We start from the raw sequence: 72,089 nt of genomic DNA on the forward strand, positions 1-72,089 counted from the left end.
CGGTGGTTACTCGCAGTGGTCCTCAACAACAGAGAGTGCAATGAGAGATGGATCGTGGCCTTCTCTCCGGGGCCCCCCCAGGCCCTGCGGCCTCGGGCCGGTGGCTGAGCTGGGAGCCCCAGGGACAGGCTGGGGGTGTGTCCTGCAGAGCTCCAGAGCCCTCGCCATGGCTGCCCACTGGCTGGGCTTAGGCCTTGAAGCAGCAGTGAACCTCTCCTCTATTCCCATCTCTGCGGCCTAATGCCGGCGGCTGTCTCCATGGGTCGCAGACCTCGGGACCTGGCCCCTGTTTGGGTGGCCTGAGGGCCGGCTGGCTCCTGGGCACCTGGCTCCCTCAGTGATGACCGCTGGGCATGATCTGGGGACCTGGCCCTGAGGGCACCTCCAGCTGAGATCTGCCTGCTTAGCTGGGCCTGGGCACCGGCAGGAAGACCCAGACTGGGTGCGGGACGAATGCTCTCTGTCAGGGTAACTGTCCTGCGCAGGGACCCCCTCCCCTTAGCCAGGGCCTGGACCTCAGAGGGCTAAAGTTAAGCCTTGGGACCTTGCCCTTTCTTGTCAGAACTGAGAATAACCTTTGTTTTGGTAGAGGTTTACAGGAACATCGTGACCTGACCGTGACCTGACCTCAAGAACAAAGGATCCGGCACCAAGAGGTTTGCAGCAACTAACCACGCCCTCCCTCACTTTTCCTATAAAAAGTCTTTGTTGAAAGCTTTTGGGGAGTGGGGGGAGGTAGGGGGGTTAAGGCACGAGCCACCCGTTCTCCTTGCATGGCCCTGCAATAAACCTTTCTCTGCTCCAAACTCTGACATTTTGGTATTGTTTCGCCTCACTGTGTGTCGGGCACACACACTTGCATTCGGTAACAGATTCTGTCCTCTCTTGTGTAACTCAAGAACAATGTTCCATTAATTCTTCCTGCTTTCTCTTTACCTTATAATTTTTTCCACTCTACTAGATCATTCCCAGGAAAGCTCCTTGAAAGCGTTGTCTGTATTCTCTGTCTCCAGTTCTTCTCTTGTCAAGATCACCAATGACTTGTGTGTTCTTTTTTTAAAAATTATAGTTGATTTATAATATTGTATTAGTTTCAGCGTTCTATAAAAACATTGAATCACAGTGACTTGTGTTTTCTTCCTTCCTTCCTTCCTTCCTTCCCCCTCTCCCTCTCCCTCTCTCTCGCTTCATGGCTTGCGGGATCTTCATTCCCCAACCGGGGATGGAACCCAGGGCCTCAGCAGTGAAAGTGCCAAGTCCTAACCACTGAACTGCCATGGAATTCCCAACTTGTGTGTTGTTAATTCCAATCTCCAATTGCTAATCCTCATCTTATTTGCCCTATTAGTAGCATGTGACAGAATTTGAAGAAGCACTTTCTTCATTGAAACATCTTCACCTGGCTTCCATTTCATTGTACTCTTTGTCTTCCTCTTTCCTCATTCAATACTTCTTTCAGGTTTCTGTCTGGCACTCCATTTTCTTCCCACTCTCTTAATGCTAGAGTGTATCAGAGCCTGTCAGCAATCTCATCCATTCAATGCCTTTACAAACATGGACCATGTCCCCAATTTATATCATCAGTTAAGATGTCTGCCAAATTCCAGTCTCCTCTACTACTTGTTTCTGCTTGCTATCTCTACTAGGATATCTAGTATTCATCCCAAACTTAACATACCCAAAACAGAATTCTTGATTTTTTTTCTTAAACCTACTCTATTTAGAATCTTCTTTACTTAGATGATGACAAATCTATCCTTCTAGTTGCTCAGGCTAAAATCTTTGGAGTCATTCTTTACTTTCCTCTTGTTCATACACATGACACATCTAAGCTATTAAAAATACTATTGCATCAACCTGTAAATTAAATCCAGAATCCAACCACTCCTCCCTACTTCTACTTCTACTACACTTGTCTAGACCATCATTCCCTTTTGTTTGAATTAATGCAACAGACTCTAAATGGTGACCCTGTTGCCAGCAGCAACCAGCCACAGTCTATCCTTAACAGAGCAGCTAGACTGATCCTTTTCAAAAGATGAGTCATATCATGTCATGTCTCTGCTCATCACTCAGTGACACACCATTCACTCATAGTAAAAGCCAAAGCCTTTAAGTGGCTACAAGACCTTACAGGATCTGCCAGCATTATTTCTCTAATTTTATTTAATACTGTTGCCTTGCTCACTCTTTCTCCACCACACTGGCATGCCCAACAATCTCCCAACTAGAAGATTTTGCACTGTTGTTTCCTTTCTCCGCAAATCTTCTCTTAAATATTTCCCTGGCCAACTTTTTCATCTCCTTCAAATCTTTGGTTAAATGTCAATTCCCAGTGAAACCTACCAGAAGAATAAGGGATGGCTGCAAATTTTTTGACACTACTGTTGAGGGGAGAGTTTATTTCCCATCCTCTTGAATTAATAAGAATGGTTTGTGATGGCTTAGACCAGTAGAGTATGGCAGGCTTATCTTTGGGACTAACAACTTCCACCTTGGACTCTTAGAATCCTGAGTTTTCTTGTAAGAAGTCTGACTACACTTCTGTAGAAACCACCTGGAGACATCCTGAGACTACATGAGGAGTGAGAGAGTCCCAGCTGAAACTAGGCTTCCAGCATCTCTGCCAAGTCCAGGCATGTGTGTGAAGACATCTTGAACCCTCTTGGGCCAGTGAAGTCATACTGGATCCTCCAGCCCAAACTTGCCACCAGTTGAAAACCACTGAGTGACTTCAGTTGACATCAGGTAGAACAGAAGCCCTGCCCAAATTCCTGACCCACAAAATCATATAATATAAAATGGTTGTTACTTGAAACCACTAAAGTTTTGGGGTAGTTTGTTACACAATGATAGACAACCAGAACACCTACACTGACTGCCTATTTAAAGTTGCAATTTGTACCTGTCTCTACCTTGGTACTCTCAATTCTCCTTACTTTGTTCTATTTTTTTTTTTCTCCATAGTACTTATCACCTTAACATGTAATATATTTACTATGTTTATTATTTATTACCATTCTCTTCTTAATCAACGACCCCTTCTCCCATTCACCAGAATATAAATGGGATTTTTTTTTTCTGTTTTATTCACTGATACATGCCTGGCACATAGGTGTTCAATAAAGTCTTGTTGGATGAATGAGAAGTAATTTACACTTTATCACAGGGTATAGAGGATCTCATCAGAGCTGTCCAAGAATGAGCAAGATAAAATTTAAAAAGTGGCATGGTAACTATGGCGTCATACTACAGGAAAAAAAAATCCAACCTAGAAGAAACTATATCCTAAAGAACAAATTTCCTTCAAGTGCTTCATACTAGGGAACAACTTATTAAGCTCATGAATTCATTAAGGTAAGCCTCAAATATGAAATAAAACAATTAAATGAGATTTTAAAAAGAGATTGTAGGTCTAAGAAACAAGTTGAGTATTAAAAGGAGGTCATTAAAAGTTTAAGTAAATTAGAAAGGAACAGAAAAGACAGTTGAAAATTAAATTGCTGACATAGAGGAAAGGTACAGCGAGTCAAATGCCAATGAAAAAGAAAGATAGATCATCATAATTAGGAAAAATCCAAAAGGACCACAAACTAGAAATAGGGCATGAACACATGGAACAGGAAAGTTTCTTGGAATGAAAATTATAAAAGAATAATCAGCAAGTTAAAAGAGCACATCTTATTTCAGGAAATTTTGTTTCTGAGTACTAACAGATATATTCTAGGTAAGTTGTAAAATTTCAAAAATAAAGACAGATTTCTTCAGATAAATCTTTTTTTATTAGAAAAAGCAAATCATGCTCCTAGGCACCCCCCCCCAAAAAAAAGAATGAAAAAAGAAAAATCAAGCTATTTTTAGATTTCTGGAGCGCAACATTCAACAGACAGAGGAAATGTCTACAAGGTTTTGAATGAAAGAAAATGACTCTAACATTTATAACAAAGAAGATCTCATTCAAATATAAAGGCAAAATGCATATATTCTCAAACATGCATGAACTCAAAAGATGGTAAACCCTTGAGCTGTTCTTGAAAAACCTACTTATAAATGAAAGCAGACAAATAACTGATGAATCAATACAGAGACCTCAGCAGTGGAGACGCCATAATAAAAGAATTTACAATAAACAGTGAAGCATTCAATTATGGGGCTAATTGGAAATAGCGGGGGTATTACGATAACATATCTGAATCTAATCTAATAATGTAATCCACAAAAAATTGGGAGGTGGAAAGCAAGGAGGGTATATAAAGTGTTAAGCCTTTACTAGTTTAAAAATGTATTAGGATACCAACATCATTTAAAAATTTTTATTTATTTTAAAGTTTTAATCACAAAATTAGATGAATCACAATGCTTGGTGCAAGATATGCTCTTAGTTTTTGTCTATTTGTAATCATTCATTCCTTCATAACACGCATGGTATAACCCTATTTCATAAAAGTATTTCTACTTATCATTCCACCCGTATATATGTAAAGAAAGATCCGTGAAATGATGTTCACCTGATAGTTATGTGGATGGTGGAGTTTGAGGTGATGATAGTTTTGTTAACTTTTTGCTGAGAAGTATAAGAGAAACTAAGGAGCCAGGGGTTGGGGGTTGGGGGATTGAGACAGCAGCTCTGCCTCTCAATAACCGTAATTTTGAGCAAGTTAATAAATTTTAAGTTTCGGCATCTGTAAAATGTGTACAGTAATAGTCCTACTTCATCAAGCCATTGTGAGGATTAAATGAGTTAATATCCACAAAGTACTTAAAATAATGTTGACATATAAAGAGGTCTCAATAAATGTTAACTTTGTTTTTTTAACTGCCTTTCCTCCTACTAGTCTTCTTCATGCTAGACATTCCTTAAAATAAGCATGTACCATTTTTATATAAACAAAATTATTAAAATACAGACCAAAATCTTGATGTTTGGTTTAAATAAAACCTAGCTTCATGTTCTCTGTGAGAAATATATCTGGTAACTTTAGCAACAAAATGATAATGTAATTGTTGGAAAAATGCCCATTTCATTAGAGGATGTAATATTTCTTTATAGAAAAGGATGTGGAAATTTATGGATTTGTTTAGACAAGGCAGGAGATGACACAGAAAGCTGCCTGATGGTGGTATGGGCTATTTAGTCTCCAGTAATTTCCCTGGGACATACATTTGTGGATATGAGTAGCTGCATTGCGTAAGGATTCTGACAGATCTTATCTTGTCATTCTCACAGGATTTTCATCTCCTTCTTTTCCCCACCTCTTCCTATTCCCTCCTATTCTTACTAGAAACTCAAACTCTGTGCCTTCCCACTCAGCAGAGACAAAATAATCCCACAATATTTCTGAGTGCTTACCATGAAAATGGGTGAATTTAAGGGCCATTTCCCAGCAGGCCTAGCACCCTTTGAAAGAGTTAGTCTTCTGACACTTTGCGCTTAATCCTGCAATACCTAAGCAAAGTGACAAAGGAAGAAGGAAAATAAAGGAATGGGGAAAGGCATAGAAGAAAAATTTTAAAAAGAAATCAAATGTAATATCAGAAAGAGTAAAATCAAGATCCAAAGTTTAAAATGGGACAAAGAAATTTTTAAAAATTTCATATAGTAGTCTACCAAAATATACACTAATTGTTATGCATCAAACATCACAGAAGATGTTTACATATAGCAGAATCTTCCAGAAATATATGACATTGATAAAGCTACCATCATAGTATCAATCTTTAATAAACTTTCAGAATTTGTACATCAAGACCAAAAATAACAGATGTATTTATAGGATTTAAATAACACAATAAATAAAAAGCATGTTATATATATCCATATTATATACATGTTTTTAGAACCTAATAACTTGCAAAGAAAACCTTCCTAAGCTTGTGTATTAGGTTGGATTACCTGAGATGAGATTTGACTACAAGTGACAGAAATCAAAAATAATGATGACCTAAAGAAGATAGAAGCTTATTTCTCTCTCACATGAATGTGGGTTGTCAAGGCTAATTTGGAACATCAGGAACTCAGCCTCCCTCTTGGCCGCTTCTTTGTCATTCCCAATAAATGATTTCTAACAATGGTAACAAAATGCCCTCTGGTTCCATCTAGCATGTCTATTTTCTAGCTAGCATGGATGAAGAAATGGTATGAAAAGGCCTGCTCCCAGATTTTAAGAAAACTTCTGGGGACTCCCTGATCTCAAATTATACTACAAAGCTTCAGTAATCAGTACGGTATGGTACTGCCACAAAAACAGACACATAGATCAATGAAACAGAATAGAGAGCCCAGACACAAACCCACACTTGTACGGTCGATTAAGCTATGACAATGGAGGCAAAAATATACTACGGGGAAACGCAGCCTCTTCAATAAATTGTGTTGCGAAAACTGGACAGCTACATGCAGGAGAACCAAACTGGACTACTTTCTTATACCACATACAAAAAAAAAAACCAAAAACAAAAGAAAAACAAAAAAACACCTCAAAATGGCTTAGGGACTTAAATGTAAGACATGAAACCATAAAACTTTTAGAAGAAAACATAGACAGTAAGCTCTATGATATCATCGATCTTAGCAATTTTTTTGGATATGTCTCCTCAGGCGAGGGAAATAAAAGTAAAAACAAACAAATGGGATGACATCAAACTAAAAAGCTTTTTGCACAGTGAAGAAAACTATGAACAAAATGAAAAGGCTACCTACAGAATAGGAGAAGATATCTGCAAATGATGCATCTGATAAGGGGTTAATATCCAAAATATACAAATAATTCCCACAGCTCAAGGTAAAAAAAAAAACCCCAAACAACCTGATTAAAAAATGGCCAGGGCTTCCCTGGTGGTGCAGTGGTTGGGAGTCCGCCTGCTGATGCAGGGGACGCGGGTTCGTGCCCCGGTCTGGGAGGATCCCACGTGCCACGGAGCGGCTGGGCCCGTGAGCCATGGCTGCTGAGCCTGCGCGTCCGGAGCCTGTGCTCCGCAATGGGAGAGGCCACAACAGTGAGAGGCCCGCGTACAGCAAAAAAAAAAAAAAAAAAAAAAAAAAAAATGGCCAGAGGACCTGAATAGATATTTTACCAAAGAAGACATACAAATGGCGAACAGACACATGAAAAGATGCTCAACACTGCTGATCATCAAGGAAATGCAAATTAAAACCACAATGAGATATCACCTCACACCTGTCAGAATGGCATCAAAAAGAGAACAAATAACAAGTGTTGGCAAGGATTCGGTGAAAAAGGAACCCTCATGCACTGTTGGTAGGAATGCAAGTTGGTACAGCCACTAGGAAAGCAGTATGAAGGTGTCCATGCGGGTGTATGCTTCTCCTGTTTTACTATCATTTTGGTGCAGTTTAGTGAAGAAACAAAGGTAAGTATGTGAGTTCAATTCGCTATGTTTAATCAGGCAATTTGTTGTTTTTAACATGAAGAGTTTTTTGTTGTGTTGTTGTTGTTTTGGCCGTGCTGTGAGGCATACGGGATCTTAGTTCCCCAACCAGGGATCGAACCCGAGTCCCCTGCAGTGGAAGTGCAGAGTCCTAACCACTGGACTGCCAAGGAAGTCCCAACATGAAGGGTTTTGATTTTCTTTTCTATCTATGCTTCCTACTTTAGTATCTTACATTTTTAGTGGCCCTAATTACACGTGAAAGACTCATTTAGCTAAACTCTGGGTGTTTTAAGCTCCATCTGCTTTCAGAAATCTCCTTATTTCACCCCACACATGAGTTTATTGAAGGAGCTAAGTCTTTTCTAAGGTAGAGCACTAAATATGATGCTTTTTGCTTTATATTTATTATCTCATGAAATCTTTATGACAGTTCCAGGAGCTAGATAGTACTATCCCCACTTTATAGATGGAGCAACTGAGAGACATGGTATGTTATTGGCCTAAGGCAAAGCAACTTATAAGCGGCAAAAGCAGACTTTAGTGCTCTTATTCTTAACCTCAAAGCAACAAATATGTATCCTTTTGCTTTGCTGTTGTGGTTCTTCCTTTTTCTACTACTATATTGTCTTTTGGGGAAAATGCAGTTAGCTACTGAATAAATCATTTAATTTTCTTTTCTAAAGGGACTTTCTGCTTGTTTTTATGTTAATACCACTTTAGGTCATTTGAGATGGGCAGTTTATTAGAGTGCTGTAATGTGTTTTTCACTACCCTCGGGCTCTAGGAGTCCAATTCATCTCATACTTTTCCTTTTGATAGCTTAGCATCATATCCACAGCTCTGTAATTACGTGCTGCACCGTACAGATTCATTTGATTAAATGTTCATTTTTAAAAATATTTATTTATTTGGCTGTGGCACGCTGGATCTTCTTTGTGGTGTGTGGGATCTTTTAGATGAGCTGCACTGGCTCTTCATTGTGGCACGTGGACTCTCTAGTTGTGGCACATCGGCTCTAGAGTGCACCAGCTTAATGGCTCTGCACAGGCATGTGGGATCTTAGATTCCCCGATCAGGGATCAAACCCACCTCCGCTGCACTGGAAGGCAGATTCTTAACCACTGGAAAAAAAAAAAAGAAAGAAAGAAATGCCCAAAGAAACCAAGAGCTGATTCTTTGAAAAGATAAACAAAATTCATAAACCTTTAGTCAGAGTCATCAAGAAAAAAAAAGCCAGAAATGAAAAAGGAAATGTTAAAACCAATATCTCAGAAATACAAAGGATCATAAGAGATTACTACCAGCAATTATACCCCAATAAAATGGACAAACTAGAATAAATGTACAATTATAAATTCTTATAAATGTATAATCTCCCAAGACTGGACCAGGGAGAAATAGAAAATATGAGTTAACAAATTTCCATTAATGAAATTGAATTAGTAATAAAACAACTCTCAACAAACAAAAGTTCAGGAGCAGATAGATTCACAGGTGAATTCTACCAAACATTTAGAGAGGAGTTAACACATATCCTTCTCAAACTACTCCAAAAAATGCAGAAGAAGCAATGCTCCTGAATTCATTCTATGAGGCCAGAATCACCCTGATACCAAAACCAGACAAAGGTATCACAGAAAAAGAATATTACGGGCCAACAACATTGATGAACATAGATGCAAAAATCCTCAACCAAATATTAGCAAACTGAATTCAGCAATACAATAAAAGGATCATACATGATGATCAAGTGGGATTTATCCACGGGATGCAAAGATGTTCAAAATCTGTAAATCAAACAATATGATACACCACATTAACAAATTGAACAATAAAAATCATATGATTATCTCAATAGATGCAGAAAAAGCTTTTGATAAAATTCAACCTCTATTTATGATAAAAACTATCAACAAAGTGGGTATAGAGGGAACATACCTCAACATAATCACGGCAATATATGACAGACCTGCAGCTAACATCACACTCAACAGTGAAAAGCTAAAAGAATTTTCTCTAAGATCAGGAAAAAGGCAAGGATGCCCACTCTTGCCACTTTTATTCAACATAGTATTGGATGTCCTAGCCACAGTAGTCAGACAAGAAAAAGAAATAAAAGGACCCCAAACTGGAAAGGAAGAAGTAAAACTGTCACTGTTTGCAGATAACGTGATACTGTACATAAAAATCCTAAAGAAGCCACCAAAAAACTACTAGAACTCATCAATGAATTTGGTGAAGTTGCAGGATACAAAATTAATATACAGAAATGTGTTGCATTTCTATACACTAACAACAAACTATCAGAGAAATTAAGTAAACAATCCTATTTACCATCACATCAAACAGAATAAAACACTTAGGAAAAATCTAACTAAGGAGGTAAAAGACATTTACATGGAAAATTATAGACACTGATGAAAGAAACTGAAGATGACACAAATAGAAAGATATATCATGTTCATAGATTGTAAGAAATAATACTGTTATAATGTCCATACTACCAAAAGCAATCTGAAGATTTAATGCAATCCCTATCAAAATAGCCATGACATTTTCACAGAAATAGGACAAATAATCCTAAAATTTATACAGAATCACAAAAGACCTGTAATTGCCAAAGCAATCTTGAGAAAAAGAACAAAGCTGAAGATGTCACACGTGCTGACTTTAGACTATATGACAAAGTTACAATAATCAAAACAGTATGGTACTGGTGCAAAAACAGAGACATAGATCAATGAAACAGAATAGAGAGGTCAGAAATAAACCCACTCACCTATGGCCGATTAGTCTATGACAAAGGAGGCAAGAATATACAATGGGCAAAAGATAGTCTCTTCAACAAATGGTGACAGGAAAACTGTACAGCTACATGTAAAGGAATGAAATTAGACCATTTTCTCACACCATATACAAAAATAAACTCAAAATTGTTTAAAGACCTAAATGTAAGAGCAGAAACCAAAATACTCCTAGAAGAAAACATCAGCAGAAAACTCTTTGACATAAATGGTAGCAATTTTTTCATGGATTTGCCTCTAAGACAAAGGAAACAAAAGCAAAAATAAACAAATGGGATCTAATTCAACTTAAAAGCTTTTTCACAGCAAGGGAAATCATTGACAGGAAATTCCCTGGTTGTCAAGTGGTTAGGATTTGGCACTTTCACTGCCATGGCCCTGGGTTCACCAGGTTCATTCCCTGGTCAGAGAACTAAGATTCTGCAAGCTTCACAATGTGGAAAGAAAGAGAGAAAGAGAGAAAGAGAGAAAGAGAGAAAGAGAGAAAGAGAGAAAGAGAGAAAGAAAGAAAGAAAGAAAGGAAGGAAGGAAGGAAGGAAGGAAGGAAGGAAGGAAGGAAGGAAGAAAGAAAGAAAGAAAACCATTGACAAAACTAAAAGACAACCTAATAAATGGGAGGAAATATTTGTAAATGATAAGACCCATAAGCAGTTAATATCCAAAATATATAAACAGCTCATACAACTGAATATCAAAAAACAAAACAAACTGATTAAGAAATGGGCAGAAGACCTGAATAGACATTTTTTCAAAGAATACATCCAGATGGCCAACAGGCACATAAAAAAATGCTTAACATTGCTAATCATCAGAGAAATGTAAATCAAAACTACAATGAGTTATCACCTCATACCTGTCAGAATGACTATCATCAAAAGGACCACATATGGGCTTCCCTGGTGGCGCAGTGGTTGAGAGTCTGCCTGACGATGCAGGGGACACGGGTTCGTGCCCCTGTCCGGGAGCATCCCACATGCCGTGGAGTGGCTGGGCCCGTGAGCCATGGCCGCTGGGCCTGCGCATCCGGAGCCTGTGCTCTGCAATGGGAGAGGCCACAACAGTGAGAGGCCTGCGTACCGCAAAAAAAAAAAAAAAAAAAAAGGACCATATATAACAAATGTTGGCAAGGATGTGGAGAAAAGGGCACATTTGTGCACTGTTGGTGGAAATGTAATTTGGTGCAGCCACTATGGAAAATGGTATTGAGGTTCCTCAAAAAAAATTAAAAATAAAACTATCATATGATCCAGCAGTTCCACTCCTGGGTATATATCTGGAAAAAATGAAAACACGAATTTGAAAAGATACATGCACCCCTATGTTCATAGCAGTGTTAGCCAACATATATAAGATATATATATATATATTATATATAATATTGTATATATAATATATATAATGAAATATTACTCAGCCATAAGAAAGAACTAAATTTTGCCATTTGCAACAACATGCATGGACCCGGAGGGTATTATGCTTAGTGAAATAAGTCAGACAGAGAAGGACATAACATATAGTATGTACTGTATGTTATCACATATGTGGAATCTAAAAGAATGAAATGAATGAATATAACAAAACAGAAACAAAGGTACAGATAGAGAACAAATAGTGATTAGGAGTAGGGAGAGGGAAGTGGGGAGGGGTAATATAGGGGAGGGGGATTATTACCATGTACAAAATAAATAAGCTACAATGATATATTGTACAGCATGGGAAATATAGCCAATATTTTATAATAAATTTAAAATGATTATAATTTGTAAGAATATTGAATCACTATGTTGTACACCTGAAACTAGTATTAAAAAAAAAGAATGGGTTGTTACTGGATTGTTGCCATGTAAAATATATTTTTCTTTAACCATTTAAACTTAGTTAATCCATGGTCATTATTAAAAAAAAATTAAACACAAACAAATAAAAAGAAAAAAACCTTATAAGCCTACCACTCAGACATAATGAGGATTTCCATTTAGCACTTATCTTTTCAGACATTTTCCTACACACATTCATGTATTATTTCAGTTAGGGTACAGTCAGGGAAGCAGAGTCGCTGTGGATGTTATAGAAGAAGGGGTTGGTTATAGGAATTAGACCATAACAAGTTATGGGGGGAGCTGGAGAAGTGAGAGTCCAGAAGGGGGAGTTGGAGGATTGAGAAAGAGCCACTAGCTACTCTCCTGAAGCACCAGTGTGGTTGGACAAGCAGAGCTTGCAGGAAATCTGAGAAGCCCTACCACATCCCACTAAAAAGCTGAGGCTTGTGGTGAAGTCTCTGGGAAGCTGTTGCCTCTGGGAGTGAAGGCTGGTATAGGGTACTGCTGTGGCAGCAGCAGAAGATTTGGGTGTGGAATGAGAATTAGGACAAGTTGGAAACCACCAGGCAAGTCTGGGTCTATCTGGCAGTGTATCTAACTGGGAATTCCTTCAGCGTGTGGCTGCCAACTCCAGCTCAGAGCCAGACAGGGAAGAGGTTTCTGGGAAACAGAGTTCCCAGGTTAACAAAGTTGACAATGACATGTGTGTGTGTATAAGTGCATACATATATGTTTTTGTGTATATATGTTTCTATATGTATATGTACCTATATGTGTGTATGTGTGTGTGTGTGTATGTATGAATTCATACTCTACAAGGAGTTCTGTAACCTATTTTTTCTCACTTCAACCATTGTAAACACTATTGTTTACATAGATCTTTAGCATAACTTTAATGGCTGCTTAGTCTCCCATCATTTTGAGGATTTATTTGATCTGTTCGTTAATCTTCTCAATTGTTTAACACTGAAAGTTTAGGCTGGGGTGCTTCTGGTGATGGACTGATGCAGTGAGTGGGTCAGGTGAAGGACAGCAGGACATTCCAGAGCAGAGTGGTGGTTGTAAAGTTATAATATTCCATTATTCTAAGACTTTTAGTAATTTCTCATTAACCTTGACTACATTTCTCTGATATACTGTTATGAAATCAAGAGGGAGGTTCATTCCTCTGAGGAAGGAGTTATGGCCACATTAACTGGGCTCGGGGGCATGTGATCCTACATGTGTCATTGTCATCAAACACAGTGGCATGTGAACACGAGGAGGCCAGAGCAGAAGACACTGAAGACCCTGATCCTGGGTGCCCATGAGGTGGCCCCCTTTGGGGACTGCTCAGATAGAGCTGGAGGACACTTAGGAAGGATTAATCTCCAAACTATAAGGCCAGGTGAGAGAGTGTTGAGGGAAGTTTCCTTAGTAATTCAGGTTATGACTGAGGGTATCACAAATGTGTTTTATTTAACAGCATTCATTTTTTACTTTGGATTGTGAGCAGTCAGAAAGCATCATTCATGTTCAGCCGTCTTTGTGTCTCCAGCGTCTAGAGAGTATATATACTGAAGCATGTTCAAACTGGGTAGCTGAGGTGTGGTAAATGAAGTTACAAATGTGTGGTCAAGGTTTAGGGAAAACAACACGGAATGTTGGAATATCCAGGGCTCATAGCGCTGGGGAACTATTATCACTTCTAAGCCCAAAGGGGCAGAGCAGGGAGGTAGAGGTTGCCAGAACCCAAAGAGCATCTCCCACTGGGCCAATCCAGCTAAAGACCAGAGAGCACAGAGCCCACTGATAGAGTCCTTAAAGACAGACCCCCAGAGATCAAACAGGGGCGAGGAAGGTGGTGGAGGCCGAACTGGAGGGACAAGTGGGAGATACCCAGCACAAGGCATCATTAGACACAGGTGTTTTTGAGAAGATGAGCCCTGAGCTAGCCATTATATATGTTTATATCTATTATCATGAATTTTAGGTAAGTTTTCATTTTGATATATTTCAAACTAGAAAAGTTACAAGAATAGCACGAGGAACTCCTGTATACCCTTAATTCTTTTACATTTTGCCTCATTTGCCTTATCATTTCCCCCCACCCCACCCCTCTCTCTTGTGGTTCTGAGGTTTCCCTCAACCATTTGAGAGTAAGTTGGATACATTTGTCTCCTTTACCCTCAATACTTCAGTGTGTGTTTCCTAGACATAAGGACATTCTCTTACATAACCATCGTACAATAATTTAAATCAAGAAATTTAACAATGATACAATTCTATTCTATTGTTTTAAATACAGCCCATATTCAAGTATTATCAATCACCCTAATAATATCCTTTATAGCTTTTTTTTTCCTGGTTCAAGCTCTAACCCACGCTCGTACATTGTGTTAAATTGTCTTGTTTCTTTAGCCTCTTTGAATCTGGAATATTTTGTCAGCGTCTTGTAGTTCTTTTTGATCTTGACTTACTTTTTTTTGCTATTACTGTTACATTTAGGTTAAATCTATACTTTTGAATCCATGTCATCATAGAGTTGAGTTTATAGGATTCCCCTCCCTCCTTTCCTTCCTTCCTTCTTTCCTTGAAAAGCTGGATGTTATTTAACCTATTGCACTGATGTGAAAACCAAGGCCCAGAGAGGGCAAGTAACTTGGTGTAGTTTGTAAGTGCAAAGTTGGTCCTGGAATCTAGAGCTTCATGAATCCACAAACCTGTGTTCTTAACCATCATGTTATAAGGTACATAGTCAAGTAATTTGGAAAGGGCTATTTTAGACAAAGTTATAAAATTACATCGATTTCTTCACTGTCAGACTTGTCGGAGCTTTTATTATGTAAATGAACATTGGGAATTTCCAAGAGGGGAAGAGTATGCAGCATTTCCTAAATTTGTACTCACAGAAGCCGTTCCCCCACCTCCTAACCCTCGGAATACTTCTCCTATGCAGTGCTGTTTATAAACATTGGGCTGGAAGGTGGAGCATCTGTGGCTTGAAGAGGGTGGAAGTACAGAGCTGTGGTTGAAAAAGGAAGGTTGAAGACTGTTAACGGGAGGATGGCCGAGGAAGTTGGAGTTTCCATGAATGAAGTCTGGCCTGGGTGCTCTAAGCCGCCATCTTCGGGTTGTCCCCTCAGCCTCTTTTTCGCTTTGCTACAGCTGCCTACACCCCTGCTACCCCTGCTACTGCAGCAAACACAGCCTTCAGGAAAGTTTTAAACTCGTGTTTAAAATGCTGACTCACAGTCAATCTAAAAGAATAGATTCAAATCTTTCAGATTTGAAAGATGAGAAGAGTTCTGGTGATGGGTTGCGCAGCAATGTGAATGTATCCTGGCGCTACTGAACTGTTCATTTAAACGTGGTTAAGATGTTAAGTTGTATGGCATATGTATTATACCACACACACCATAAAGGCTGTAGTGATTGACATACGTCTCATCCCAGAATCCAGTTTGGGCAGATGGTCCCTCCTACCTCAGGGTTACCACCCTATTTATTGACAACACAATGCTTCTCAATAAAATGCCATCAAACCAGCAGAGGGGAAAACTGCCACCAGTGGAGAAAAGACAAAAATTCCAAGGACAAGCTTTGATCTCAAAAATTACTTTTAAAGGGGAAGTTCTATTTGTATTTTAATTTACATTGTATTAATGTACAATTTAATTTTTAAATGAATTTCTTAAGATGTCAGTTGATGAGCAAAACATCTTTGAAGTATTCTCAATCCTGTTCAGATATTACTTGTGATGTAACCATGTTTATCATAATTTCAAAGAACAGTAAAAACGTTTTATATAAGGAAAAATATCAACAAAGATGTAATTTTATTCAGAGCATTTTGAGAGTCTCTTTTTACTCCCAAGTCTAAAACATCTATAATTTATCCTTCTTTCTTCCCCTCCTACCCCCATCACCAACTCCCACTGCCCTAATGCAGTTTTATACATGTGCTCATAGACACAATTGTAATCTCAAAGGAGTGGAGCTGTTCATCTATTTTGGCACTTGGTCCTCCTGTGTATGTCAGATCAGTACAAAGAGTGACTAAATTAACAGCAATATCAGGATAACAGAAAAATCCAAGTCGACATTCTGTTAAAAAAAATCATTTTGTGACACAAATGAAGACATGGGAAGGTCTGAATTTGCATCTTTGAATGACATGTATGGAAAAAATTCTCTGCTTTATAAAGCATATTATAGAGGAGTATAGTATTTTTTATACTTAATAATTATTGAACAACAGAAAGTCCATTGTGTAGCAAAGACCAAACCAATACAGTCAAGACTTTAGAAAGAACTTCCTTCCATCAGCACAGAAGCAGATGGAGCCAGGTAGCGGAAATAATGGGAATCTCTTAGTGTCTGAATCGGTATGACACCACCGAGGCATATCTGTAACCTCACACTGCTACTTCTGTGGCCGGATGAAAATGTAGTAACAGGACACCAACTGCACATTCCAGGTTCAAGGGGGAAAACCCCACAATATAATAAAATAAGAAGTAAATCATATGTTTTGGAACTAGCCATAAAGGAGGCAGATGCTCTGACAATAATGCTGATATATCCAGGGAGGCATCAAGGATCTTGTAGGATGGTTCTTCCTCAGATTAGCACTGCCTAATTAAGAATAACTGAATTATGGGCACTGCTGGTGAGGCTTGTATCATTTGTCTTGTTGATAGCAACTCCAAAACACCCACACTTGAATTAATTTGCTGGTAGTTATCATTGAAAGAGAAGTAAAATGGTTCAGCAGGCTAATCAGAAGGGCTGGAGAAGTGGAACGGAAAGCCATGCTGTCAGTTGCATACCGCAGCCCAGCTACGTCATGGAATATGTCATTGAGCCGTCAGTTGACACCTCTGCCTCAATTTCTTCGTGGTGAAGCTGGAAAACACAGTGGCCCAGACCTACAGAGACTTCTGCTCATCTCAACAACACCACTGAACACCAGTGTCAAGTTTATTGGCTTCAAATTCCACTTTGATCCCGTAGAGGCAAAAAGTGACATTTTACCCTGCTTCCAACATGATTAGGCACATCATATATGACAGTCAGAGAAAACATGTAATGCTCTGACATAAACCCAAAATAATGAGGTCGCCTTGACTGGGTTTGGCCCCTGCATAGCAAAACTTTGAATATTTCACCATTTAATACTTGATATTTGCCATGTTGGTGTCTGAAGATACGTCGTGAGTTTTTGAATATGATAATCATGTGAGAAAGCTACTGTTTTTCCTTCATGGACAGACTAATGTAAACTCGGTAACCTGGGCAATTTTGCAGCTTTTAAATTTAAATACTTTGGCCAGCCAATTCTTCTGAAGTCTGACTCTCTTGCCCTCTTAGAAAATAAATGTTTGCTTTCCTTTTCTAAATGTTTCTTTCTCTGTCTTCCTTTGACAATCATCTCAAAAGCCTTTGTGCAAAACTAATGGTTTCTTATTATTTATCCAATCAGATGCAAATTCCTTTGGCTGATACGTCCTGGCTGTTGAAATCTGACCTTGAACTCTGTCTGTAAATTTCTGTCCCATTGTTCCCTCACACAAATCCCATTGCAGCCAGGAGGATGTCTGGATTGCCACCTCTGCACCTTGGCCCATGCTACCTCTTCCTGTTGCAAAATCCTCCCAACATCGCTTTATCAATGCAAATTATATCCATCTCCTCGGGCACAGCTTAGGTCCTATATTGTCCGTGAAACTGACTGGGTGGCTCACAGTATTGTCCTCTCAAATCATAGTCTGTGCTACGCACTCAGCATTTAACCCTTTGTCCCTATGTGAAGTGTTTTGCATTAACGTTTAAGTCTGAGAACCGCATCCCTCTAGATAGACTGTAAACTTCAATCCACAAGAAAAATTGGCATTTCTAATGCAGGTCTACTATTTAACAGAGGGATTGGAAACTGAGTACCGTATCGTTCTCTGCTTTTTACACAATTTTAACTACAATACATGGAAAACAGTAGAGTACAAGCCGCCTTTAATAATTCTATGCCAAATACTACTTTCCAACCTCCTAACAACACCTTGGGCAAATCCTATACCTTTCTGGTCAGTTTCTGTTATTAAAATAATCTAGTCCAGTTAAAAACTTTAATTTCATATCTGATCCAAAACTCTCCCCCAGTGCTGGTCAGACTTGTTACTCTTCCTCTGTCTTCTTTCTAGAGCTTGGGGAAGGGATGGCAGGGAAGGAAAGCACCCCTTGTCTTCTTTGGGTGATTACAATCTGCTCCTTGTTGCTTTTCTGGTAATGCTGATGGCAGATAAATCCTTGCAGAGTGCAGGTGCCGGCTTTCTGACGGGGTCCCCACTGCAAAGTCCCCTCTTATGGGATCTTTGGGTCCAGATCAGCCTCTTCCCTTGACCTCCTTTTACTGCCACACCACTTTCCTGGCAAATGGCTCCCTTGGGTGTTGTTCTGGTTGGATAATTCCAGCCCAAGCACTTTCACACAGCCACACAGAAAAGTCATGTTATTCATATGATGTAGCCCAAGTGCTGACTCCACTTGTGCTTTCTGTGTCCTGCTTCTTCCCTGTTCCCCTTCCTCTGCTCATGCCAGCCTGGGCGCAGATATGCAAGACTACTGTCTCAGCAGATACAAAGTGGGGAAAAACGACAGTGTCCTGACTTGTACACACCCACATTTTTTACATCTGTTCTTTCGCACACTCCTGATCAACCCTGGGCTTACATAACAAGATACCAATTTTGTGAAGCTCCTTTTCTAATAGCGGTTCTTGGTCAAAATGATCCTTGATCAAAATTGTAAAATGAATAGCTGTTTCATTTCTAAATAAGGTAGTTCTAATGAAAGCCTAAGATGTCCTCAGGCATCCTATTATATTACATTATATTATATTCACAGGAATCTTTGTTTCACTGAAGAAGAGACTATTTCAACAGTTTATTTTTCAGTCCTAAAAGTTTAAAAAATTTGTGATATATGAATTTTATTTTATTGGAGACAGTTTGGGACTCTGCCTAAATTTCAGACACGCTCCAGACAATACCATTACATTTTACAGTCACCCATTCTCCCCAAATCTCACCCAAATCTTTCAGCTTAATTTGTATTTCTAATTAAGTTTTTGTGTGTATTCTACCCCATCATCAGTGTAATCTCTTCCAGATTTTTACTTTGGAGTCACTATATGCTTTTTTTGTGCATTCTAATTTTATATTCTCTATCTGATATTTCCAATAGCTGAAGTTCTTGAGGGCCTAATCTCTTATCTCAGATAAGTTTTCCACATGGCTGGTGTGTTTTGTAATTTTGGATTGCGATTATCATGTTTGCCTGAACTTTATATGTTAATTTACTGTTTTGGGGTTTCCCAAACCAATTAGAGGCTGAATTTTAATCCCAAACGCAGATTCATAACCTGTAGTTATGAATCTCAGAGGTCATTATTTATTTATTTATTTTTTTGCGGTACGCGGGCCCCTCACTGTTGTGGCCTCTCCTGTTGCGGAGCACAGGTTCCGGACACACAGGCTCAGCGGCCATGGCTCATGGGCCTAGCCTATCCACGGTATGTGGGATCTTCCCAGACCGGGGGGTGAACCCATGTCCCCTGCATCAGCAGGCGGACTCTCAACCACTGTGCCACCGGGGAAGCCCCTCAGAGGTTATTTTTATTTTTGAACACTCTAAGTCTGTGCCGAGACAGACAAATCTCTTTGTGTTTCCTCTTTGCTGATAGGCAGACAGCCTTTTTCTAGCCTTCTTTTTCAGTGAGTGTGAGCACTGGGACTTCAACTCCAAATCCCTATCTTTTGCAAGTTCAAGATCTTGTTTTCTGTCTCGAGGTTGCCCTTAAAACTCAAGCATTTAGAAAATGGGAAGTGTCAACTGCTTTAAAGCCAACTGCACTTTCAGTGTCAGCCTACAACTATGGGTTACAACTTGCTTTTCAGACTTGGCCCTTGGGAATTTTCCATACCTTTTTTTTTTTTCTTTTTTAATGAATTCAGCTATGCGTTGGAAAGAATGACTATTATATTTGATCCAGTTTTTCTAAGTATCTTATAGAAAAGAATTTGAAAATATCTAGCCTGCTCTTCCTTTAAATTTCCAATTCTACCTACTTGCATTTCAGAATTTTTTCCATATCTTGTTCTAAAGCAATGTAATAATATTTATTGAATGCCTTTTATAGGCCAAGTGTTTTATATTTGTGATCCCATTTTCTTGTCATCTTTACTGTAATTCTGATCATATCGTATAAATAAGACCCTATCTGTTACTTTCTGTGTCCACCCCTTGCGTATATCCTGCATAGTGCTATGATATTGACTTGTAATAAGAAATACATATTTGGTCTTCACCCAGTTGAGATCCTAAAACTCTTGGAATTTCCTAAGTGATGAGAGCTATTACGGTGTTTCTTGTTATGTTAATTAGGTGACTTTTGGACCCCACCTAATTGGGGGGGCTGGTTGCCAGGAGAATAAGCCAGGTGATTAGAGGGTTGGAACTTACAGTCCTACAATCTGACCTCCTGGGATGGTAGAGAGCCTGGAGGTTGAATTCATCACCAATGGCCAATGATTTAGTCAAGCATTCCTATGTAATGGGGCTCCATAAAAACCCAAAAGGACAGGTTGGTGAACTCGTGGAGATTCGGAAAGAGTGGCGTGCCTAGAAAGGGCATGGAAGCTCTGGGCCCTTTCCCCATACTTTGCCCCATGCATCTCCTATTTGGCTGTTCCTGAGTTATACCTTTTTATAATAAGCTGTTAATATAGCAAGTAAAATGTTTCTCTGAGTTCTGCGAGCCACTCTAGCAAATTAATCAAACTCAATTTGATTCACTGGAACCTCCAATCCATAGCCAGTGACAGCAATGGTGATAGACACATAGGTAATATGTACCTATTTTCAGATAAGGACCTGCGACCAGGGAAGTGAAGTGACTTGTCCAAGTTTATAGAGGTAGTCAGGGATTGAGTTGTAATAAAAGATCAGATGCCAAAATCCATCCCCCCTGCCACTGGGACGCTATTTATTTCATTAGTTTCTGGGAAGCCAAGGTGACTAGCTAAATTATGAAAGTGGTTTGATTAAATGATAACTGAAATAAAATTTCACATCATTAATTTCAAATTACATTTAATTTTAATACTGTTAGATGATTTATATTGTACAGAATTAAAGAAATTTCATAGAATCAGCATAACAGAGTAAAACTTCCAGGCCCTATTGATTATACATTGTGCCAATTTTTGTACCATCTCTGAAAAGTGGGTAACATTTATTTTGGAAGGTATTTTGAGTTCTTACCTCATGCAAGAGAAATATTAAAAACCATTGTGCTTTATTTCTTCCCTCCCCTACTTTTCTTAGTCCCTGATATAAAGGAGAAGATTGGCAAACTATTGTTTTTACTGAGTCCATTATAAAAATCAGTTTATTATTATTTCTAAAAAACCCATGAAAATTAGCAAGTTGAAAATGTCTTATTCTTAAAATTCTCTAAAATAGATAAAAGTGCCTTGCTTTGACTAATCTATTACAGTTTTCTGTAATAGATTTAAGACGAGGTATTTAAACTGGAGAACATTTTCTGCAGTAGAGGCTAAACTATCAAATTGGTGATCAAAGTCAAGTGAATATCACAAAGAATATCCATACCTGGAGAAAGTATGCAGCAAAGATTAGATTCTCAGAATAGATGAGTAGATACTGTATGCTGAGTAGAAAGGCTATTTTGGGTCTTTTTAGGCTAAATCAGTCTGTAGCAAATTGTAGGTCACCGCTGCTGCGGTTCATTCTCAGATGGAATTTGAAATAAATGAATACATGTGCTCTCTGAGTATAAAGCTTCTGACTTATAGTGCCTTTTTCAGTTTTGTGCTATGAAAAAAATGATTCCCATTGTCTGAAAGAGTAGTTTTCTGTAGGGTCTGGAAAACGTTCTTATACTTTTAATGGCAAATTTAAAAATGTTGTCTACAGGGTTCTATATTGTACAGCTGGAGGCAAAGTCTGAGTCCATTTTACAGGAAGCGTGGAGCCTTGATTATTGGATGGGTTTTCATGGTGGCATGCACAGAGAACAGCTTTTCAGTCTTTAGAGTCAGAGTGTGTTTGCTTATGTTAGGTCATAAATCAATGCTATTTTAATTGCAAAAAAATGAAATACCAAATATTTTGGCAATATAATTAAAAAAAAATACACAAGGAGTTGTAAAAGCTAATATTTAGGGGAAAGAATCTTTCCAAAATAGGACAGTTTTGAGTGACAGTATGATTTTAACATGCCTTACTAAATACCACACAACTCTTTATGTCAAGCATGATATTAGATTGAAGGCAGGGACATCTCTTCTTCATTTTTTATCATCTCTGCTTCTTCTACACCTGGTCAGTCGTGGATGAAGGTCTTTGGAGACATCCACCTAAATGATCATGGATGAGCCTCCGGTTGAACATGTTTCAACACAATTACCCCCACCGCACCAGTCAGCCCATTCTGGTTTTGACGGCTTAGGCGGAAACTTTTTCTTCTCTTGAGTGAACATGTGTTCTCCCCTAACTGGAACTGAGCAGAACCCTGCAGTGCCCCCTACCCCCAAGAACAAAGGCCCCTCTATGTCCCCTGCCTCTCATTTGTAGAAAAGCTGAAGTCTCCCAGGCCTCCCAGAATCACAAAAGAGCAGGCTCAAGCAGTTAATGATTAGGACAATGGAGTCACAGACTCAGTGTCTGACGATACAAGAATGGGATTAACACTATTGCTCATAATAATCTATATCTTTGTTGGCGTAAGAATAATTGGAGCTTGCTCTGCCCATGTATATAAGCAGGCAACTAAAACTGTCAGCAAAGAGATGCTACAGACCCATGTCGACATTTTTCACTCTAAGAATTTGATGCCCTCTCAGCAGGAAGCAGTTACGGCAGATGGGCCTTTGCCCCTAGTCTCATGGAAATGGAATGATGTCCGACAGTGGGGACTTGTAAGTGGCTTTTTTGCCTCTTTTCTGTTTGTTCGTCTCTGTTTTCCTCAGACCTTAATCATAAAAATGAGATCACTAGGTAACATTTAACTTAACTCCCGACTTGCCTAACCTGTTGACTCCTTTCCTGGATTAAAAGGAGTAGGAATGAAGAATTAAGTAGTTAAAGAATGACTGACTCTCTACCCCCAGTATAGCGAATTTGCAGGCAGACCACAGGGGCCAGAGGACAGCCAGTTGCAGGTGGACCAGGTGGGCAAGACAGCATCCAAAGGAATCAGGAGAAGTCAGTGGGTCTGCACACAACGGATAAATGACAATCTAATCTCTTACCTTAATGATTAACTGAGATTGTTTCCGCCTTTTCCTTTAAAAAATCGCCATGGCTGAGCAGAATCTTTGGAGATGGTCTTTAGCCAAGAGTCCACCTCCTCCTCAGATTGCTCGCTTTTATGAATAAAGCAACTTTCCTTTCTACCGACACTTGCCCCTCGATTGTTTGCTTTTGAGTGATGAGCAGCCAAACCTGAGTTCAGTAACATAACTTCCTCATGCCGGGTCTGTCCTCTGAGGCCTCAGAGAACAAGTCTGACCCTTCTTCCATGTCAAAATCCCTTTAGACATTTGAAGGCAAATACAATGACACAAAATTTGAATTATGGTGAGGCAAGTATCACACCATAAATTCAGATTCTGACTTCTTCCTTTTAGGATTTTGAAGAGGTTTCTTCTACGGGTTACCTTCTCACTCATTTAAATCATATAAATCTTGTGGTCACCTAAAATCCCTGTGCCTTTCTCTCATGCTCTTAAACATTTCCACCCATCCTTGAGTAGTTAGACTTTGAAACTTGCATTTATCCCTCTTAAATTTCTTGTTGTATTTAGCTTATCATTTTGCCTTACCAGAATCTTCATGGATTCTTCTTATATTACCTAATGATCCCCTAACACTCTTTTATGTCACCTCCAGTCTCATCTCTCATCAACTCCACCATCATATACCCTGCTCCATACATACAATCAGAAATATAGTTCTTGGAACAGGTCATGCTTTATCTCAATTTGAGTGAATTGAGACATTCTGTCGCACACACTGTTTTGTGATTGCACATACTGTTTTGTTGCACATACTGTTTTGTGATACTTCTTTTCTCCTCTGCTAACTTTTATTCTTCAAGGCTTGACTGAGACATCACCTTTTTTAGGACTTTGTTTATTACTGGGTGACGTGGCCCACTTCTGAGCTCCTATAGTACTCTGTATTTATGTTAATCCTAGCACTTATCAAACTACATTATAATGGTCATATCCTTGACTTCTTTTCCTCACTAACCTGTAAGATCCTGAATGCAGGAATACGTATTTTTTCACCATTGTATATTCAGTACCTAGTACAATGCATGACATATAGTAGGCTTTTACTATGTATTTCTTGATTCAACTGGCCTCACCAAAGTAATAAGAAGCATATGTATACAACCAAGTCATATGTATGCCTATGATGTGCCTCATTAAACCCTGCTCCCTCAATCCATAATCTGTGTTTTAGACTCTGGTCATTCAACCAGTTATGAATCCACCACACAGAGTCACTTCCAGCACAGGTCTTATCTCATGTCTAACAAGGTCATCACCAAATATAATGAAACTCTATCAAATGCCATTCTGAAATTCAGTGGTATTATGCAAATGGACTTCACCTGACCTATCAGTCCTAGAAATGAAACATTTGTGTCGATCTTGAACTATAATGGTATTTAATTCTTATGCCCAGATTTTTGTTGATCTTTCCCTGTATTGTTTATAGAATACTTTAATCTCATCTCAGTTTTCTGTAGATTTTATTTGTATTTTCAAAAAATCTTTAATAAATTTAGAATACCTGATTTTTTTAACAAATATTAAGTATGTTTATGTTATCACTGATCTTTGTTTTTACACGCTACCTTACAACCCCCTTTCTTAAAATGAAACTTAAGTTTTATTTATAGTTTAAAGGAGTCTAGAGAAAGGGAATTAACCTTGATGAAGTGCACGTATGCCAGATACTTCCCCCTTGAATTATTGTTTATTCCTCAGAAAATACTGCAAAGTAGATTTTATTAAACCTGTTTTATATAAGAGGGAAGTAGGACATGAAGCAAGGAAGGGACAGAGTTCACACTGGAATTCAGTTAGGTTTGATTCTAAAAACAGAGAACCTCTGTGAGAATCTGATGAAAGCCATAGCCCGCTTCCCAGTAAATGTACGTAAGTCACATATCTGTTGGTGTTCTCTGTTATAAGCTACAGAAATGAATCAGATTTTGAAATAGAAAGGAGACTTTATGTTTTTAAGACATCGGTAGCTCACAGAACCTCTGGGAGAGCTGTAGAATCGGGAATGAGACTAGGCAACCAGGAAGAAATGTCCAAACCCACACTTACAGAAGTGTCTGGTGAGGAATCCGTTGCTATACTTCTGTGAAGCACTAGAAGATGCAGTTGCTATTTCTGGAATTTAGTGTTGTTGAAGCCACTGCTGCCACCCCATTTTTTATTTTTTTGGAAGTGGGTAAAATGTGTTTATTTTCTTCAATTTGTGTGTATGTGTGTGTATGTGTTTAAGGAAAAGGAGAAAAAGCCTCCTCCCTTCCAGGACCCAGTGTCTACTGGGCTTGGAGGAGGGCGGAGCCAGGGCCAAGCACCCCTACTAGAAGTTGTAGAGTAGAAGGTGATGGCATTAACTCTGTAGTCCATGAGAAGGGGGTGCTGCATGTGTCTGAACCCTAGGCTGCCCCGCCCAGTGAAGAGAAGTGCCACAGCTTCATCAGGGTGAAGGTAGAGAAGCAGTCCTGAGCCAGGATCTCTGCCTTGGGTCAGGGCCAAAAGGAAGTCTTCCTTCAGCAGCTCCCAGCTCTTCCATAAGGAGCCCACACACAGGATGAGAAGGTCAGTCTCCTGTTGGAACAAGACCTGGTCAATCCCAGGTAATATTGCCATGGTGTGTCTGCCCAGCATCCACCTGGTCTTCCTGAAGGTATAACAAGAAAGCGGAGGGACTTCCCTGGTGGCGCAGTGGATAGGACCCCGTGCTCCCAATGCAGGGAGTCCAGGTTCGATCCCTGATCAGGGAACTAGATCCCACATGCATGCTGCAACTAAGAGTTCACATGCCACAACTAAGGAGCCCCCCTGCTGCAACTAAGGGGTCCACATGCTGCAACTAAGGAGCCGGAGAACCACAACTAAGGAGACTGTGAGCCTCAACTTAGGATCCCACCTGCTGCAACTAAGACCCTGTGCAACCAAATAAATTGAAAAATGACAACAACAGCAACAAAACACTAATGTGTCTTAAAAAAAAAAAAAACAAGAAAGGGGAGCTACCTGCTGAGTGTCTCCTGCAATTTTAACAGCAAAACCCAGTAAACCTGCATTTATCAAATATAGGTGAGTGAGGATTCCTAGCTGATCTGACACCTGGAAATAGTTGAACATGGCGGGCAGTGTCATGAGGAGCTAGGCTGTGCATCGTCAAACACAAACACCCCACTAACTTGGTCCTGCAGCAACAAGCATCAGTACTTGTTGACATTACAAACGTGGACCCATAGCAACCATCATCTGCACCTTGTTGACACTGCTAATAGGGCCTGCCTCCTGGGTCTGCAAGCTGAGCAGTTGCACAGGGTGCCATGTTCAGAAGGGCTCACACTTGGTTTAATGCTCTATTATCACCGCCTTGGATTGCTGAATCATTTTTGAACACTGGTCTCCACATTTTCACTTTGCACTAGGCCCTGTGAATTATGTAGCTGGTCCTGACTGCCCACATGGTCCTGTAGCAACCACCACCAGCCCTGCATAGACACCATGAACATGGACCTTGAACTACCCCCACTGCCATTACACTGCCACTGCAAACATGTTCTGTTGCAACTGGGATCACCAACATGCCAACACCACAGATACAGTCCTGCAACAACCCCACTCCTACACCGAGAGAGAGAGAAACCCATGAAACACAAATTTTGTGTGAATATTATAAGACTCTTAGATTTCTAAAACCGCCTGTGTGGTCCCAGCTTAAGACACTAGCTCTAAAGCCCATTTCCAGGACTAGAGCAAGAAAGATTTTTTTTCCAGTTTTATTGAGATATAATTGACATACAGCACTATATAAGTTTAAGGTGTACAGCATAAAGATCTGACTTACATCATGAAATAATTACCACAATAAGTCTAGTGAACATCCATCATCTCATATAGATACAATATTAAAGAAATAGCAAAAAAAAATACTTTTTCCTTGTGATGAGAACTCTTCAGATTTACTCTCAACAACTTTCATTATAATATTGTGAGTGTTAATTGTCTTTATTATGTTGTACATTACATCCTTAGTACTCATTTATCTTATAACTGGAAGTTTGTACCTTTTGACTACCTTCATCTAATTCCCCCTCATATGGTAGTTCTATTTTTAATTTTTTGAGGAAACTCTATACTGTTTTCCATAGCAACTGTACCAATTTACATTCCCACTAACAGTGCATGAGGGCTCCCTTTTCTCCACATCCTTGCAAACACTTGTTATTTGTTGTCTTTTTGATAATAGCCATGTGACAGGTATGAGGTGATACTTCATTGTGGTTTTGATTTGCATCTCCCTGATAATGACTGATGGTGAGAATATTTTCATGTGTTTGCTGGCCAGCTGTATATCTTCTCTGGAAAAATGTCTACTCAGGTCCTCTGATCATTTTTTAATTGAGTTGTTTGCTTTTTTGATGTTGTATATTTTGGATATTAACCCCTTGTCAGATATATCATTTGCAAATGTCTTCTCCCATTCAGTAGGCAGTTTTTTGGTTTTGTTGATTATTTCCTTCTCTGTGCAATAGCTTTTTAGTTTGATATAGTTCCACTTGTTTATTTTTGCTTTTGTTTCCCTTGCCTTAGGAGAGATCCAAAAAAAAAATATTGCTAAGACTGACATCAAAGAGTATGTTGCCTAGAAGAGCATACTCTTCTAGGATTTTTATGGTTTCAGTCTTACATGTAAGTCTTTAATCCATTTTGAATTTATTTTTGTATATGCTGTGAGAAAGTGGTCCAGTTAGATTCTTTTGAATGTAGTTGTCCAGTTTCCCAATACTGTTTATTGAAGAGGCTATCTTTTCTTCAGTGTATATTCTTGCTCCTTTGACATAGATTAATTGCTCGTATAAATGTGGGTTTGCTTCTTGGTTCAATTGATCTATGTGTCTGTTTTTGTGCCAGTGGCATACTATTTTGATTACTGTAGCTTTGTAGTATAGTTTGAAATCAGGGAGTGTAATACCTCCTGTTCCATAATGCTTTTTTAAGGTTGTTTTGGCTATTCAAAGTCTTTTGTGTTTCCATACAAATTTAAGAATTATTTGTTCTAGACCTGTGAAAAATGCCATTAGTATTTTTATAGGGATTGCACTGAATCTGTGGATTGCTTGGGTAGAATGGGCACTTTAACAATGTTAATTCTTCCAATCCACGTGCACAGGATGTCTTTCCATTTGTTTGTGTCACCTTCAATTTCTTTCATCAGTGTCTATAGTTTTCCATACAAAGGTCTTTTACCTCCTTAGATTTATTCCCAGATATTTTATTCTTTTTGATGTGATTGTGAATTGGATTGTTAATTTCTCTTTCAGGTAGTTGGTTGTTAGTGTATAGGAATGCAACAGATTTCTGCATATTAATTTTGTGTTCTGCAACTTTACCAAATTCATTGATGAGTTCTAGTAATTTTTTGGTGGCATCTTTAGGATTTTCTTTGCATAGTATCATGCCATCTGCAAACAGTGACAGTTTTACTTCTTCCTTTCCAATTTGGATTCCTTTTATTTCTTTTTGTTGTCTGATTGTTGTGGCTAGGACTTCCAATACTATGTTGAATAAAAGTGATGAGAGTGGGCATCCTTGTCTTGTTCCTGATCTTAGAGAAAATGCTTTCAGCTTTTCACCCTTGAGTATGATGTCAGCTGTGGGCTTGTCATATGTGGCTTTTATTATGTTGAGGTATGTTCCTTCTATACCCACTTTGTTGAGGTTTTTATTGTAAATAGATGTTGAATTTTGTCAAGAGCTTTTTCTGTATTGATGGAGATGATCTTATGATTTTTATTCTTTAATTTGTCAATGTGGTGCATCACATTGATTGATTTGTGGATATTGAACCATCCTTGGATCCCTGGGAAAAGTCCCACTTGATCATGATGTATGATCCTTTTAACGTATTGTTGAATTTGGTTTGCTAATATTTTGTTGAGGATTTTTGTATCTATTTTCATCAGTGTTATTGGCATGTGATTTTTTTGGTTATGACATCTTTGTCTAATTTGTTATCCGGATGATGCTGGCCTTGTAAAATGAGTTTGGAAGCATTCTTTCCTCTGCAGTTGTTCAGAATCATTTGAGAAGGACAGGTGTTAACTCTTCTCTAAATGTTAGGTAGAATTCACCTGTTTGACCATCTGGGTTCCAGACTTTTGTTTTTTAGGAGTTTTTTTTTTAAATTACTGATTCAATTTTATTACTGGTAATTGGCCTGTTTATATTTTCTGTTTTTTCCTTGTTCAGTCTTGGGAGATTGTACATTTCTAGGAATTTGTCCATTTTTTTTCTAGGTTGTCCATTTTATTGGTATATAATTCTTCATAGTAATCTCTCTTTTTTTTTTTTTTTTTTTTTTTTGCGGTACGTGGGCCTCTCACTGTTGTGGTCTCTCCCGTTGTGGAGTACAGGCTCCGGACACGCAGGCTCAGTGGCCATGGCTCACGGGCCTAGCTGCTCCATGGCATGTGGGATCTTCCCGGACTGGGGCACGAACCTGTGTCCCCTGCATCAGCAGGCAGACTCTCAACCACTGTGCCACCAGGAAAGCCCCATAGTAATCTCTTAATGATCCTCGGTATTTCTGAGGTGTCAGATGTAACTTTTTTTAATTTCAGATTTTATTTATTTGAGCTCCCTCTCCTTTTTTTCTTGATGAGTTTGGCTAAAGGTTTACCAATTTTGTTTATCTTTTTGAAGAACCAGCTCTAAGTTTCATTGATCTTTTCTTTTGTTGTTGTTTTTAGTCTCTATTTTATTTATTTCTTCTCTGATCTTTATGGTTTCTTTTCTTCTAACTTTGGGTTTTGTGTGTTGCTTTTCTAGTTTCTTTAGGTGTAAGGTTAGGTTGTTTATTTGAGATTTTTCCTGTTTCTGAGATAGACTTGTATAGCTATAAGCTTTCCTCTTAGAACTGCTTTTGCCTTATCCCATAGATTTTGGATCATTAGGTTTTAATTTTTATTCATCTCCAGGTATTTTTTTACTCCTCTTTAATTTCTTCAGTGACCCATTGGTTATTAGTAACATATTGTTTAGCCTCAATATGTTTGTAGGTTTTGCATTTTTTTTCTTGTACTTGATTTCTACTCTCATAGTATTATGGTCAGCAATGATGCTTGATATGATTTCAATTTTCTTAAACTTACTAAAACCTGTGTTGTGGCCTCGCATGTGATCTCTCCTGGAAAATGTTCCATGTACACTTGAAAAGAATGTGTATTGTGCTGCTTTTGGCTGGAATGTTCTCTTTATAATCTATTAAATCTATCTGATCTTATGTATTGTTTAAGGACAGTGTTTCCTTACTGATTATCTGTCTGGATGATCTGTCCATTGATGTAAGTAGGGTGTTAAAGTCCCTTACTACTACCATGTTACTGTCAATTTCTCCCTTTATGTCTGTTAATATTTGCTTTCTGTATTTAGGTACTCCTATGTTGGGTGCATATATATTTTGAATTGTTATATTTTCTTGGATTGATGCCTTGATCATTATGTAATATCCTTCATTATATCTTGCTAAAGTCTTTGTTTTAAAGTTTATTTTGTCTGATATAAGTATTGCTACCTTGGCTTTCTTTTCATTTCCATTTGCATGCAATATATTTTTCCATTCCTTCGCTTTCAGATATGTGTGTCTTTCGATCTGAAGTTAGCCTCTTGTAGACAGCATATATATGGGTCTTGTCTTTGTGTGCATTCATCCACTCTATGTCTTTTTGTTTTTTAATTTATTTATTTTTGGCTGCGTTGGGTCTTTGTTGCTGTGTGTGGGCTCTCTCTAGTTGCAGTGAGCAGGGGCTACTGTTCGTTGCAGTGTGCAGGCTTCTCATTGTGGTGGCTTCTCTTGTTGCAGAGCATGGACTCTAGGTGCACAGGCTTCAGTAGTTGTGGCACGTGGGCTCAGTAGTTGTGGCTCGTGGGCTCAAGAACACAGGCTCAGTAGTTGTGGCACATGGGTTTAGTTGTTCCGTGGCATGTGGGATCTTCCCGGACCAGGGCTCGAACCCGTGTCTCCCATGTTGGCAGGCGGATTCTTAACCACTGTGCCAACAGGGAAGCCCCACTCTATGTCTTGTGATTGGAGTATTTAGTCTACTTACATTTAAAGTAATTATTGATAGGTATGTACTCATTTGCCATTTTGTTAATTGGTTTTGTGGTTCTTTTTTGTTCCTGTCTTCTTCTTTTGCTCTCTTCTCTTGTGACTTGATGACTGCCTTTTGTGTTATGTTTGGATTCCTTTCTCTTTTTTTGTGTGTGTGTATCTATTATAGATTTTTGGTTTGTGGTTTCCATGAAGTTTATATATAGCAATCTATAGGTACATACACATGATTATTTTAGGTTGCTGATCTCTTAAGTTCAAATGCATTTTAACAGTTCTGCAGTGTTATTCCCCCCTTCATGTTTATTGTTTGTGATATCATATTTTATATCCTTTTCTTTTGTACATCCCTTTCCTTATTGTGGATATAGGTGATTTCACTACTTTTGTCTTAACCTTCCTATTAGCTTTATAAGTGGTTGATCTACTACCTTTACTGTATATTTGCCTTTACCAATGAGAATTTTCCTTTTGTGCTTTTCATATTTCTAGTTTTGGCTTTTTCTTTTCCACTTCGAGTACTTTTACCTTATTTCTTGTTTAGCTGGTTTAATGGTGCTGAACTCTTTTAACTTTTATCTCTCTATCAAATCTCAACGAAAGCCTTGCTGTGCAGAGTATGCTTGGTTGTTGGCTTTTTTTTCTTTTATTCCCTTTCATCATTTTGTATCATGCCACTCCCTGCAGAGTTTCTGCTGAAAATCAGCAGATAGCCTCATGGGAATTCCCTTGCACATAACTTGTTGATTTTCCCTTGCGGCTTTTAGTATTCTCTCTTTATCTTTAATTTTTGCCATTTTAATTACAGTGTGTCTTGGTATGGTCCTCTTTGGGTTGATTCTGTTTGGGACTCTTTGTACTTCCCTGGGCATGGCCAGGGTCCTGGGTATCCACTACGAGTGGTGCCAGCCTGCTGGTGGGTAATTTGGGTCTTGACTTGATTGTCTGTGAGGTGTGGTGGTCCAGGGGCTGGTGTTGGCTTGTTCGTGGGGGTCTAATCTGGGGGCTAGCTATGGGGCAAGTGCAGGCTCATTGGTGGATGGGGCTAGGTCCTGGGCCCTCTGGTGGGCTGGGCTGGTTCTCAGGTTGGCTGGGTGCTCAGGGGGTCTTATGACAGTTGGCCTGCTGGTGGGTAGGGACCTGGCCTAGGGCATCCCAGGGTTGATGCTGACTGGCTATAGGGCGGGGCCAGGTCCCAGCACTAATAAGCTAGAGGGAGGATTACCAGTACCAGTGTCTTTGTGGTGGGATGAGCTTCCAAAAATGGCTGCTGCCAGGGTCTATAACCCCAGGATGAGTTTCAATTGCATTTGCCTCTCTAGGAGGCTCTCCAAGATTATCAGGTGTGTCTGACCCAGGCCCCTTTCAGCTTACTGCTTCTGCCCTGGGTCTCAGAGTGTGTGAGATTTTGTGTGTGCCCTTTAAGAGTGGAGTCTCTATTTCCCACAGCCCTCTGGCTCCCTTGAAAGTAAGCCCCACTGGCTTTGAAAAACAAATGTTCTGGGGGTCTATCTTTCTGATGCAGGACCCCTGGCCTTGGGAGCCAATGTGGGACTCAGACCCCTTGCTGCTTGGGGAGAACCTTTGTAATTATAATTATCCTCCCATTTGTGGGTTGCCTATCTGGGTATGGGTCTTGACTGTATTGCATCTCTGCCCCATCTGCCTGTCTTGTTGTTGTTCTTAGCTGTAGGTCTTTTCTGCTAGTTTTCAGGTCACTTTCATGGATAATTGCTCTGTAAATAACTGCAGTTGTGGTTTGCCTGTGGAATGAGGTGAACTCAGGGTTTTCCTACTCCATCATCTTGACGACTCCTCTCTCTAGAGGAAAAAAGATTTTGCTCACATGTGGACAAGGGATACTGTGAATTCTTGATCTTGAGCTGAGTGACTGTAAACCTAGAAAATAATTAAATGGTTATCATAGTAGAGCATATACTGTCTGTAGAACTGTGAAATACTGAAATATATTTTGTAAGTGAGTTGAAGCCAGGAGCTTAGAGAGTGGTTAAGAGTGGAGATCTGAGAGTCATCAACATAGATGCAGAAGCTGAGTTTATTAATTCAGCAAATATACATTGAGTACCTACACATGCTGGGTGTTCTTTTAGGCATAGGCATAAAATTTTGAGAATTAACCCATGTTACTACCTTTAGAGTTTATATCTAGGCACTAGAGCCTTAGGGAGAACAGGTAGACTGAGATACTCTGATACTAATAATTAAAAGGATATGCTTATTCATGTAAATACAACTTTTAAGTTTTCTAGGAATTTAATTGTAAATCTGTCATTGACAACTGAAATCTGTAACTGCAATTCAAAAAGAGCAATGTCATATCTAAACATTTTGTGGGACATTAAAAAAATGGCATTTAAATTTATACATGAACTAAAAAATGAAACAAGTCCTGTCATAATTTGACAGGCATAATCACTTATCCTGTAATGCAGACAGTAACCTAATAGCAAGATGCTAATAGTTCCTTGGTGCAGGTGTTGCTAATTAGCTATTGGATTAAGCTGAATCCTCTTCTTCTACCTGTGCATAATGTTTGTGCAGAATGCAAATGTGAGGTGTAAGCTGAAATGTTTTAAGTGCCAACCATGGCTCATGGATTGACCTTGAAACAATGAGAATTTTGAATTGGGCAATAACCATAGCTGAATTGTAGCTTAGAGCTTAGTCAGATTCCTGGTTCTCCTGATGAGGAGGTTTGCCCTCAAATAGGAAGTTTAGTTAATTTGGGCTCTTGGTCAAGTGACTAGGTGAGAAGACAGAAGTCATTTCTTATTCTTTTCCTATCCATTTCTAGTAGTTGGATTGTTCTAGGAGAAATGGTAGCAATTACTAACATAATTAGGGATCATTTATTTGCTTATTCAGCAAATATTTATTGAGTGCCTACCATGTTCCTGCACTCAGCATATGGTAGGAGTGATATAAATATTTGTTGAATGAAAAATAACCACTTGAGAGTTTAAAAAGCCTTCCATAAATAATTTGCAAACTTTGGATTTACCTTAGTGAGGAAATTATTTCTATTTGTGTGATTGAAGTACGGAAGAGTTACTGAAATAGATTATTTTATTCTCCTACATTTTTTCAGCCTCTTTTCAGTTGAGAGGGAGAAAATACTAGTTCTGGCTAATGAGATATGAGTTTACTTCTGGGCTGAGACTGTAGGAAGCCCAGTGATCAAGGAGGGAGGCTGTTTTCTGGATGATGAAGAAGATGGTGAAACTCTGTGGAGCAAGAGCCCTTGCTGATTCCTGCAGGCTGTGTCACATGAGTAAGAAACAAACTCCTGCTGTATTAAGAGAATCTGAGAGTCTAGTAAAGGGTTTCGGGGTTGTTCTTTTAACACCATGTTACCTAGTCTATCCTGACTAATACAAGCTCTATTGTGTACTTTCTATTCTAGAGGATTTTATGTTGCTCTTGTAGCATTGTATATTGTAACAAAAGACTGTAGATAATTAAATGACCATTGATAACAGGTAGCTTAGATAAGTTATAGTATCCTGTACTATAGAATATCAACCAGCCATTTAAAAGAATGTGCTGATATTGAATTCTCTCTAAGATATGTTGTTATGAGAAGAAAAGAAGGTTCAGAACAGTGTTCACAGTTTCAATTAGTACAAAAAAGAGAGGCTCTATCATCTATTGATCTATCTACTATCTATTTACATGCATGCACAAATGAACACATGTGTTCTTTTTTATTGTAGTAAAATATACTTAACATAAAATTTAACCATTTTTAAATGTACGGTTTGGTAGAATGAAATATATTCACATTCTTGTGCGACTATCACCACCATCCATCTTCAGAACATTTTTCATCTTCTCAAATGGAAACTGTATGCCCTTGGACAGTAACTCCCCATTTCCCCCTTACCCCAGCATCTGGTAACCATCATTCCACTTTCTGTCTCTATGAGTTTGACTACTCTAGGTACCTCATATATGTGGAATTATGCAGTATTTGTTTGTTTGTGATTGGCATATTTCACTTAGTACAATGTCTTCAATGTTCATCCGTGTTGAACATGTGTCAGAATATCCTCCTTTTTTAAAGCTGAATAATATTCCCATTATATGTATATATGACATTTTGTTTATCCAATCACCTATTAGTGAATACTTAGGTTGCATCCACTTTTTGGCTATTGTGAGTAATGCTGCTTTGAATATGGGTGTACAAATGTCTGTTCAGATCCCTGTTTTTAATTCGTTCTGGTATATACCCAGAAGTGGCATTGCTAGATCATATGGCAATTCTACGTTTAATTTTTTTTTTTTTTTGCGGTATGCGGACCTCTCACTGTTGTGGCCTCTCGTGTTGCGGAGCACAGGCTCCGGACGTGCAGGGTCAGCAGCCATGGCTCACGGGCCTAGCCGCTCCATGGCATCTTCCTGGACCGGGGCATGAACCCATGTCCCCTGCATTGGCAGGCAGACTCTCAATCACTGCGTCACCAGGGAAACCCTATTTGCATCTTTGACCCATGAATTTTCTCACATTTTCCTTAAAATTTGAGTGGTACCATTGTGTAGTGCTTAAAAGTATAGCTTCTAGAGCCAGGCTACTTGAGTTCAAAGCCTGGCTCTGCTACTTACTAGCTGTGTGACTTTGGACCAGTTACTTAATCTTTCTATGTTTTGGTTTACTCTTCTGTAAAATGGGAATGATATTGGTACCTAACTCAGAGGGTACTGTGAACACTAAATAAATAAATATATGTAAATCACTTGGAACAATTCCTGGGACACAGTAAATACTAAATGTATTATTTACTATTATAGTTAAGTTTAAATATTGTGAACTATCCGGTAATAGTGCAGCACATGTTTATATGTATTTGGAAAATACGTTCACCGTGTTATTCAGATCTCAAGCAAGGGAGTAAAATAGTCTATTCATTATGGCTTCTGGAGAAGAGTCTATGGCTTTGAATAGAAGGATTTATCTGGCTTGTGTTAGTCAATAAAAAGTAGCTGAAAGTCACCTTTAGTACTTCTCTTAAAAGTAACTAATCTTTTGATATCATGGGGCCTTGAATCAATGGTTGCAGATCAATATTTTCTATATACAACTATTGTTTCCTTTCACCTTATACACGATGGGCTGAAAATCAACACACTGTAGACCAAGAAAATCAATGGGGTTTAGAGAACACTGGATAGGAGACTATGTCCTTTTGGAAAACACATACAAAGGAAATTATGTAAGCGCCCTCATAGGAATCCTAGGCAATTACTGGATGAATTTGTGACCCAACAGGTTTCTCCTCAATTACACATAGAGAACACATCAATTCATTTAACTTGCAGTAAACAGCCTACCTCAAGCTTCCAAATAAAGACACCAAGATTGTCCCTGTTACAGTAATTGGCTCTGGTGGGCCCAAACTCAGAATTTACATCCTGCTTTTCATTTCTGGCCCATTTGGCCTTGATTTTCAGGGACAATTACTACTTACTGCTTTGAAAGGAATCTTATTTTCAGTAGTCTCAAGGAAAGAAGTCTGAATGGTTTTGAGTTTTCTGTGTTAGCAGAACCAGATGAATGACTCTCAGAAGCTAATTCACATTGTGAATCACGTCTCGTTAACAAATGCACTCCCTCTTGGGGAATTAAAGAGCTATGCCATCGTTTTAAAGTCAGGACCTCAAGAGTGCTGGCTGGCCCTTGTACTGGGAGTTAGCTCGGCAAAAGCTTTCAAGAAAGAAACATATTTCTGTGGTTTGAATGGGGAGTAGAGTTTAATGCTATGCTCTCTGAATCCTCACATGCTGTTTACTGGGTGCAGTTTGTGTTGGGATAGATATGCTGTGAGGTTTTCCCAAGTGGATGACCACGTCTTTCATATAGGAGAAAGGCTGAGAGAAAGAATTAATATTTTTATTTTCTGAATGTACTAGAATATTCACGATGGGTTGCTTGTATTATCATTTGCAAATTAGATTCACACAATTAAGATAGAAAACTTATCCTTCATTGTGTTTTTATCAGCTAGCATCTGAGTTAGTTCAAGCTCTGCCACATTCTAGCTAAGATATTGGGCAACTCATTCATTCAGTCATTTCATTGCACAAATACACTGTATGTCGAGTGGCAACTAGGTGCTGGGGATACAGCAGTGAACAAACAAAATCTGGTTCCTTATGAATCTTATAATCTAGTTGGGGAGAGCGGATTGTTTTAATCTTCTCAGGATGCCATAACAGTATACCACAGACTGGGTGGTTTCGACGACAGAAGTTTATTTTCTCATAGTTCTGGAGGCTAGGAAGTTCAAAATCAAGGTGTGGGCAGATTCAGTTCCTGGTGAAGCCCTCTTTCTGGCTTGCAGATGGCTGCCTTCTAGCTTGTCCTCGCATGGCAGAGAAAGAGGAAGCAAGGTCTCTGGTGTCTCTTATAAGAGCATTAATCCTATCATGAGGGCCTCATTCTCATGACCTCATCTAACCCTGATTACCTCTCAAAGGACCTGTCTGCAAACATCATCACATTGGGGCTTAGGGCTTCACATAGGAACCTTAGAGAGATGCAGCACAGTCCACAGCGGAGAAATAGACTACTACATAAATACATAGTAGTTAGATGGTGATAGATACTAAGGGGTATGCTGATGGGGTTGTTGTTTTATAAAAGGTGGTCAGGGCAAACCTTTGTGATAACAAATGAAACGGAGTCATTGTAGAATTCTGAGCAGAGAAGTGATGTGATCTAAGGTATGTTGTATGTTTTAGGTGGATCCCTCTGCCTATTGTACTGGGAATAGACTTGGGGTGGGGTGGATTAGGAGACCATTGCAGAAATCCAGATGGGAACTTGCACAGGGATACAGAGGTAGAGGTGATGAGATGTGGACAGATTCTTGACATATCTTGAGCATAGAGCTGATAGGGTTTGGTGATGCATCGGCTTTGGGATGAGAGAAAAATAAAATAACGACTGTTGATATGAGCAAATGGTGTTGTTATTTATTGAGATGCGGGAGGCTGAGGGAGAACCTTTTCTTGGGGGTAATCAAGAGTTTGATTTGGGCTACTAGACATGTGAGCAGAGAAGAGGGCACTTGGATACATGAGTCAAGAGTTTTGGGTCATCTGAGCTGGAGACGTATATTGGGGAGTCATCTGTGTACAGATATTATATAAAGTCATAAGACCAGATGAGATCAGCAAGGAGGTCCCAGGACTGATCTTTGGGAGATGAAGAGGAAGCATCAAAAAAGACTGAGAAATAGAAACTAGGTAAAATGTGATCCAAGAGAAAGTGATATTTCAGAACCCAAGGGAAGAATGTATTTTGAAAAGAAGGAAGCAGCCAACTGTGTCCAATGCTAAAGGTTTTGGTGGAGGAAAGAGTGAAGTTCCCTGTACTAGATTGTTCATTCCCAACTAGGCACCATGTAAAGCTGGAACTACATTTCTCAGAAACTCTTTCCCTGTATGGCGAGAGTTGGGCAAGAGAGAAACTTGTATTGAGATTTTGAAAGTGAAAGCAAGAGCCATTACTCACAGCAAATCAGGCGGCCACACGTGATGGCTTGGCAGGTTTCTCTAGAGCTCCCCCTGCCGGTGTTGGTGGCCACGAGCAACAGTTTCTCAGGCTTCCCTGTGTGAGCTCTGGCTACTTCTCTTCCACTGCCTTAGTTTAAATCGAGGTTGTTAGTCACTATTTTTTTTCTTTTTCAGCTGCAGACTTTAATTCCTATGTTAAACTCCTTATTTCTTAAAACTTGTAGTGGCTCTGTTCTCTGACCAACTCCAGACTGATAAATCCTGCTTGGATCTTTATGGAGTCACTTCAAATATGTTAGCTACTTCTTGGGACTAATTAAAAAGGTAGTGAAGCCCCTGAAGGGCTTTTGTAAATTCCTCTTTTATGTTGCTCCCAGAAATTCTGAAATGGGTCAAGGAAGAGCATTAATTAAGTAAACCTGAAGACTACATATACAATAAATTCTGGTAGAGGTAGAAGTCTCTCTACCCTGGAGAAGTCACTCATTTCCTTTGTCTCTAGAGCACTGGACATATCTGCCAGCAATACACCTCGAATTTGATTTGAGCATCCCCTGACTGTCAAGTAAACACCTGGATTTCACAGAAAAGTTTAAGTTCCTCTTCTCATTAATATCATATTTTTTTCTATTAGAAAGATAAAGCACACTTGACTATTAAATCTTTCTTCTGTTGTTCAAAACAAAGTACAAAAAGTAGATTTTCCTTCTTCTCATCACCATAATAAAATTAAAGTCCCACTGTGATATTGTGATTTATAAGAAATATATGTTTGGTCATTCACTTAACCAAATATATTTCTCATATATATTTGGTTTTCATCCACATCACTGGATTGTTTTTTCAAGAGGGTAGATAGAATTGAATACAGCAAGGAACCAGAACCTGTGCCATCAGTGTCAGGCGTGAGTGAAATTGCAGTTTGCCCTCCATCTCCTATTGCTGACAATCCTTCAGCTCTACCATCTCCCACCTCCTCTCCGTCCTCCAGTCAGTAACTCTTCTTTCCTGTTCACTCGATGCCAGCCCCTGGATGCCAGCTGTTGTACTGCACTACGGTACTTTTCAAGGTACTGTACTGTGAGATTAAAAAAGTTTTCTTTATTTTTTGTGTGTATTTGTTTTTTATGCATTATCTGTGTGAAAAGTATTATAAATCTATTACATTATAGTTACTATACAGCCGATTGTGTTAGTTGGGTACCTAGGCTAACTTTGCTGGACTTACGAACAAATTGGACTTACAAATATGCTCTCGGAACGGAACTTGTTCATGTGTAGGGGACTTACTGTAGTCTTATACTCTCGTCTCAAACAAAAGAAATGATCCAAGAATCCAATCATATATTTTAGACCCACATTAATTTCATCAACCACAGACCATAGACAGAAACAGTATTTTGTGGGGAAGGAGGTAAAAAGAGGAAATAGCAAAGAGAAAACTAGGAAGGTATTTTGGCCTCAGCATGGCCATGGTGCCAGTTAAACCATCCGGTTGGCCAGAATACAGGGTCTGTGAACTTAAAATTCAACTGGAAGAGAGATTGACACAAATGGTTGCATACTATCATGATATTCTGCACCTTGCTTTTTTTTTTTAACTGTAATAACTTGGAGGTTATTCATACTGGTGCATATAGAGATGCATCAGTCTTTATGCCAGCTGTATAGTATTCCATTGTTTTTATGTGTCATAGTTTATTTAACCAGTCCCTTGTTGAGTGACACTTATATTGTTTTAAAGTATTTTCCTATTAAATACAATACTGGAATGAATGATCTTTGTATCATTTGAGGACCATTTTGAAAGACAGAATTTATTGTGTATTTCAAACAGAGGGAATTCAACATAGGAAACTGGTTAGAAAGGTCCTAGAAGGGTTGGAACAGCAAAAGTTAGAAGATTTAGGGAGCCCTGGGAAAAATGGAAGATGGTGTGATAATCTGAGATCAGAGGGCACTAATACCCCTGAGGAGAAACCCACACCAGCGCTGTTCTGTTGGAGATACTACTGCAGCCAGTTGCTTCTGGACCTGCTGAATCTGTGCACTTAGGTCACACTGAAATAGCTGAAAAGATGGTTCTTGGGGTACTGAATTTGGACTTCTGCTCCCATGACAGTATATGCTAGCCACCAGCAGTAACCACCACACGGGCAGAGCCAGAAATAGAAGGTTTGTCTTTTTTCTCTGGCCTTCTCATTACCTTCCAGGATCTCTTACTGGCAGAACCAAATGGGAAGCCAGCTGACAAGGGTGGCTGGAAAAGGCAGTTTGCACACTGAGAGTCTCAGTAGCACAGAACAGAGTATAGAAGGGTGGGGAGGGGGGCTGAGGATAACTAGCTCAGTCTACACCGTAGCATACTCAGCCTTATAAAGGTCCTTCTACCTAAATTTTGCCTTTTGTGAATACATTTATAGGACAAACTCCTCAAGTGGAATTGTCCAGCCAATGGATACATACCTTTGAAAATCTGAAACATATAACCAAATTACTCTCCCTAGAGGAATATTTGAGAGTGCTTATTTTTCCATGCCCTTGCCAAATCCATGTACCTGCCGCTCTGGTAGAACTGGTCAATCTCTAAATCCATATCAGTCATGCACCAAAGCCTTTGTTCTCGGCAAATACCATGCTTATCACTCCTAAAAAAATCATTCTTAAAAAATGCCTGAAATCCTCTTAATTAGAGACTCATGGTTAATAATATTAAAATAAATGCCCACCTGGAAGTGTTAAGGCTATCTATCATGCATTCACACAGTCCTATGAATTAGTTCAACAGTTTTCTGTCTTAAAGGGAGGTAGGAAGATTTCAAAGGTATTCATAAGCTTTGCTAAGAGGTTTTGCAACCAACTTCCAATGTGGGGGAAAGGGGTTCCCATACCAACAAGCAATTCTCTGACAGCAGCTGGGTGTCCTACAATTCAGCTCAATTCTGATACTATCTACCAGGAGGTAGAGTCAGATCCAACAGGTTAAGGGCTTAGTCTTATAAGACCGCATCCACTCCACTTCAGATGCCAGTGGCAACTCTAGGTGGTCACCTGTGCTTCTGACAGACCAGCTATAGATCCAGAGTTCCAATGATCCCCTCCTTGGGCTCAATTTATTTGCTAAAGCGGCCCTCTGAACCCAGAGAAACATTTACTTACTAGATATAGAAGAGATGCATAGGGTGAGGTGTGGGGAAATGTCTCAGATCTTGCATGCCCCCTCCAGGAGTGCTACTCTTCTGAATCTCTACATGTTCACCAACCCAGAAGCTCTCTGAATCCCGTTTTTTCTGTTTTTTCTGGAGACTTTGTAACATAGGCATGATTGATTAAATCATTGGGAATTGGTGATTGAATTCAATCTCTAGCCTCTCTCCCCTTCCTGGAGGTCTGAGAGTGGCATTAAATATTCCAACCCTTTAATCACATGGCTTGTTCTCCTGGCAACCAGTTCCCATCCTTAGGTAGGGTCCAAAGTCACCTAATTAACATAACAAGAGACACCTTAATCCCTCTCACCTCTTAGGAAATTCCAAGGGTTTTAGGAGCTCTGTGCCAGAAATGGGGATGAAGACCAAATATATATATATCTTATTATAAATCACAATGTCACAATTGCCTAGGACTGACTCTGCAGTGACTAGAAGCAGGGAGTAATTCTTTAGAGCTGGATGGGAGGCTGGATGTCATCTAATCAAAATCCTTTATTATGTTTATAAAGAAAGGCCTGGAGAGGTGAAGTCACTTGTGAACAGAGGCAGAGTCGGCAGCAGAAGGAGACTGGGGAGGACTGAACTGTAGATGGATGAAGCATGTCATATTTTTTAATATTTAACAACAAAATTATTATTCATTATGAGAAAAATAAAGACTGTTGAGTTTAGTTTATGACTTAGTATTGTTTTAATTTTTAATTACATATTGGTGAAGGGGTACCATTCACTATTTATGGCCTCAGGTCTTATTTCAGCCTGAAATATAGGTCTCTTGGGTCCTAGTTCGTTCTTTCCTCCTCAACATGTTGTCTCTGAGCACCACTAGACATTATGATATGCCAGAAAAAAATGACATTTCTGGCACTTCAGTATTTATTTTGATTTTAAGTGAAATGAACACTGAAATACATGTATCACCTATAATTTATTTAAAACAAAATTTCATAATTCTTAAAATTCAGTTGGATTAAAAAGTCATACATTTCAAATATAAAAATTATAAACCTAGAAAACCTCAAGTAAAATATAAATTCATGAAAATAAATAAGCATTATAATAGTAAAATTATTAAAAAATGAAATATATAAAATAATGCTTTACTTAAATGGGCTCTTTATAAAATGAAGAAAATTAGTCACAAAATGTAAAATCAAATATCTGTTGTAATTTATAGTTCTTTTAAGAAGCACTAACTTAAAAGAAATTAGGTCAACGGTATCATTATTCAGTTGCAAGCATGTTTTTGTACAAATTTTTTCAGCTGCTGTTAATGCTCTTTCTATGTACCTGTCAGAAGTGGAGAAGCAAGTTAGAAGCTAACTCCAGACATTTACTTTTGACTCTTTCATCTTCAAACAATGCCATCTCTTTGAGGAGTACTTTTTGAATATTTTTGAGACTGATAATCTTTTTATTATCATAAGCTTCATATTTTGTTTTGAAAAAAAACATTTCGGGTTTCTCTTTTTTTTCCTTAGTGTCTTAAAGACTGAGATTGAGAGATCTTTATCAATGTCAATACTGACAGATTCATATTTTACTTGCTCAGAAAGTCTTTGAATTGGAAGAAGACTTACCCTTTCAGTGGAAGCCTTGCAACTGCACATTTGGTTACTTATTGCAACCTTTTGGGTGTGGTCTTACCCAGCTCTAAAAAATGAGCACAGGTTTGTTTCGTGGCATGAATTTTTGAATACATAAAGGATTCAGATTTCACATTTTTTCAAATATTGAAGCAACAGTATTATCCAGAACTAAATATGTATTTTAGTACTTAAAAATAACATAGTATGGCAGAATACTGTAAATGGTGTCACGAACACTAAGTATCACAATGCCACGTTTTGATCCTTTTCCTTCTCCTTTTTAGCTTTCTGTTTCCTGGGCTTGCCATTTTGGTTTGTAAAATAACGTCATAATGTAACTATGATGAATTACGCAGACTCATGAATTGGCTTGGGAAATTAACCACTTTTTATTTCTTTGAGAAGGTACTTTTTACCTTCAAGCAACTGCCTTAAAAATGGACTTTTGCAACATAGCATATCTATTAGTTAATTTCATATGTAGTTCTTATCTATATTATAACACAAAAGGTTTGACAGAAACTTAATTAGTAAAGAAGGATGAGAAACTAAGTCTTAACACCCAAATTGATAGCCCCTCCTGGAAGCTTATTTGAGTCAGTGTATTCTGTTTGATAAAACTCATGAAGCGAGCTAAAATATTCGACAAACTTAATGTTGCATAAACATGGCTTTGGCTGTGAACAAACTTTGTGCAGTTAAAAACTGCACTTACGAGGAATGTTATTCACTAGTCACATCCATGTTAGTGTACCTTTCCTCGAGTTTCCTATTTCCTAAGTGGTATGTGAAATTGCCTTATTTAAGGTAAAAAATAGTCAAGTAGCAGTAGTTTCTTATGGCTTAATTTATAATTTGTTTCATGAATACTATTTCTAGCATCTTGTTCTTTCCCAATATTTTTGGGAATATTTATAATAAAAAAGAAGCATTGTTTATCTCTTGCTGTTACTCCTACCTCAAGTTATAGGAGTAGAAACTTAGTAAAAATCAACACCTGGAATAAGATGTTGGCAGGAGATGCCAGAGGAAGCTGCCTTTGGGCTTCTCTGTCCAGGTCTCTGCTGTGGTCTCAATCCAGAATTTTAGGGCTGGCTGTACATTAGGTAAGGGTTCCGAGACTTTTGTGGCTGTCCTTGACATCCTGTTTACCATTTTTTTCTGGTCACATAAGCCCTAAATCATCCAAGTTAGAGACCAGTATCTAGTCCTGTCCAGGACATATTCATTCATAGTTGAAAGAATCCCAGTGCACCACTGTCAGCTCTGAAAATAGGCTTCATTAAAATAGAATTACATACTGAATCCAGCTAAGGAAAGATCAGTAACCCAGTGCAAAACCTCAGCTATTTTAAGGATAGAAGACTACTTTTTAATCATTCTTTAAGTTCTAATATGTTATTTTAAAAATATTTATCTTAACTCAAAAGGTGCTGTTTTATAACATTGTTTGAATACATTATCCCTCTGCAATATTTCCCTTTGTGTATGGCATTAATTTTGTGGTATTTATAAAGAATGCAAAGGAAAGAACTGTAATTAAGGTCAGGTGCTTTATTAAAAAAAGGTATGCTGTGATTTAAAAAAATGTATGCTGTGATTCTATGACATTCATAAATATTATAAACTAGATTTTAAACTTCAAACCTCATTTTCGTCTGAGACCCTTATCTATAATATCACACATAAATAAATGATAATAAATAATAAAAATTTAACAAGTAAATTTTATGTATTCGTTGATATCAGAGAGAACTGCTTTACAGAACGTGGAAGAAACACCTTCAGAACACAGAAGTAATTCCTTCAGTGTCAGCTCTCCCCTCAGTCAGACAGCAGGTGGCGCTGCGCTTCCCCTTTTGCCTGCCTTCGGTAATGGGACTGGAACCCAATTTTGGCAGAGCTGAGCTGAATATTGTAAACAACAAATTCAGAACTGGGTGAGCAATTGAAGCTACGTTTTAGCATCATAATTCACCTCACTTCATACCGATTTGTGCTCTCAAGGACATAGTTTTTGTTATCCTTGATCTAGGGGGCTTAATGCATTGGGTTAACAGTGCTCATTACCGCTAAGGGAACCAGCTGCTTATGAGGAGAAAGGACCCGATCGTTGCCGTGGGAGGTTGAAAGACTGTTCTCAGCAGCCCCCAACAGATACCAAGAAAAGGATGCTCTCTTCTTTCTCGTAACCAATTTGTATTTATTAAGGGTCCCTTGATGCTTGGTAGTGAGCTGCAATGACAAGATGTGACTCGTAACTTTGAGAAGTTTGTGGCTGCGACGGTGATGGGCAGATAATTCAGTCAAAACGATTTTCTGCCCATTGATACTAAACAAGCAGTTTCATTTTGCTGTGTTCCAGCATTACTGTGCTAATTGCTTCTGATGCTCACCAGCAATCTCTCCTCTCTTTAGTCTTTTGGTCTGCATCTGTTTCTTTTTCTGGGTCTGTTTCTTTAGTTAAATTGCACTTGTTGACCTTGGCAAACAGATACATTTAGCTTTATTTCCTTAAATAATGGATGCTTTTGTGGGAAAATGACAACAGTTCAGTATAATAATCATATAATTTTCAGCTAGATGAGATCTTAGAGATTATTTAACCCAACTGGTTAATAAGGGTTAATAAATAATAAGGAAAGTGATGCTTAGAAGTATACAAGGGTTCTCTCAAGTGCCCGTAGATTCAGAATGAGAACTTTGACCCAGGTGTCTTGAACAGTCTAACAACCCACTTTACTTTATGCCCTATTGCATTTTAAAACAGGTTCGGATCAGAAATGTCAAAGTTAATTTCTGTCACTGACATGCTGATCATGGGTAGATTTTGGCTGGTCACAGTCATCACACACAGCTGTACATGCAAAGCCTTCCTCAGCTTTCCTGCCACAGTCAACGGTCAGTGCTCTGCTTCTGTTCCCTTTGCACGTGCCTAGGCTGGCCCGGGGCCCCATTGTACTGCAGTTCGTCTGTGGTCTACCTCTAGGCTATGAGCTGGCTGGGAACAGGCTTTTCATCTCGCTCACGTTTATGTCATCCCCTGTGCCTTACATACTGCCTGACACCTCTTAAGGATTCAAAAATTTTGATTGAATGAACTTTTTTATGGAGACTACCCTGAAAATGGCAAACTTGGGTGCTATGGGAAGCCCTCCTCAGGCTCTGAACACAGAGACATGCTGGATTCAATGTAAGAGAAACCCTTAACTATAGCTGAGCTTGAAAGCAAGAAAACAAATCCTCAAATACTAAAAGCAAGCAAAAGCCAAAATTCAGAATGCTGCAGAGAGAGCAGAACAGGACATACGTAGGAGATATTTTCAACTAGATGAACATCAAGTGAGTTTTTATTCATAGACTCTTCGATGGCAAGGAACCATTAAACTGAGCTACTTCTTATATAATAAGGAAAGACCCTGGCACCAGGGCACAAAATCTTGCTTAATGACTGTGTGCCTTGGGAACCCCTTCCTCTGTGTGTCTCCAAGGAGCCATACAAGTTGTTTTGATGTCACATACTTGGGATGGTAATTGGCGTTAGAGACCACTAAGTCAGTAAAGACAGGGACACCCCAAAGTCACTTTAAACAACTGAGGTCTGTACAGGAAACAAAGGAGAAGCATACATTAGCCAACAGTCTGCCTAATAAACTGAGTGCCTCATTCCACAACAAATGTTGCCCTTATAACTCAAATATATGATTTTTCTGGATGTTTGGCATCTTATTTTTTCCTCATTCACAGGTGGAAAAAAATTTGCAATCACAAAATAAGATCTGCAAGAAATTTCATATTTTTTCATTAAAAAAAGTCAACACAAAACTTGGAAGCAACCAAGATGTCCTTCAGTAGGTGAACAGTTAAATAAACTGTGGTACATCCAGACAATAGAATATTATTCAGCACTAAAGAGAAATGAACTTATCAAGCCATAAAAAGACATGGAGGAAACTTAAATGCATACCACTAATTGAAAGAAGTCAATCTGAAAATGCTACATATTGTATGATTACAACTCTATGACATTCTGGAAAAGACGAAAGTATAGAGACAATAAAAAGATCAGTGGTTGTCAGTGGTTGGGGGGTGGAAGGATAGGTGAATAAACAGAGCACAGAGAATTTTTAGGGCAGTAAAAATACTCCATGTGATACCATAATGGTGAATACATGTCATTATACATTGGTCCCAAGAATACACAGCACCGAGAGTGAACCCTAGTGGTAATTACGGACTTTGCATGATTATGATATGGCCATGTAGGCTCATCCATTGAAACATTGAAACAAATGTACCACTCTGGTGAGGAATGTTGATAACAGGGGGGAAGCGATGCATGTGTAGGGGCATAGAGGGTATATGTAAAATCTCTATACCTTCACCACAATTTTGCTGTGAACTTTACTCTAAAAAAATTCTCTTAATTTAAAAACAAACAAGGAGTCAACATCAACATAACTGTGGGTGCTTATCTGCCAAGGTGAGCAAGACACTTACTTATAGTCATTACTGGGGCTTCTTCCAACTCCCTTGGGTTGACAAGAACCCAGGAGGCTCAGTGGTGCTTGCTTTTTGGGGAGGACCATCCAGTATCAGTCCCGTGTGGTCACAGCTGGCATCTGCACTAAGCCCTGTGCCTTGGAGGCAGGCAGCTCAGTGGCTTCTGGACAAAGCCTGGGCACAAAACCCTTGCCCGTCTCTGAAAGCTCCACTCCTAGGGGCCTGATCAGCCTGAGTCTTAACCGCTTTATCCCTTCCTTCCCTGTAGCACAAATGCAGACAGAAAAAACACAACGCAGTATCTTAAGCACTCTCTCTCCCTGTCTCCGGGATGCTGACAAGATTGCGTGAGGCGGGGTCTGTGAAAGCATTTCCTCGACTGTGGGACGCTGGACACCGGAGCAGTCACAGCTCTGGGCAGGTGCCATGTGGGGCCTGTCATTGTCCCTCCCTGGGGTTTTTCCTCCTATAGCTAATATATGGTTGTTTCCCTGGGTTGAGCATGAGATGAACTAGCTAATCTGTGTTGAGGAGTTTGTTGTCCCAAAATACAAACCTTTAAATCTTCGAATCACATTCAGTAAGATGAGATGCTCCATTATGAAAGCATCTGAGGACAGAGGTAAACTTAGTGAATAGTGTGGTCCTGTCCCTAATCATTTGCTCCTTCCATGGTGTGTTTGTATTGAAAGGGTGGGTCAGAGATGTTGCCTGCACTTCTTAAATGGTTTCTCCTTGGCTTTTCCTTCTATCTGTATTTTTCCCTTTTCTTTTTTTCTATATAATTGAATTCAAGTTTAATCTGAATATGATGTGACAGATTGTATTAAAGAGAATCAAAGATTTGAAATCAAAAGCCAAGTATTCAGGTTGCAGGCCTGCCGCTTACATGTGTGTAATCTTGGCAAAACACTTTTCTTGGTGCCCTTTTTCTCACTTGTGAACTTTGGGCTGACAATGCCGAGCTCATAGTGCTGTTGAAAGGCAGAGATGAGGCCATGGATGCACATTGTGAATGTAAAGTGCTGACAGGAATGAGTTACTGTGGCTGACTGCGGTTTTTATTGTTATTTTGTTATTATTATTATTATTATTATTTTGCGGTACGCGAGCCTCTCACTGCCGCGGCCTCTCCCGTTGCGGAGCACAGGCTCCGGACGCACAGGCTCAGCGGCCATGGCTCACGGGCCCAGCCGCTCCGCGGCACGTGGGATCCTCCCGGACCGGGGCACGAACCTGTGTCCCCTGCATCGGCAGGCGGACTCCCAACCACTGGGCCACCAGGGAAGCCCTATTGTTATTTTGGACTTGCATCTTTGATAGTCTGTGACCACTGTTCAACCAGCAGTTTATTAGATTGTCTTTTGTCTCTTACCCAAGAATGTTACGATCATCAAAAACAAGCTAGCTTTCAAGTCCATGGAAAGGCTTTTCCTAAAGTGAAAGTTCATATTTTGAGTTTCTTTAAGTGTTTGGGGACCCTACTAGGAGTGGCAGTTTAAAAGCCTCTTTAAAACTCTCCTGGGAGCTAGGTGTCCCCGGGCTCCCTCCCCCTGAGAAAGAGGGGCTTCGACAGGGGTCCAGGGGCAAAGGAGTTCCCAGGGTTACACCTGGGCCACAAGGCTCCAGGGCAGGCCTTTCAGAGCGGAGGTAGGGCCTGAAGTTTACACCCTTGGAGGTTCTTCTCCTGTATAGCTTCTTTCCCTGTTAGCCCATGAGGCTGGTGTCACACGACAGGCTTGAGCTATTTCCAACTTGGTGCAAGTGACTTGGAGGAACTCTTGCCCTCCAATGTGTAGGGGCTGGATAACCACAGAATTTATCTTTCAAACCTGGGTGTGCTTGGGAGAGGGTGTCTTATTAATAGTTATGCCAGGATTGACCTAGGAGTGTGGTTTAGGGAAGGCCATTCTCTCCTTCAGCATCCCTTTTCTGTACATCTTCTTTCCATGGAGTGGTGAAACTTTAAGAGCCAGGATCAGAGTGGACGGACCCAGAAGAGGCCATGGAGATCTCTTGTCCTGGGCTTTTGGTCCAGGCACACCAGGGTTAGGTGTTCCACATAAGGCTCGTGGCCAGAACTTAGAGTGACCAGCAGTGGACATGTGCCTGGCCTTGACGTCTGTCTTCCTCAGGGGCCCAGCTGGAGCCAGAGGCTGGCTGTGGTAGGATGGGTATCAGAATCCTCATTTCCATTCCGCTTATCACAAGTTTTCCTGGGGACACAAAATGAACAATAATTATAAGAGCTAATACGTACCCAACACTTACAAAGCAGGTTGGCTAAGCATTTCACATGGATTATTTCGTTAATTCATACAACCATTCCTCCAGGGAAGTTATTATTCTGTCCATTTGGCAGATTAAGAAGCTGAAGCTTAGCGGGTAAGTTGTCAAGCCCACACAGCCAGGAAGTAGCAGACCTGGACTTGAATTTGGGGTCTGCCTCTAGAACAAGCTCTTAATCATGATACTGTCAGTCACAGGCCTTGCCTTGAAGGGCTTATGGACTCGTGGAAACTGGGCTACGAAGTAGACTGTACTGTAAAAAGCACTGGAATGTAGACATATGCTAGTGAGAAAAGGAGCACAGAACAGGGGGTAATTCCCCTGCCAGGAGGAGCTGAGAGGCCGGCAGAGACATGACATTTCTAACCTCCTCTCTTCTACTGGCTTCTACTAGCTTCCCAGGAAGCTGGCTTGTTCCTCGTTTCACTTGATCCTTCAGCCTGACAACATAGTTAGGCTTCTCCTTGACTCCTCTCACCTCTCCTTAAAGGTGGGAACTGCTCGGGACTTGGGCATGTTCCCTTCCAATGCTGGGTGCCTGGAAATTCATGAGGCGGAGGTCATGAGAAAGCCACGGGAGGGGAGACATTTGTTAAGACTTTCAGGTATTCTGTGTGAAAATGTTTTCACACATTTCACTAGGGACGGCTTCCCAACTAATTCCCACTGAAACTCCGGGCTGGAAATACATTTTAAATGCTTGGTCGTTCTCCTAGGCTTAGATAAATGATGCATCAAAACAACAGCAAAAATAGACACTTGCAGCAGAAATGGGTCAACTTAGAAAATTTGTCTTATAGCAAACATTTACATAGTTTTCTTTGTTTTTTAAAGTAAGAGTTAGGGGGCTTCCCTGGTGGCGCAGTGGTTGAGAATCTGCCTGCCAATGCAGGGGACACAGGTTCGAGCCCTGGTCTGGGAAGATCCTACACGCCGTGGAGCAACTAGACCTGTGAGCCACAACTACTGAGCCTGCGCGTCTGGAGCCTGTGCTCCGCAACAAGAGAGGCCGCGACAGTGAGAGGCCTGCGCACCGCGATGAAGAGTGGCCCCCGCTCGCCGCAACTAGAGAAAGCCCTCGCACAGAAACAAAGACCCAACACAGCCAAAAATAAATAAATAAATAAATAAATAAATAAAGTAAGAGTCAGATCACTGGAAGACAACTGATACTTTAAATCAAAACATGTCACCCAGTGTACTTGTTAAAAATCCAGTCTTGGATTTTTACTTGTTAAAATCTGCATCCAATCCAGGACTTATTAAGTAAACATTTTGGGGGGAATGGGGTCCAGGAATCCATATTTAAAAGCAATTGCAGGTAATTTATTTTAATGCCAGCTAAAGCTTGGGAGCCACTGCTTTAAGTTAATTAGTTAATTAATCCAGTCATTCAATATTTACTGAACCCCATGATCTGCTATTCATTGCATGGGTTATAAAGACAGACCCCTCCATTTCAAGCACTTACATTTCAGCCAGTGACATGTAGGGAGGGTTCATGAGAAGTTGAGCTGTTTAACCACTCTAGAATTCTGGAAGCTCTTGGCTGACTATGGAGGTATGAAATGAGGGCCTGGTAAGTCAGCTTCTTGGATGAAATGCTGGAGAGGACTGAAACATCAGTTTGAGAATCATTGGGAGCATACTCTCATAGCAGGGTCAAAGGTGAACCCTGGATTTTAGAAGGACTGAGAGGACAGCCGGGGAAGTCCTCATCAAGGGAGCTCAGCCTGCTCTCTGGGGCCCTGGGCTGCAGTTGGCCAGGAGAGGTATTTGGTGCTGCCTCGCCAGTGTCTTCTCATTTGGTGCCAGGTGCCAGGGGAACTTAAAAATACATGCAAGAGCTGGGGTCCCCCTTTGTGGAATTCTGGCTATGTGAGAACCTTATCCCACCTGCGAGAGAGAAGTAGCTGCCAAAGTAGGGATGGGAAGCTGTGAAGGGCCTTCGATTTGCATGTGTCCACAGGCATCAGTTCAGTTCAATGAGCTGATGAAATTGATTTTCTCACTGCATTGACTGGTTGTCATACTGAATTGCTGAGGTGATTGACTGGTTCAGTATCTTGCAGATATAGCCACAAACTCCAGTGATTCGGTCACATTCTAAAAAATAAATTGTAGAAATGCTGTTTTTTCCCTTTATCAGGTTTCAACCAGTCTAAGAAATTTTGCTAAGAAATAGGTAAAAATCTCTCATTCAGTGGCCTTGGCAAACACTTCAATCGGGTAACAGTTAACTCAGCTAAACTTTATGCTGATTTGACTTTGAGAATAATATGAGTGATAACTAAAGAAATTAGATCTATTCCACTTTGCATTCAATAGGTTAGCTGATGGGGGTTTTAAAGAATCTGCTGTAACTACCTTCAAATTTTGTGGGTCAATATGCTGTTAATTGAAGTTTGGGACCAAATGGTGAAAGACCCTCAATGCCGATCAGGAAGATAGCTTTTCCATAAACCATCATTTTTGCCTGAATTGCTAGACACTCATTTGAAATTTTCAAAGTCTGTGTAGAAAACAAATATACTTTGCTTTCAAGTAGGATATGCATGACGAGAACTCTCAAATGATATTAGTCCCACTCATGCAGCATTAGTGAAATCCCTGTCATTAGGAAATGTTATTTTATATAAAAAAGTTGATAATAAGATATAAAGATGCTAATATGATTAGGTGATGAGCTGATAATGGGAATTTGTTTTCATATCAGTGATTTTCATTTGTCACCAGCTACTCTGATCTCCCTAATATGATATGATATTATAATAAAACTCAGGCAGAGAGTCAGCAGTGAAATTTATGATGCACAAGAAAAGTCAATAGCATTATAAATCTTAGAAACTGATTATATTTCAGCTGTCAATGTTCTTGGCCGGAAAATCTCCTTTAATTCTCATGTCTTAGTCCTATTTACTTTAGTGATACCAAGAAAGGAAATGAAATAGATTTAAATCTTTATCTTAAGGATAACTTTAATGAGTGACAGTCAATTCCACACGGCCTGGTGACTGCAGATCTGCACCTTTGCCTGGATAAACTCCCATCTAATTAAGTGTACATTTAAATGCAAGTAGTTGGCAGGGAGTAGTCAGCAGAATTTAATTCTGCAAGATATAAATGTCGTTTTCTCTGGTATCATGGTTTTAAGTAATAAATGGCTACCTGAAGGTGTGGGACAGTCATTTCAGCATCATCAAAGGTAGTCCCTTCTTTTCAGTGACAGTGTAGTGTGGCCAATGAGCATTTTTAGAAAAGAAGGTCTCTGGATGGGGATGGGGGCAAAAAGCAATGAGATTCATTTGAACCACCTAATCATCCAACTACGATCTCTTGAGTTTAAACAAAAATATATAAGACATTCACATCAAGGTCGTGAATAGATGACGGCTGTGGCTATCAGCATATTGGGGAAATTCTCAAGGGACCAGCAGTCCTAGCAAGCTGTTTCTTGTTTGGTGGCGCTAACAGAATAGGAAATGCACCAGAATGGGAATGTTAAATGACAGCTCTGTCTTCTAGCTTATAAATTAAGACAGGGTAAGTATATAAAAGTTACTGTCAACAATATAACAAATACTGTATGTAATAAGATGTGAATGTCTTACTGTGAGTCTAATTTCAGTGGCTAATGCATTGTCTATAAATCATTTTTCAACACTATTAATACATAGCACCAAACATGAGGATGATGAAGACAGGCTACTTGCGGATCTGTAGCTATAGTCCAAGAACTGGGAAAAATGCTATTACTGAAAAAGCATTATGCACTGGAGTCCTAATACATAAGAAGAGCTACTGCAGTGTGGAATGCAGACGTAGGCAGGTCTATCAGTCTTCTATCAACCTTTTAAAAAAAGCTTTATATTGGAGCGTTTTGTTGGAACCTTATTTTATCCATGACATACCAGGGTTATGATACCCAGAGTGGGGTCCTGTCCATGGAACTTTCATAAATATTTTCACCCTCAGAGTTTCCTAAACATGTTATAAAGCAGGTTCCATGGTTCTGCTCATGTGCATAACTCTTGTTGGCTTCAGAGTATGGGAATGAAACCTCATGCATGATGTTTGCTGGACCACTTCACCTCATGAGACAGTCACTTGCATAGTTTAGGGCCAGAGAACTCCCTTCCTTCCTTTCACTAAAAGATTTCAATTTAGCAGAGTTTCAGTTCCTACATTGAGCTCTTAGCTGGGCTGAACTTGGGTTTGACTGGACTAAGCTTGGGTCAGAAGCCACACCAGAGCAGTTTTCTACTCCAGGTAGGGGAAGAATTGCTTAGAATAGGCAGTAAGAAGAACAGCCCCAAGAAAGCCTTTCTGTGAACTTCCAATACTTCTGCTATTTGACCTTTGGCTCCTGCCCAGTTTGGTTTCCTGCCCCCAATTTATTTAGTCTACCGTTGTCACCCTAACTGTGCAGGCTGAATTCAGAATTTCTTTTGGTTCCTAATTATCTGCTCTGTGTTGGCCTGCAGCCCCTCTTCCTCCTGCATTCCTGGGCTTCAGACCTGATCTGCCCACTTTGCACTCAGATACTGCTTTTAACTCATTATACCCTAGAGCCCACTCCTGCCTCTTTGTCAATTTAGTTCCAAGAAATGTGGCAAGTGGACCAGAACTGACCCACCACGTGTGATTAATACGTAGTAGTTGACTCCTGGCTTATTTGTCATGTATGGGATTTTAAGAATTTTTGAAAAAAGATACTTAATGATAATAGGGCTACTTTTTAAGTTTTTCATTTTTTTCCAACAATATCATGTCCCTTAAATTTTGTTTGACATTAATAAATTTTTTTTTTTTTGCATGAGCAAATGTTAAAATTCATCTTTCCAGTAAGTTTCTACCTATAGACGCTTCCCAGCCACAAACCGGTCTGGCATTGTGGCAATCCATCCATTCAAGTACGATAGAAGATGACGTGAGGGGAGGGATGGGGGAGGGGGTTGGGAGCCAGAAGAAAGGAGAGAGTCAGCTAGAGCTGTGATCCCAGTGTTACAGCAACTACAAGGGCTCACTGTTTCTGAGTCCTGAGCATCTGCCATGCATGTTCTTGTGCAGTCCTGGGAACCGCTCTGTCAAGTCCATTTCCATCGCCAATTTAGAGGTAGAGAAATCGAGGCTTAGTGATTTTCTCAAGGCTACACAACCAATAGGTGTCAGTATTTAAATTCAGAGCTGTCTGACAGCAGAGCTTGAACTCCTAATCACCTTGTTAAATTGCTTATACATTTTTATGAGCTGACTGAAAAATATTTAATGACTAAAATTTACTAAGAATTCAATATGCACTTCAATAAATTAGTATTCTAGCTATTACACATAGAAAAACTTGAAAAATAGCAGTTCTCCCACCCCGAATCGAAATCTAATCACCCTCCCCTTGAATCAGGCTAGCCCTGTGAGCTGCTTGACTAATAGAATGAGGTGGAAATGACACTGTGTGGTGTCCAAGACAAGGTCATAAGAAACTTTGCTGCTTTCTTATGACCTCTTTGTAATGGTCCCTTTTGTGGGTGCTACCTTTTTCAGCCCCGCCACCCAACTAAGAAGCCCAATCTACAAGGAGATTCCACGTGTAGGTGCTTTGGTTGACATCTTCAGCTGAACTGCTGGCCAAGAGTCAACAAGAGGCAGTCATGTAAGTGAGCCATTTTGGACGTTCCAGCTCAATCAAGTCCCCGGATGACTGCGGCCATCCTGGAGCTCCAGCTAACACCAGGTGGAGTGGCAGAACCCCTGGTCAACCCACAGAATTATGGGAGAGAATACATTTTGTTTTAAACCTCTGAGTTTTGGGGTGGCTGTTATTATTCGTACACAGTAATAGATAACTGGAACACACATCCTTTGTGATAATATGCTTTTTGTACTCTGCACACTGTGAATGATTGTGTTCATATTGATTCAAGGATCCCTTGGCAGCAACTCTGTAGCTCTGTGAGTTCTGAGGTCCACTCTTTGGGACCAGGAAAAGGTTCATGGGAAGCTTCCTATAGTGCCACATCCCATGCATATTGGATACTTCCAAATCCCTCCTTGCCCCAGACAGTATTCTTTTTTTTTTTTTTTTTTTTTTTTTTTTTGCGGTACGCAGGCCTCTCACTGTTGTGGTGGCCTCTCCCGTTGCGGAGCACAGGCTCCGGACGCGCAGGCTCAGCGGCCATGGCTCACGGGCCCAGCCGGTCCGCAGCATGTGGGATCTTCCCGGACCGGGGCACGAACCCGTGTCCCCTGCATCGGCAGGCAGACTCTCAACCACTGCACCACCAGGGAAGCCCCCAGACAGTATTCTTAACTGTCTCATAGGGGTAGAAAAACTCCTATGAGGTGCTGTGGAAAGTTGAGTTAAAATGTGCACACACATGTACACATACACAAAAATATATAGATGACCTCAAATGAACACTATGTATCTGGGTGACCTTTGAAAGAAGCAGCCATTTATATTTCTCTCTTCCAAAGACAAGATATGGGCTAAATGATGCATCAGTAAGTGCCTTCCACAGGCATTCTTAATAGCTACAGTTTATATGCCTATAATTCTAACATGGGCTTTCAGAATGCAATAAACAAAGAACAAAGTGCAACCATTTTATGATATTACTAAAATAGTGCATATAATTGTTGTCTAGTAATCAGAATATTTTAAAAGATACTTGATTATAATGAGTGCTCTGTTTTAAATGTTTTTCTTCTTTCAACATTAGTTCACTTATATAGAGAGTTTTAAATTTATTCTTTTAAAAACATGATCTAAACCTTTAAGCTTTGGTTATATTCTTTTGGTTCTAATGATAGCTCCTGTTTTTTGAGCACCTTTGTGCCCTACATCATGGTGAATCCCTATGCAATCTTGTGAGGTAATTATTACTACCCCGTTTATAGCTGGAGATACTGAGGCTTAGAGAGTTAAATCACTTGCCCAAGGTTACTTGGTTAATAAATGAAGAGCGGGGATTTGAACCACAGTGTTTCTGATTCCAAAGCCATGCACTCCTGCTGCCTTAATGACGACTGCATCTCCTACTGCCCTTCTAAAAAGCTTATGATTCAAAAGTCAATTAATAATAAAGAGCCAGAGTGGAATTGAGGTTTTAAAAGCACTGCCTGCTCTTTCAGGTATAAAACATTTTGTTAGAAGCAATAACAGCATAATTATAGCAAACGTCTCCACCTTCACTGTTGCCACTGCACACGGGTCCAGGTTACAAGTTTGAAATTCTACTGATTATTGGCGCATAATTGGCTTCATGTAGATGATAAATGTATTGCTGATTGATTATCATGACTTGGTCATATCTGAAATGTCAAAGTAGAAAATTGAATTGTCATATTATTGCATGTTCTCATTCAAGCACCAGATAAATATTACAAATGATGATTTTCCACTGAGTACTATATAAAGAATTTATGGAATATTAATAATACTGTTATCCACAACCTTCATGCTCCGTGGATGACCCCAAACTGAAATCATGTTTGACATTTGAGAAATAAACCTCAAGAATGATCTGCTTTAACCCACTTCCCTGCTGCCTACAGTTTTATAGTGTAACTATTTCTAAGGACAATGCTCGCCTCCCTTAGAGAGAACTGGACATTTATGAGATACTTGACAATGCTTTTTTTCCTCAACCTTTTACTACCTATCATGCTCTAAGCCAGTCAAGGTGGCCTCTGGGGTGAAATCAGATCTTTGCAGAGGATGAAGTAGTTGCTCTGAGCCAGTCTAGGTTCAGTCCCCAATTCTAAACATGGTGAAGACCTTGACAGCTTTAAAAAATGCTGCTGTAGGGCTTCCCTGGTGGCGCAGTGGTTGAGAGTCCACCTGCCTATGCAGGGGACGCGGGTTCGTGCCCCGGTGCGGGAAGATCCCACATGCCGCGGAGCGGCTGGGCCCGTGAGCCATGGCCGCTGAGCCTGCGCGTCCGGAGCCTGTTGCTCCGCAATGGGAGAGGCCACAACGGTGAGAGGCCCGCGTACCGCAAAAAAAAAAAAAAAATTGCTGCTGTAAACCATCTGTAGAAACCCAGCGTTTGCTGCCAGCCTTCCCATTTCCTTACACGTCTGACCTCCTTGTTTTCACTGGGGCACTAGGGCTGTCTTTCCACAGACCAGTTAATGAGAAGAGCCTGGGAGGGAATCCCTCGAGATGACAGGCTGGGGCAACAGATCTTAGCCTGTGGGACTCAAGCCTCTGCTTCTGACCCTTGAAATTATTAAAAAGAACTTCAAATTCCCCAGTGCACCAAGAGTGGTCTGTAGCCTGAATAAACCACATGATTTAACTAACTGCTTTTTAGATATATGTAGAATGCAGATACTGCTGTGCTTAATGAAATACAAGTTATTTTAAGATAATACTGAATTTGTTACCTTTCAACAATATGCATTTTCTTAACAGATACTACAAAAATAATGTTATGGAAGATGCATGGATTTTTTTTTTTTTTTCCTCACATCGACTGGGCCTAGGAACAATTTGTGCAATCACAGGTGCTCTGGAGAGCTAGGAGGGCTGCTAGGAGGAGACAGTTCCTGCTCCCTAAACCTTGCTAGTTGATGAAGCAGTTGAGGAAAACTTACAGTCCACTGGTTTTATTATTTCTTTGATCAGACTGAATGAAGATGCTCCCTAAGTGCTCCAGATCTGCTCCAGGTCTCAGCTTAATCATTCTTTCAGATACTGTCATCTTTAGGTCTTCATGGGCATTAAGTCTAAATATTTTTCAAATCCCTATTTCACTGTATGATTTATACATACTAGGTGCTCAGTAAATGTTTATTAATGTTGACGAAGAAGCTGCGTACTCCTGTCATCAAATCATCATTGTTAATCATATTCATATTTAGAGAGGTATCTGTGAAATGAATGGAGTATCCCTGGCTTAGAAGGAAAGGAAAATCAATGCTTCATAAATGTTATTGAAAATGTGTCTATTCTGCTCCTCCTTGATATTCAGAAAAGAAACAAAATGTATTTTAATTTGAATTAGCCACCTGGCTTTTAGAAATGGCTTCTTTCAGAACTTGATTTAAATCTCTGGTATCCATTTTCCTTTCTTACACATCTATATGTTGTTTGAAGTGGAAATGCCGAAAGGGTATGCATACTCTTTGACTTGTAAATACACAGTAAACATGAACCCCAGGAAATAAGTGTTTTGCAAGGCACCATGTTCTTTTTTACTTTGTGTTCTGTACCTAATCTTTCTTCAGTTATCAGTACCAAGGTTCAACTGGTTCCATAGTTAAGCCACATTATGAATAATCCTGCTTTGGTTGGCCAACCTAAGAGCCCAATAAACATTTATAATCTTGCTTTTATGAGAGATGCCAAACAGTTATCTTTGAGACCAAACCTGCTTGGAGCTGGTACAACTCTTGCCAGACTCCAAGTGTCCCTGGGTCACCCTGTAATTAGTACACACATTTCATGTGGCATAGGGCAGACCAGTGCCCTCCAACATCAGTGAGCTTCAGAATCCCCCAGTGACCTTGTTAAAAATGCAGTCAAGCCCCACTGTCCTAGGTTATAATTGATTGGATTAGGGGTGGGGCACAGGAAACTACATTTATTTATTTATTTATTTTCACATCTTTACTGGAGTATAATTGCTTTACAATGTTGTGTTAGCTTCTGCTGTGTAACAAACTGAATCAGCTATATGTATATATATAAACCAGCCACCTTAGGTCATTTTGAGGCCTGTGTGTCCTGGTGTAAAGGGCTGCAGGTGGGGCAGGGAAGGTGGAAACTGCTGCTTTGGAACACAATTAGGATTTGGAGGGAAAAGAAGGCTTTCAAGAGTGGGAACAAGCATGAGTGGAAGGACAGAGGAGCACATTAGTGGGAACGTTAGTTAGGTAGTAAAGCATGGAGTTAGGGGTGTGACCTCTGTCTGACAAACCTGGTTCTGAATCCACCTGCTCCACCACTGGGGACCTGTCAGACTTGGACCAGTTACTTCACCCTCTCTGATCCCCAGTCTCTTCATCTCTACCACTGAATAATAACGGCATCTGCCCATCTGCAGGGGCTGGTGTGAGGATGAAATGAGAAAGTGCAGTGAATGTGCTCTGCCTCAGTTAGATCCTTCGTAAATATTATACTAGCTTTTTTTGTGCATATACATACAAAAAAAAGTTGCATTTAAAATTTCTTTTTCTCCCTGAAGTCGCAGAATCTATATATTGAGAGTTTTCCTTTTTTTTTTTTTTTTTTTGTTCTGAGAGTCACCAAGTCATGTGGAGAACTAGGGGAAGTACCCTGAGTCTGGTGAAAGTCAACATATTCTCTTGGGGAAAAAAGAAAATGATCCCTGAAAGTGACATATTTTGAAATGAGAGCCAGGGCCAAGCTGGGGGAGGGCACAGGCCACAGGCTCTAAGTACTCTGAGCTCTGGCTTTGCCACTTGCTTGCTATACAGTTTTGGGTAATTAGTCAGCGCGCTTCTCTTGCCTCAGTTTCCTCATTAATCAGTTAAAGGGTGCTAAGGGCTCATGCCCGCGGGGCACTGTGCATGCTTCTGAGGAGGGTGTAGGTCCCAGTGCGTGGGCAGAGTCGGACCCTGGGGCAGAACTGCCAGCTCTTGACTCCCTCCGCGGTTATAACTGCAACTGTGGGCCCCCACGTCAGCTTTTTCCATTTCAGCTTCTTCATCTATAAAGTGGGGGTCATTATTATCAGGCCTATCTCAGTGGATTATCATACTCATAATAATAAGCAATGAATACATATGAAGCAATTAATACATAACAAAATGTTTAAAATAGCTCCTGGCACATATGGGTACTCAGCAAACGTCAGCTATTGTTATATGGATGTATTGTAAGTTTGGGAGCAAAATATTCCTTCTAGGGAAAATCTTATTGGGAGGATTAATCTCCCAATAAGATTAGTCTCAAGTCCTCACCAAGAATACCCCTTATCTTTCACTGTTTCTCAGGCTGAATCTTTTCTTTCTGCGTGAGCTCTCTTCACTGTTCTCCCCAAATTCCACTACTCTTACTGAGAGCTTAATATATGTCAGCAAATCACTCTTACAGCACTGTCACAGGGAATCTTCACCGCAGCCCCACAAAGAGTGCATTTTTCCACCCTCACCTGAAGGTCATATATCCAGTAAGTGGCAATGAGTGCTCCGAAGCTCATGCCGTTCACCTCTTTGTTTTACTCTCTCATAAGCCTTCACCGTCTGAGCTATTGTCCATTCTACCCCCTACCCCACCCAATCTCGGTACTTCCCTCTTTTCAAACTCTTCTTTGGGGGATCCCTGCTGCTCCATCTCGCTTCGGAGTAGCACTTATTTTCTCTACTGGACCTCCTATTACTCTCTGTCTCATCCATGTATGTGTCTTTCTAAGAAACTGTAAGTTCCTTGAAGAAAGGGTCCACAACATCTCCCTAACAGTATAGTTTTATGTCAGGCATAGAATGGTAATCATTTGTTTAATTGAATGTAACAAGCATTGTGTATTAGCTTGCTATAGCAGAATTAACTACAGACTGGGTGGCTTAAACAACAGAAATTTATTTTCCCACAGTTCTGGAGGCTAGAAGTCCAAGATCAAGGTTTCAGCAGGTTTGGTGTCTTCTGAGGCCTCTATCCTTGGCTTGAAGATTGCCACCTTCTTGCTGTGTCTCCACATGGCCCTTCCTCTGTGCACATACATCCTTGGTGTCACTCTGTATGTCCGAATTTCCTCGTTTTATAAGGACACCAGTCACACTGGATTAGGGTCCACCTTAATGGCCTCATTTTAACTCAGTCACCTCTTTAAAGGCCTATTTCTGAATACAGTCATATTATGAGGTCCTGGGGGACAGGGCTTGAACATTGACATGTAGGGGAGGCACAATTCAGCCCATAACAGTATATATCTCTAAAATGACACACAGTTGTACTGAATGTGAAATGCTGACCAAAAATTTAGAATTTCTATAAATATATGATCTCACATAAACGTATGATCCATATATGAGGCATGCATTGAGAGTATCTCATACGATACATGGAGATATCCTCATTGAATCTCCCATATAGGGAGAGTTAATGAAAATTAATTTCAGAATTTATCAGGCAGATTATAGTAATTTCCAGGTGTCTAACAGGTAAACTGATGATAGCTATGTGGTCTGCTTAATCACAGCCCATTGGAGATTTTTAAATAACATTTCTTTTACACAGTTAGTTAGCACATATATCATGGATCAATAAGGCCTAACTACCCACCCAGCTCTACTCCCTCCTTCTAGGTGTCACATCAGCTGGTGTGAATCAAATTAGTAATTTGTTATGGAAACTGAATGCAATCAATTACATCATTTTGAGCTGTTCAGATTTAATTCCATTAAATTATATCATGAAACTGGTCTATAAGAAGTATTGAAAATAAGATGGCAAGAAGCATGCATAAAGGCCTGTCACTGGGAAAATGCAGTTATGAGAGAGGCTATGAGAATATGGTCTTTTGATTCCTCCAGGCCTGGGTGTGAGTCCTAGCTCTGTCACTTAGTAGTTGTATGACTTTGGACAAGTTTCTTAACTGGACGAATGCTCAGTTTCCTCACCTGGAAAGTGGAGATAATAATGGTCACTGCCTATGTGTGTTGTGTGAATTAAATGAGATGATGAAGGAAAAAAAACAATTGTTTGGTGTGTGAACAGCATGAGAGCAAGGAGTTTGTCTCTTTTCTTCATTACTGTATCCCTGGTGTTTACAACAAAGCTGGAAAATGGAGGTGCTACCTTTTAATAAACAAACATTTATTTATTTAAATAAATGAATTAATGAATAAATGAATTAACAAAACAAAAGGAAGAACTCCCACAGAGCAATAATGATATTTTCCATGGATGAAAGCAGTGGTTCTCAAATCTGGCTGCACTTTCAAATCATTTGGAGAGCTTCTGAAAAATATTTATGCCAGGACCTCATGCCCACAGAATCTGACTTATTGGTTTGCATTTGGCCTCTAACACTGGAATTTTTTTTTTTTTTTGCGGTACGCGGGCCTCTCACTGTTGTGGCCTCTCCCGTTGCGGAGCACAGGCTCTGGACGCACAGGCTCAGTGGCCATGGCTCACGGGCCCAGCCGCTCCGCTGCATGTGGGATCCTCCCGGATCGGGGCACGAACCCGCGTCCCCTGCATCAGCAGGTAGACTCTCAACCACTGCGCCACCAGGGAAGCCCGTCTAACACTGGCATTTTAAATAGCATTTATTATCTTCTAATATACTAGTTAATCAGTACCTATAAGATATAATCTTATGGCATACATAATATATTAAATGTAATAATATAACAAGAAGTATTATGCTCATTTGTTATAGTCTGTCTCTTCCCTCCAGTATGTAAGCTTCATGGTGCAGAAAATTTTTTTTGTTTAATTTAATTTTATTTATTTATTTTATACAGCAGGTTCTTATTAGTTATCCATTTTATACATATTAGTGTGTATATGTCAATCTCAATCCCAGTTACCCACTCAGCTCTGGACCCATCCAAGCTCACAGTCCAGAGCAATGCTGTCCAGCAGAATCTTATGTGATGATAGATGTGTTCTATACCTTCACTGTCCAATATGGTAACTGTTAGCACATGTGACTATTGAGCACTTAGGATGTGGCTGGTGAGACTGAGGAAATGAACTTTTAATTAATTCTAACTTGGATAGCCTCAAGGTAGGAAGCTCATTCAGTGGGAAAGATGAAAAAGAATGAAGGTTTGTTAGATTTTGAATTTTCAAACAGGTTTTGCAGGAACTAACCCTAGGAGAAACTGTGGCAAGAATAAAGTTTGTTGTTAGCATGCTTTCAGCTTTACTTCTACTTCCTTTCCATATATATATTTAACATGTCAGAAGCTACTTTCTCAGCTCCCCACAGCAGTGCTTAGCCCAGACCTGCTTTGCCCTGCCTCTCCTTGGAGCATCTACAATGTGTGTCACAACTTGTCCCCACACCAAGCTGGGATTGAGCACTAGGCAAATAAAACAGAGAAGACAGGGCCACAAGGGACAGGGCCAATCGAACAAAACTGTCCAGCTGGCCCCCTGCAGGGGAATGAAAATTCGAAATCTCACTCTAAGTCCTGCTCTAGGTTTTTTCCATAGCATTTTAATGTTCTGAAATATTACATAATTTAACTATGTTGTGTTTATTATTTAATGCTTCTCTCCCCATGCAAGAATGTGTACAGGAAATTTTGTGTATATTGTTCACTGATATACCAAGTTACCTAGAGCTGAGTCTCTTGAATAAATGAATTGGACCTGGTGAGGCAGACATGGACTGTGCAAGTGGTACAGGGAGGCATCAAGATTCTAGGAGTGAGTTTAAACTAGAACAGGATCCCAGACAGTAGCTGAAGGGTGAGGAAATAGGATTTAGCTCAGGACTTGACCAAAGAGTAAATCCTGGGTGCCATTCCAAAGAATAGTAGTTCCTGACCACTAGGTTAGGAAGGACTGTGAAACCAACCCTGAGCCAAGCAAAAGAGCATTGTAATCAATTAGTTATGTCTGCCATGAATGCAGGACTGATTGCCCAAGTGCCCCCTATTTGTCTATCTTGACTAGTGTAATGAAGAACTAAGGGTCCAGCCCAAGGGCCTGTGATTTGGGCCAGGTGTCCAATCCAGTGAGGAAACTTGAGGTCACTGAAATACACAAAAGCACTCACCTAATCATCCAATCTATTAAACACAGCAGGGTAATATTAGGAAGACAGGTCAGTTAGAAAGACAAGAGGTGCCGGTGTCCCCCACAGACACAACATAGTTCAAAATAAAGGCGTCAAGATGCATTCATTGATTCGACCGATGTCTATTTATTATCTCTGTTCCAAGCATTATTCTAGGCACACTTATTATAGAAGACATGGCATGAATAAAACACAGAATTCCCTACCTTCATGTAGCTTACGTTCTAGCGATAATACCCAAAATAACCAAAATACATAGTATGATAAATAACAGTAAGAATTAAGCAAGACAGGGTTTAGGAAGTATGTATGGGAGTACAGTTGTTGAAATTTCAGATAGAGTAGCCGGGAGGGCTTCACATAGCTGATAACTTCAAGATCCACCTCTTGAGGGCTGGAAATCCTGATTACTACAGAATTGCATTGGGTTGGCCCAAGTATCTTGGTGAAACTGGGCTTGCAGAGACCAGACTTGGCACCTAGAGAACACTCGCTAGAGGGGAGCAGGATGCGGCTCTTCTTGTTGTGAGTCTGGTCTCGGATGTTTCTTTGGAGTCACCCAGCAGCAAGGACTTCCCACTGTACTCTCTCCTGGTACAAATAATACCATGGGCCTCCTTAGCAATCTGATGATGCCTGAACTCCTTTTTAGAGTAATGGTTTTGAAAGCATAAAATACAATACATGGTATTACAGGACTTCCCTGGCGGTCCAGTGGTTGGGATTCCATGCTTCCATCGCGGAGGGCATGGGTTTGATCCCTGGTTGGAGAACTAGGATCCCACAATGTCGTGTGGTGTGGCCAAAAAATAAATTAATTATTTAATTTAAAAATACATAGTATTACACAGGAAGCAAAATATACTGAAATATCAAACATTTTAAACAAATTTTTGATATAGTAGTATATATGATTCTTTATTAATGCATTAAATAATAAAATCTAGAGACCAGTGTAATAGCTACCATAATTTTGAAGTGGGAATAATTGAAAATATTTTGATATATCTGAAACAATAACATGATATGAAAAAATTGTGATTTCTATTGCTAACAAAGTCTCTTGCAGTTCGTTGCCTACATTTGTAGCTGAATAAAATGCTAAATTTCAGCTAGAGGTAAGTTAAAATAAAATAGTAATCTTTCCCCCATCCAAGTTCATCGACTCCCTGAATTAAGAGCCACTGGCCTAGTAGAATGAGTTTGGGAGTGTTCCTCCTTCTGCTATATTTTGGAAGGGTTTGAGAAGGATAGGTGTTAGCTCTTCTCTAAATGTTTGATAGAATTCGCCTGTGAAGCCATCTAGTCCTGGGCTTATGTTTGTTGGAAGATTTTTAATCACAGTTTCAATTTCAGTGTTTGTGATTGGTCAGTTTATATTTTCTATTTCTTCTTGGTTCAGTCTTGGAAGGTTGTGCTTTTCTAAGAATTTGTCCATTTCTTCCAGGTTGTCCATTTTACTGGCATATAGTTGCTTGTAGTAATCTTTCATGATCCTTTGTATTTCTGCAGCGTCATCTGTTACTTCTCCTTTTTCATTTCTAATTCTGCTGATTTGAGTCTTCTCCTTTCTTTTTCCTGATGAGTCTGGCTAATGGTTTATCAATTTTGTTTATCTTCTCCAAGAACCAGCTTTTAGTTTTATTGATCTTTGTTATTGTTTCCTTCATTTCTTTTTCATTTATTTCTGCTCTGACCTTTATGATTTCTTTCCTTCTGCTAACTTTGGTTTTTTTTTTTGTTCTTCTTTCTCTAATTGCTTAAGTGTAAGGTTAGGTTGTTTATTTGAGATTTTTCTTGTTTCTTGAGGTAAGATTGTATTGCTATAAACTTCCCTCTTAGAACTGCTTTTGCTGCATCCCGTAGGTTTTGGGTCATTGTGTTTTCATTGTCATTTGTTTAAGGCCAGACACTATAAAACTCTTAGAGGAAAACATAGGAAAAACACTCTTTGACATAAATCACAGCAAGATTCTTTTTGACCCACCTCCTAGAGAAATGGAAATAAAAACAAAAATAAACAAATGGGACCTAATGAAGCTTAAAAGCTTTTGCACAGCAAAGGAAACCATAAACAAGATGAAAAGACAACACTCAGAAAGTGAGAAGATATTTGCAAATGAAGCAACGGACAAAGGATTAATCTCCAAAATATACAAGCAACTCATGCAGCTCAATATCCAAAAAACAAACAACCCAATCCAAAAATAGCAGAAGACCTAAATAGACATTTCTCCAATGAAGAAATACAGATTTCCAACAAACACATGAAAGAATGCTCAACATCACTAATCATTAGAGAAATGCAAATCAACCACAATGAGGTATCACCTTACACCAGTCAGAATGGCCCTCATCAACAAATCTACAAACAATAAATGCTGGAGAGGGTGTGGAGCAAAGGGAACCCTCTTGCACTGTTGGTGGGAATGTAAATTGATACAGCCACTATGGAGAACAGTATGGAGGTTCCTTAAAAAACTAAAATGACCCAGCAATCCCACTACAGTGCATATACCCTGAGAAAACCCAGCAATCTCACTACAGGGCATATACCCTGAGAAAACCATAATTCAAAAAGAGTCATGTACCACAATGTTCATTGCAGCACTATTTACAATAGCAAGGATCTGGAAGCATCCTAAAAGTGTTCATTGACAGATGAATGGATAAAGAAGATGTGACACATATATACAATGGAGTATTACTCAGCCATAAAAAGAAAAGAGCCACCAGCCTAGTCCTATCATGCCTGTCTTCATGTCCACAATAGGCAGATGCTACTGAAAGCAAAACTAACACAGAGTGTTGATTCAGAGGGCAATTACCTTTCACTTGGAGGGTGAAAATGGTTGAACTAATTTGACTTGCTGAACCTTTTCTATTCCCCAATAAAACCTGATTATACATGGTCATGAGCAAGACAGTCATGGATAACTTGTGGAGACCATCTCATTAATCTATAGTCAGTTTTCATAAAATTTATTAATTCAGCAGATATGTATTGAGCACCTATTATATGCCATGCACTGTTCTATATACTAGGGATACATCAGTGAACAAATAGACCCCCCCCAAAAAAAGCCCTTCTCTCATGACCCTGAGATTCCAGTGGAGAGTGGTTGGGGGAGGGGCTGGTAGGAGCGGGGGTCAGACAATAAACACAAACAAATTATATAAATGATATCATAGGCAGGGAGATGATAAGTGCTGTGAGAATATATATATATATAACAGTGTAAGGTGTACAGGGAGCTAGAGGGAGACTTGAAACTTTAAATGAAGTGATCAGGGTAAAGTTGATTAGGAAAATGAGGGTGAAATTTAAGAAAAGACTTGAAGGAGGTGAAATTGATCAAATGAGTTATCTCTCCCAAAGTGACCAAGTTCTTCTGTGTCAATAGGCAGTGTGGGTTAACCGAAGGAGCGCAAGAATGGATTCAAGCATCCTTGTCTCTGTTCTCTCTCTGCCAGTTGACTTTTCCTGGACTTGGTTTCCTCATCTATGAAAGGAGAGAGTCCTAACTAGGTCAGCTGTTATAGAGCCGTGATTGGCATGACCTTGGGGTGGTGGAGGTACTTTGGGGATGAGGGAGGTACTTTGGAGGGAGATACTGCTGTTAGAGGCTAAGTAGGCCAAGATTTGAGTCACTTCCCCAGCTTCAACCTTTGACCCGTTTTACATAACGTGGCTGCAAATCAGATTTTGTTTGAAAACAGTGTCTCACTACAACACCCCCCCCAAATGTCTGAAAACTATAAATAGTAATTATAGATTTTTATCTTTGAAATAACTGCCATAATTATTCAGAAGAAAAATCACGACAGTGTTGTATATACTGCTGCCTTGATTCTTCACTGCTCACAGCTTGCCATGATTTCACTACTTCTTTTGGCTTTATTTCATTACTTTCCACACAGAGGTATTTATAGTGATGATAATGAATTTCAGAACAAATCTAATGAAATGTGCCTTTCTGTAGAATTTTGAGCTCCTAGAATAAACAAGCATTGATTTAGGGAACCAAATTCCACAGCAACCAGGTGAGGGGTCTGCCCCAGGAAGGTGACTGTGCAGCCTGCCCGTCCTTGCCGTCCTGGCACTGTGCTGCCCCAGATATCCCTACCTGCTCCACCAGTGCATTCCGGATTGATTCTATTAAAGGATCATCTGATCATTCCCATTAAAAATAGTCCTCCAGCTGACACAGGCGTGTGCTCACCCAGAGGAATTTTCTAATAGGCGATAGATCCTCAGTACAGGGTCCCGCTCAGTCAGCCGTCAGACACAGCATACCCACATAACTGATTAGATTGCCCTCCCCATAAATATTCCACCACCAAAGAAGAGATTTACGATACTGTATCTTCAGTTCAATTTTCAGAACGATTTACAGCTCACACACATCCGAAAACTCATTACCAACTGCATTATTTGAAAACAAAGCGATAACTTGCTCTCCTCCGAGAGGACAAGGGGAGCCTTCCCCGGCGCTTTCCCTCCCCCACTATCTCTGCCACTGCTCTTACCAGGATATATATATAACAAACCTCTTAAGTGAAGTTACAAAGCACACACGCTGCACGGCGTGTAGTAGGCTATTAAGTGAAAAGCCTTTAGAGGATCACATATTTGTCTTCAAACTGGGAACCTTGACAGAACTTTTCAAGAAACTGAGAGGCCTAGAGCAGAGATTGTGCTGAGAATCCATGAGGCCCCGGGAGCATCCCCCAGCTAAGTGACACCACTGCATGGACACCGAGTTCAGTCAATAGCAATGTTCTACGTGCACCTGACTTCATGGCTTCCTGTCCATGGGCGGCCCGGGTGACCTCGCAGCAGTGTCCCCAAGCCCTGGCTACACATCAGAACCCCCAAGGGAACTTTACAAGAAAAGACTGGCCCCCCAGCCCCATATTTAGCGATTCTGGTTTAATTGATCTAGGGTAGAGCCCAGACATCAGTATTTTCAAAAGCAGAACTCTCCAGAGGTTTCTTCATGTCTCTGGCTTTAGTTTCCTCAGCGGTGAACTACAGTAGGCACCTGCTCTGACAAGCTGGGTGAATGTACACACAAGTCTGGCTTGTTAACCATTGTAGCTCACGCTAGTGCCTGGCACACATTAGTAGCTCACTAAATATGAGTTGAATTAACGAGTGAATAAACATCAAGTCCTGGGCACAGTTCAATCAGTGACAGCTAATATTGCTAATCAAAATGCTTTTTTAAAACTTTTTAATTTACAGTTTTTATCAACAAAAATGTTCTTATTTGACTCTTGGTCCAAAGGCACTTTCTTCTCAGAACCAACTTTTTTGTTGTCATATTATCACGTAATAGGGAGAATTATGTATTTATTTATTTTATTTTTATTTTTTTGTGGTACTCGGGCCTCTCACTGTTGTGGCCTCTCCCCTTGCTGAGCACAGGCTCCAGATGCGCAGGCTCAGCGGCCATGGCTCACGGGCCCAGCTGCTCCGCGGCATGTGGGATCTTCCTGGACCGGGGCACAAACCCGTGTCCCCTGCATCGGCAGGCGGACTCTCAACCACCGCGCCACCAGGGAAGCCCGAGAATTATGAAATCAGATACTGTAAGAAAAGTACCAGCATCCGGCACTGGCACATACCTTTGTACCCTAAAATATTTGCCCGTGTCCTGTTTCAGTGATACATTGGAGAAGAAATGCTCCTTGTCTCCGTTTGCCATTCCTCATTTTATTGAGAACATATTTTTCCCATAACTAACTTCATACCATGATGGAAAAGGAAAACTATATCTTAAAACTCAACATTCTTGCAAAAAATATGTTTGTAGAGGCAAACATCACAACATGAAAAATTTCAAATTAAAACGTCCATTTTCATTTTAGTTCCAATAGCATCAAAGTCATTTGCTAATCAAGTAGGAGTGGGACACTGATCGTGCCTCCACATGAAATGCACCTCCTTGTAGTGCAGACACACAGGTGCACTGCTTAGTCATTCTGGCCCACTTCATTGATTGGTGCTGGTAGCCACACCATCAGTCCCACTGTGGAAGTAACCCTGGTGACCAGCATTGGTAATGGAGGCAGCTGGAAGAGTTAGTGCCACTGAGCTGAGATCCAGGGACGATAAACGGACCCAACTGCAGGCTCAATTATGTCAGAGAAGGGGGATTCTGAAAAAGTAGCCACTGATGTGGTCCACACAATTAATCAGCCCATTTAATTGAGATTCATCCCCAATTCTTCCTTCTGTTTTCTCAGTTTGAATTCCTCTCCACATCACTTAGGTGGCGCTGTGATTCACTTATACTAAATCATCTTTTTAAAACCAGGTCCTTCATAGTCGCGATTTAAAACTTTCGAGTTTTATTCAGATTTGGTCCCTTTGAAAGCCAACTTCAGACTGCTCTTTAAAATATGAATAATTTTCACCCCCTCAGCCAATCAGGTCGACCCCTGCCACATTCTTTTGAGGTGCGTGTTCCCCCAGGATTGCCTCCAATGCTTTTGCATCTTTGAAAAATAGCTGTAATAAAAATTCAAATACAATCAAAAATGAACATAAATAAAACACAATTTCCTCCAAATGATTATGAAACACTAAACCTTCACTCCCCTGTCTTCCTGCCTGTCAAGAGTGCCGCAGCGTATATCCTTGGGGTGATGGGACTGCTCTGTGTTCCCCTGCAGAGTCTTCCATGGGCGCTGCCTTGACAACGGAGAATGCCCGGAAGCCTGCCAGCTCTCAGAGAATGTCGATCTCTCTTTATCCATCAAA

General features: G+C 39.9%; 1 pseudogene; it reads right to left on the reverse strand.

Moving 5' to 3' along the window:
- Positions 1–218: 218 nt before the first annotated feature.
- Positions 219–26,478, reverse strand: LOC136131405 (N-acetyl-D-glucosamine kinase pseudogene; annotated as a pseudogene).
- Positions 26,479–72,089: the final 45,611 nt, after the last annotated feature.

The sequence above is a fragment of the Phocoena phocoena genome, chromosome 11, assembly GCF_963924675.1.
Source record: "Phocoena phocoena chromosome 11, mPhoPho1.1, whole genome shotgun sequence".
In the NCBI taxonomy this organism is placed as follows: domain Eukaryota; kingdom Metazoa; phylum Chordata; class Mammalia; order Artiodactyla; family Phocoenidae; genus Phocoena; species Phocoena phocoena.